Source organism: Lytechinus variegatus, chromosome 1 (assembly GCF_018143015.1).
Source record: "Lytechinus variegatus isolate NC3 chromosome 1, Lvar_3.0, whole genome shotgun sequence".
Classification (NCBI taxonomy): Eukaryota; Metazoa; Echinodermata; class Echinoidea; order Temnopleuroida; family Toxopneustidae; genus Lytechinus; species Lytechinus variegatus.
In genome coordinates, this window is record NC_054740.1 from 25306585 (window position 1) to 25367532 (window position 60948).

The following is a 60948-nucleotide window of genomic DNA, read 5'->3' on the forward strand; positions in this document are numbered from 1 at the left end:
TCCTTTAAAAACCAAGGCGGTTGTAAAACCAGGAGGGGTTTTAATATCCATTAGGGCCATTGCAAAAAGAGTTGCACTCAAACACAGCATCAAAAAATCATTCAAAACTTGATTTTCAACCAATGAAATGCATGTATTTGGGACTTACGATTGATTATTTGAGTTACATTAAACACAACTCTTTCTGCAAGGAACCCCCTATAAGCTTAGGCCAATGTAGCACTGTGTCCATCACATCAATTCAGAAACTAATTCTGAATTAAACCATATTTTCTTGTCTTACATGACTAATATCAGACTAATGGGGTGCTGCAAGAAACTTGCGATCAATTGCAAGTCAATTTTTGGTCCCTACATCAACTATATGTCTCGCAGTTAATTGCAAATTAGTGATTGATTGCTAATTTGCTCCTTGAAAAAAGAAGTTTAATCTGATTTGCTACAGCTAACACTGATCTATCACTCGTAAACAAAATATTTTGCAACAAAATATTTGCAATTGATCGCAAATATTTTCTTGCAACACCCCCTACATGAATAAATAAATAAATGGCTGGACGGCTAGACATTTCAAGTACTTAATTAAAGTGACAATGTTGGGCTTAATGGTATATTGTAGCTACGGCAAAGTTTTTGCAAAAATCTCTCTTCCTTCCACTTTTTCTATCTTTTTCCTTACCTCTTCTCTCTCTGTCATTCACAAGAAATTGTTTATGAAACTCAACATGGACACAGAACATATGACAAAGTTCTTTAGTAACTCTGCGTTGCTGAATGCTCAGTACATAGCTAAGCTAAAATCCATGACATTGTTTAAACTCGGATTAAATCCTGGATTAACAATGAGAATAGCACCCAATTGGACTATGAATAAACTACATGTTTGTTGATGGCTGAATATGTCATTTACTCAACTCTGGTGAAGAGCTCCTACTATGAGATGACTTGTAGCTATGGACGGAGCTAGCTATCGATGATGCTCTCTGTCTCACAAACCCGCCTGATGGATAGTTTATCATGTACTCAATTCTGGTGAAGAGCTTCTACTACGAGATGACTTGTAGCTATGGACGGAGCTAGCTATCGATGATGCTCTCTGTCTCACAAACCCGCCTGATGGATAGTTTATCATGTACTCAATTCTGGTGAAGAGCTTCTACTATGAGATGACTTGTAGCTATGGACGGAGCTAGCTATCGATGATGATCTCTGTCTCACAAACCCGCCTGATGGATAGTTTATCATGTACTCAATTCTGGTGAAGAGCTTCTACTATGAGATGACTTGTAGCTATGGACGGTGCTAGGTATCGATGATGATCTCTGTCTCACAAACCAGCCAGATGGATAGTTTATCACGTACTCAATTCTGGTGAAGAGCTTCTACTATGAGATGACTTGTAGCTATAGACGGAGCTAGCTATCGATGATGATCTCTGTCTCACAAACCCGCCTGATGGATAGTTTATCATGTACTCAATTCAGGTGAAGAGCTTCTACTACGAGATGACTTGTAGCTATGGACGGAGCTAGCTATCGATGATGATCTCTGTCTCACAAACCTGCCTGATGGATAGTTTATCATGTACTCAATTCTGGTGAAGAGCTTCTACTACGAGATGACTTGTAGCTATGGACGGAGCTAGCTATCGATGATGCTCTCTGTCTCACAAACCCGCCTGATGGATAGTTTATCATGTACTCAATTCTGGTGAAGAGCTTCTACTATGAGATGACTTGTAGCTATGGACGGAGCTAGCTTTCGATGATGCTCTCTGTCTCACAAACCCGCCTGATGGATAGTTTATCACGTACTCAATTCTGGTGAAGAGCTTCTACTATGAGATGACTTGTAGCTATGGACGGAGCTAGCTATCGATGATGCTCTCTGTCTCACAAACCCGCCTGATGGATAGTTTGGTCTTGGATGATTGTAGGTACCATTCAGATGTGATGTGGTCAGATGCACAGGGACGTGGCCTCCTCTGTGGTGTAAGAAATAAGTGTCCATCATTTAGTGTCATCTATGTCACTTCAAAATCATCCACATCAATGAAATGTTAAGACCAAATTGATCAAAGATGGCTTGGTCATTAGAGTCATAACCCTTCATCAGTGTTGGTCAGTATAATAACTGCTCAATAAGAAATATGAGTCTTTTGATAGTTGTGACAAAGTTAACTCAGCTAACTTTGGTATGTGATTTAAGAATGATTAAAAAGTAATATATTGGATTCAAGACACAACTAATACATATTCATGAATTATATAATATAATAATATGCTGTAAAGCACTTTGAGCCATTCTGGGAAAAGCACTATATGAATATTGGCCATTATTATAATTATTATTATGAGTTTAAAATGGACCTTTCTGGGAGGTATCGGTTCACAACATGAGCTAAACAAAATTATCTAATTGTACATGAAAACCTTAATTTTGCATCTGATCTTGAAAATGATTAAAAGACATCAAGGTGATTAAAAGACATAATAAACAAAAGAGGAATAAAAGTAAAAAGAAAGGGAAAGAAAACGAAAGAAAGATATGAAATGGGGTTGAAGAGGATGAAGAAGAAAATAGTAGTAGTAGGAGAATCAACATTAGCGGAGGTTGTTATGGAAAAAAAAATCATAATGCTATAAACTTTAATTGCGGAAGAAGTTTATGGTACACCATGTGGCGATTTTAAAAAAAGAATTAAGGTAAGTGAATAGAGGTAGAGGTGAAATGGAGAGGCAAGAAAGTGGAGGTTAGGAAGTAGAGTATTCTTTTCTGAGACGGGTGTAGTCGAGAACTGTAAACCAAACAAGATGAGAAAAGGCTGGCTTGAGTTGGTGAATAGAGTTGTACAGTGGTACTTAACCTAAGAAGGAAGACTACAACACTTCACTATTTTTTTTATTCATATTTGAATTTGTTTCTATAGGTATATCATCTTTAATGATCAGAGGAACATGTTTGCTTTCTTTGTAAGAAATGTCAAACATCTTACCTATCTGATCTACCAAGTTCCGCTCTGATCTTGTCCAGTTGGGCCTGGAGTTGCTTCTTATCATGGGCTAGCCTTCTCTCTCTAGATGATCTATCTGTTAACTGTAGACAAAGAGAATATATAATTTATTAAATCATACCTCAGCATAATGACTGATTGCGTGGTATTCTGATAGCATGGTTTGATTAAACCTGGGTTAACTTAGACCACACTTTTATGGAGTACCCGTTGTCAACTTATTCACAAATTAAAATAATTCTTATTCTGCTGAAAAAAAATTGTCAAAAATTAAGTGAGTCGTGAAAAAAAGAAAAAAGAAATTGAAAATGCAAAAATATAATTTCTTATGAATTGATACATTATAATTGCCACAAATGGGCAAGGAATATTAAAGGTCAAGTCCACCCCAGGAAACTGCTGACTTGAAAAATAGAGAAAATTCAAACTAGCACAGTGCTGAAAATTTTATCAAAGTTGGATGTAAAATAAGAAAGTTATGACATCTTAAAATTTTGCTCATTTTTCACAAAACTGTGATATGCACAACTAGGTGAGTCAGTCGATGATGTCCACCACTCACTATTTCTTTTGTTTTTTGTTTGAATTATACAATAGTTCATATTTCATAGATTTCACAATAAGGACCAACTCGACTGAACCGTACAGTGAACAATGCTAATTTCACATGTTCAGGGAGGAATTAATCGTTGTATCACTTGACAATGAGGAGAAAATTAGAATATTTCATATAATAAAATACAAAAAAAATAGTAAGTGTATGACATCATAGTCTCCTCATTTGCATACCAGCCTGGATGTGCAGGTAACTGTTTTGTGAAATGAAGCGAAACTTTAAATGTCAGAACTTTCATATTTTACATCCGATTTTGATGAAAATTTCAGTGATATGCTTGTTGGATTTTTGTCTTTTTATTCAAATCAACTTTTTGTTGGGGTGGACTTGTCCTTTAAGAAGCCCAGCACTCCATAGAAGTGCTGTTTAAATTCGAGTTTAGACTATTAAAAAGGTTAAAACTAGGTTAAATTGTCAGAATACCACCAATCTTTAATTAATCAAGTTTGAATAATGAGGTAACATAGTATAAAGTGTTCTTTAACCGGTTGCCTGATAGAACCAGACAGTCCTTGTTCAAATATTGGGATTAAAGAATACAGTAGTAAAAAATAATAGGTAAGAGCTGTTATAAAGCATTCTCTTAGATTAAAATCAGTTCTATTTGTGAGTCTGAATTGTGGAAGAAACAATAAGATACATGTAAAGGTATCTGAGGATTAGTGCTTACTGTAAGGTATTGGGACCCATAAATGTATAAATGATTCAATTCAGCTGGGAGACACAAGGAATGCACACAGAATAGTATTCATTATAAGGACCTTTCCACAAGGACCAGCATCTCATTGAGAATGTTTCCTTGTCTCTTTTGGCTGGTCTTTATTAACAAGCTTCCCTGTATCAACAATATTGGATTATTCTGTTATAATGAGGGCTGTAAATCCTTGATGTATTAGCAAGTGTATGATGATGTATGTATGACAGGCAAGTTATAACCTATCTTCCGATTTCTTGTCATCACAACATAAAGTTCTTGATAAACAGATTTTATTGCTTGAAATCAGGAGATCATTTTGTGTTGTTTTTGTTCTTTTTTTGATTAATCAGGGGTTTATTGCAGAAAAATCACGTGTTAGTCCCAAATGTGCATTTTTGATTGGCTGGAAATGAAGTAGTGTTTGATTTTTTTAGAGATACGTAAGATTGTAACTCTTTGTGCATCTTGACTGACCTTCCTAGTAACGTCTGTAGCCTGTTGTTCAGCTGATTCTACTTTCTGACGTAACTTCCTATTAACATCCATTTGATCCGATACAACCTGCTCACTCTATTCAACATGAAAAGTGGATTAAAAAATAATTATAAAAAGAAAAAATATACCTGACAAGGATCATTATTATTATGTCAACACCACAGAAAAAATCCCTACATCTGACATGCTCCAGTTTAGCATCTCATAATCTTCATATCCTTAGTGCGACATCTCTCCTACATTTAATCTTTAATGAATTTATTCTCACTAGGAGAGCATGCTATCTAGGAAAAAGTTGTTGACCGGCAAGTTGAAAAATGGGCGTCACATCATAATGAATAAAGACGGTGAATGAATTGTGAATTGCTTTAATTTGGAAAGGGTAAATGGGTGACTCAACACAGGAAATGTGATTCTTTTACCAGAGTAAGGGGCTGTCTTTTTTCTACATTGGGGCAATTGCAGAATTTTTTTAGGCTACTTTTTAGAGGCAACAAGCTATTATGGGGTAAAAGCAAATATCATTATTCAGCTATTGTTAGGATACTAATTTTTCTTAATAATCTTAAATATTTAAGTACCTTGGGGAAACTCTTAAAAGAATGGTAGCCAAAAAGCATGCATTAGGGAGAATTTTCGGGGCGATTTGGGCTGTTAAGAGATTGAAATTGCCCGTTGCCCTCATGCTGTCTCTTACAAACATTTTCTAAGATTGTGAGCATACTTTGTACACTGTTTATATATTTACCGTATAATTCAGTAAAATATGTCAGCTCTATCACTGATTTCTTAAATTTCAATATTTTTTACTTTCATTCATGGTAATGGAATTACAAAACAATTTTCACAGAATAAAACTGTCTATCAAACAAAATATGCATAACAGACCTGTATGTTTTGTTGTTTGAGTTGATGAATTTGATTGGTCAGATCTTCATTTCTCTTCTTTTGCATAGTCAGTTGGGATCTAAAGTCAAAACAGAAGTTTGACGTGTCAAACAGTCATCAAGACAACAGATATCACACTGGCTGAAAACCGCCAGGGTCTTGCACAGAGACTAGGTTCAACACAACGTTGTGTAAAAAAAGGCGTAAATATTCCAAATCATGAAAAAGGAACAAATTACTAAGAAATTTCCAGAAATAGGGACATTTTCAAATTTCCTTATCAATAATACACAAAAATGTCACAGAAATAGGATCACACAGGTTAGAAATGACAATTTTCCTTTAGCCAAAATAAGAATATTTCTATTTAATGGGAAAAGTTGGCAGATATGATGTTCACACTCATCATCTCCCAAAAGCACAACTTGGCATTGTGTTTTAAGCATAAAATCCAGCCTGAAAAATTCTACGAGCTCAGTTATTCACTTGACGTAGCAGAATCTACATCGATTTGGTAGAAATGCATCTAAAAATTCATTTATTTTGAAAGAACAACATAAACCCCATAACAACTGGTGGGTATTTCATAAAGCTGTTCGTAAGTAAAGAGGAACTTTAAGAACGACTGGTGAACCTTCCCGACGCGCCAAATAATCACCAATGAACATTAATGGTGAATATCATTTACCAAATGAAAGGATCATCAGTCATTCTTAAATACATTCTTATGAACAGCTTCATGAAACAGCCCCTGGATCATAAAATAATAAATGATAAACATTCTTCAAGACATATTCACACAGACACAAAACCTACCATTTAAAAAAATTGCTAAGTCTAAATGTATGTGTTTTAATATAGGGTATTTATATTGCGCACATATCCACCTTGTTAGGTGCTCAAGGCACTCCTATATTACCCGGCTAAGCTAGGCGTTCATAGCGCACACAGCTATTTAAGGAATTACTTCCTATCGGTACCCATTTACCTCACCTGGGTTGAGGGCAGCATATTGTGGATCAGTTTCTTGCTGAAGGAAATTAGCAAGGAAACCCATGACCCTCTGTTTCAAAGTCAGAAGACTAATCCACTGGGCCACAACGCTCCACCTTTTATTAAAGTATTATTAATTACCTCAGTTCTGATATCTTTCCTTCAAATTTCTGACCAAGGACTCGGCACTCTTCTTTCCATCTGGTAAAAAAAACACATGATTCAATATTGACATACTCTAAAGTGGAAGTCATGGACTATAAGTTGGTGAAGACCAATTAGTGTGTGTTTATACAAAGGGTAAATAATTGTCTACAAGTGAAATTGTATTTTTTTTTAGGTATGAGGAATTATATCCATTCTGTTAGATTTTAAACTTTCTTTAGTAAATCAGCTCCTTAAATATTTGTCAGGCCTTAAAATACTGATATTTTGATGGCAGGGAAACTTTCCTATTTGGAACATTCCTATATTACGGCACACATGTCTAATGAAAAGGTCATCAGGCAAATGAATAGGGCATCTAAGGTCATTTAATTTCATAAAATATGTGTAAAAAGCAAACATATACGATAACATATGACTGGGAGTTACAATAAAGGCCTATGGCTTGTAAAATAGAGATACCCGTAACACGATGAACAAACAGTGTTCAAGTCAAGAAATGAAAACAATAATCAAGTATACAATAAGTCACTTACAAATAAATTAAAGGTCAAGTTCATTCAAGAAAAATGTTGATTTCAATAAATAGGGAAAATCAAACTAGCATAACGCTGAAATTTTTATCAAAATCGGATGTAAAATGAGAAAGTTATGACATTTTAAAGTTTCGCTTATTTTTCACAAAACAGTGATATGCACATCTCAGTGACATGCAAATGAGACGGTCGATGATGTCCCTCACTCACTATTTCTTGTTTTCTATTGTTTGGAATATACAATATTTCATTTTTTACCGATTTGACAATAAGGACCAACTTGACTGAACCATACAGTATTAAACAATGCTAATTCCACATGTTCATGGAGGACTTAATCGGTGTTTCACTTGACAAAGAGAAAATTGGAATATTTCATATAATAAAATACAAAAGAAATAGTGAGTGGATGACGTCATCAGTCCCCTCATTTGCATACCAACCTGGATGTGCATTTAACTGTTTGGTGAAATTAAGCGAAACTTAAAAATATCATAACTTTCTTATTTTACAGGCGATTTTGATGAAATTTTCAGTGTTATTCTTGTTGGATATTTCTCTTTTTATTTAAATGAACTTTTTGTTGGGGTGGACTTGCCCTTTAACAAAAAAACAAACAGAAAAGGGGAGAAACTAGAGCCAGGGTATTGGTAATTGTGGATTGATAGATACATACTTTGAGCTCATCTTTTGCTGAGATAGGACCATCTGTCTGAGTTCCTTTGTAGACTGTCTACTATTCTCCTCAACGCTCTCTAGACGAGCTTCATATTCTCTTCTCATCACACTCATCTCATGCTCTACACCGATCAACTGCAATGGAAACAAAGAACAGTAATTAACAATCCACTTTGATGGTTACCGTAGCAACAGTCAAACACCTATGCTTCTCAGCCAATCAAAATCAATGAAAAATGTCAGATCTGATATATTGTCAGATAGAAAAGCTCAATCTGTATTTATAAACAGATATATATTTATATTACCCTAGTTATATCATTCTTGCCAGCACATGATCTATTTCTCTGTTGACACGTTTGCTCCTGCGATATTTACTCCGGTCTAAATATTTCAGAAGGCATAGGATTAGAGTTAGGATTGTTGTGAAGTTTTTGGTTCAGAAGATTGTAAAGATATTAGGATAATGGTTTATTTAGTTTTGGAAGTTAGGTTTTATGTTTGACTCAACGTGAAGACTTTCCATCAGAGCAATTGTCGCCAGAGCAAATGTCATGGAACCATTTCTCCACCCGTTTCTGGCAATATCCACTTGGTCTAACATCATGTGGTCTATATGTCTAGATGAATGGTTAATGAATCAAATTTTGATTTGAAAAATTTTGAAATTAGACCATCTGGGCAATAGAATATATGAAAATAAGATTAAGCCTGCATTCAACCAAGCATAGTGAAATAGCACTCAAGACCAAAATGACGGTAGACCATGTGGGTTTAGTCCACGTGATAGACCAAGTCGATATAAGTCTTCGACCAAGTCAATATAAATCTTCCCTGTATCAATCATATGGCAATTAGACAATCATCAATGTATTAATATAAGAACATATATATTACATACATCTTTAGCTGCTGATCTCTCTGTATCCTCCTTTTCTCTGCGGAATTCTATCAGCTTCTTCTTGAGGCCATCGTTATCTTCCATCAATCTCAGTCTCTCATCAGATAAGGTCTCGCATTCCCTGGACAGCTTCTCCAGTCGTCCTCTAAGCTGATCAGTCACCAGGAGACTCCTAGACTTCTCTTCTTCATGGCTAAAGACAAACAGAATGGTAAAGGAGATATCTTTGAGCAAGTTTTCCTTCCTGAGCATTACCTTTCAGTTTAACCCAAACAATAATGATACATTGAGGCCATATTGTAAAATATCAAAGTGTCATTAACATTGTTACTCTTCAGAGTTAGATAAAATCTATTATCCAAAAATCATCTGTTATAATAGTCCTGAAATCAATCAATTTTTTTTATAGTGCTTGATTATGATGTCTAAGTGCTTTACAGAACATTATCACCCAGGTCAAACAATGTACACACTTTCTCCACTCCCTGGGGAGCATTCCAACAAGAGTTCCAAGACCCAACTACTATACAGACTAAATAGTCTTTTGCATCCTACCTGTACCCATTTATCTCCTGGGTGGAGAGTGGCAAAGTGTGGACTAAAGCCTTGCCAAAGGATGCTACGCTGCAATGGGATCCGATTATATGACCCTCTGATTAAGAGAAGAGTCAGAACCATTACACACTGGCTCTTACAATCAAAAAGAGGAAAAAGGGGGGGGGGAGTTTTTACTAACCATTTTTACCTTATTTCAGTACAAAACACTGGCAGAGGGCACAGCTGGCCCGTCTCCCCCCCCCCTTGAGTAGGAAAATCAAAATTGGTAATGTAAACAGAGGTGTGCCCTAATGTTGTAAGTTAGAGCAATTACGGGATCGGAGTTCGGTTCGGAAGTTTTGCTCCTAAAATCGGAATCGGTTCGGATATCGGATCGGAAGATATTCAAAAACAAAAAAATACATTAAAATTTGTATGTGGCCGGCGCGTGGACAAATGCGGCACACTACACTGATGGCAGAATTTGTTTTGATCTCCGACAAAAGCGGGGGAAGAAGATGATGAGTTGTTTTGATCTCCGACATAATCGGAGGAAGGAAAATAAGATAATGACATTCCAGCGCGCGACACTACTGCCGATCAACGATAGGCCTCTTCTCTACAACATCGTGGTGATGGCGGAGTCCGTCGTGAACTTTTAGAGGCCGCATTACTTACCGAAAAAGACGCACTATTATCCAAAGTTGTTTACGATGATATTCACCTTCTCTACAACATCGTAGTGATGGCGGAGGTAATCGTAATTTCAAAAAGGTCGCATGACCTCCCGAAAAAGACGCATTATTATCAAGAGTTGTTTACCGTGATATTCACCTTCTCTACAACATCGTAGTGATGGCGGAGGTAATCGTAAACTCTTACAGGTCGCATGACCTCCCGAAAAAGACGCATTATTATCCAGAGTTGTTTACCATGATATTCACCTTCTCTACAACATCGTAGTGATGGCGGAGGTAATCGTAAACTCATAAAGGTCGCATGACCTCCCGAAAAAGACGCACTATTATCCAAAGTTGTTAGAGATGATTTTCACCTTCTCTACAACATCGTAGTGATAGCGGAGGTAATCGTAAACTCATAAAGGTCGCATGACCTCCCGAAAAAGACGCACTATTATCCAGAGTTGTTAGAGATGATTTTCACCTTCTCTACAACATCGTAGTGATGGCGGAGGTAATCGTAAACTCTTAAAGGTCGCATGACCTCCCGAAAAGGACGCATTATTATCCAGAGTTGTTTACCATGATATTCACCTTCTCTACATCGTAGTGATGGCGGAGGTAATCGTAATCGCATAAAGGTCGCATGACCTCCCGAAAAAGACGCATTATTATCCAGAGTTGTTTACCATGATATTCACCTTCTCTACAACATCGTAGTGATAGCGGAGGTAATCGTAAACTCATAAAGGTCGCATGACCTCCCGAAAAAGACGCACTATTATCCAAAGTTGTTAGAGATGATTTTCACCTTCTCTACAACATCGTAGTGATAGCGGAGGTAATCGTAAACTCATAAAGGTCGCATGACCTCCCGAAAAAGACGCACTATTATCCAAAGTTGTTAGAGATGATTTTCACCTTCTCTACAACATCGTAGTGATGGCGGAGGTAATCGTAAACTCTTAAAGGTCGCATGACCTCCCGAAAAAGACGCATTATTACCCAGAGTTGTTTACCATGATTTTCACCTTCTCTACAACATCGTAGTGATAGCGGAGGTAATCGTAAACTCTTAGAGGACGTATAGTCAGATAGTCGTAAATATTACCGCGCATGTCAGCGTGTTCAACTAAATCTTATTTGCCTCCGCTTAAGATCAAAACATATCGTCTTTTCGCTGTTTTTCTTCCTCCATTCTTGTCGGAGATCAAAACAAATTATCACCAATTATCATCATCATCGTTTTGTTCTCCCCCGATTATGTCGGAGATCAAAACAAATCATAATCTTCTTCTCCACCTGCCTTTCCGCTAATATCGGAGATAAAAACAAATCATAATTTTCTTCCCCTTTATCTTCTTTTCCTCCCACCGCTTTTGTCTGAGATCACAACAAATCACCAGCGCATTTTGACGGCAAACATGTCGCCACGTGTTTTTTTTTGTCTTGTTATGTTTTGGTTTTTCCGATCCGATTTTTTCCCCACTGGTCAAAAATCGGAGTTCGGAAAAATGTAGAAAAAAGGGGAAAATCGGATCGGATCGGGAATTGGAATAAAAATCGGTTACAGCATTAGTGTGCCCCCTCTTTTGAAAGTGAAGACCTTTTGTTTTTGTTTTTTTTGCTTGTCAAATTTTTTTGGGTACGAAATATTCTTAATTTTGTGTTAAAAACTTTAAAAAAATTTTTTTTTGCATGTCAAAGTTTTCCTAAAAAATGTGCCCCCCCCTTTTAGAAAATCCAGGATCAGCTCCTGGTACAAACCCACCTGTGTTCCTGTCTCTGCATGCTTTTCTCCATCTGTTGAGCTCGTATCAAGCTTTCATCTTTTAATCTTTCCATCGCAATGATCCTGTTCTGTAACTCATTAATTCGTTGGTCTCCAGTCACTGCGGTGCCTTCTTTATACACCTACGAAAGAAATATAATACATGTGTGTAACTCAATATACTGGAAATTTTTACATCAATATCAATTAATTCTAGATTCATGAATGAATTAGATACTTGTAAATAGATATGATGCATTATGTAACCAGCCATCCTCAAACCAACAAAAAGTCAAAAAGATGAATTTTGAGATTGAATTGAGCTTGACAAGGTACATCGTAATTTAACATGGTACATAACTTGGAACATTTATAAAAAATGATAATGCATATAAGCACTTGATTGACTGCAGAAAAAATTGCAAGAGCTTCAAATAATAAGGAGGAAAAAAGGTGATACCTGTTCAAGCTCATGTTCTACTGCCCTTTTCTCTCTGATAGCTCTTTCTATCTCAGCCTGCTTTTCAGCATTCTCCTGTTTGAAAAAGAAATGAAAGTAATATGCTTTATTAATATGGATTTGAAAATATCTAGTTCCTCACCCTCGGTAGTTAAAATCACATCGCATCTTCAGGCAAAACATGCAAGCTGAGAGTTTATGTGGATGACCAGTTTTTCAAAATACATGTACATGCTATAGTAAATATAATGCCAGATCAAAATTTTGTCCATGAATGCCCGTATTCTGAAGTCGGGTTTAACTTAAACTCAGGTTTAAAGTTGTGGTTTAAGTATGGATAGCCACTTGTTGCATAAATCACTAACAGCAGAGATACCATATTTAAGCTCATTTAGCTCTCAAATCATTCATAAATTGTCTAGGAAGTATAAATAGATGATTGCCTTCACCATCGATGAATCAGGAAAGAGCAAAGTAAACATAAGAAACATACAACTTAAAAAAATTGTTGACACTCTTGGCTTCCCATAATTTTAGCACAGAGTTAGACCATGGTCTAAGTTAAACCTGACTTCAGAATACGGGCAAATGTGTTCTAAAATTTGGTGATGTGGATCTTTGATATAAATAATCATCCTCATCTCAAACCCATAACTGGTCATTATACTTTACTACTGACAGCTTATCACCCTTAGTAAATCTATGCCAAATAAAGGACTCGTCATAGCATTACGATCCGATGTGTCATTTCACAATGTAAAATCAGAGAAATCCTGATTTTATTTTTTTACAAGATAATTAGATGCATCTACCCGTTATGCTTGTTTATTAATTTAATTTGCTGCCAATATATTTTCCATTGTTTATTTTACAAAAAATAAGTGCAAATACAGTTACAAAGTCTGCAGCATTTTGAATATAGTGATAAAAGAGCCCTGTTGATTAAATGCCTTGCTCATGGCCATAGGTGCCGTGGCCGGGGATTGAACCCCAAACTTGTCAAGGGCATTACACCACTCAGCAACGGCAGCTCCACCAATACAAATATAGAACACAAATGTTTGCACACAGCACGTATTTGTGTTGCATTCTTGCCCACATGGTCACCGTGGAAAAATACCATCACTCACCGTTTCTAAAGCTGTAACCTCCTCCATGAGCTTAGCAATATTTGAATTACATTGCTTTCTGATGCTATCTACTTCTTGTCTCGTTCTTTTACCAGCCTCGTTGACCAGTTTGCCCATAGCATCCTGTAATCTTCTTACCTCCTCTTCAGTCTGTTGCTCTCGGATCATTGCCTATAATTTATTTACAAAGGAGAGAGGTCAAAGGTCATACCAATATAACAAATATTTGATATTATTATCTGCTACCATCTTTAATCACCTTCATCACCATCATCGCTATCAGCATCATCATTATCATTATCACTAACACTATCATCACAATCATCATCACCGTCACCAACATCATCATCATTATTATAATCACCATCGTCGTCATCATCACCACCACTACCACAACCACAGCCGCCACCACCACCACCACAACCACCACCACCATCATCATCATCATTAAAATCATCATCATCATCATCATCAAATAAAAATATATTGGGTGGGTCTGAATGAATCTCTGTAAGCCGAAGGTCTTCTTCCCAAAAGTACTGATATACAACTTCAATTCATAAAGGTAAATGCAAAATATCAATTTATATGTGCAGTCCGACTATGGTTTTACCTAGCTATCACATTGGCATGAAATAACATTTTATTCTTCTTTTAAACATCTTTAATGATTTTGTGCAACAGGTCAATCATAAAAAAATTTCTTCTTCATTTTAGCATCCTATGTATGGGACTAAGTACATCCATGAACAGAGCAGGGGGCAGTCAATAAAAAATTAGGTCAGCAATTGTTCATAGACTTGCTCAATGTGTATAGTTACATTTTTCCTTCAAACAGTAAAGGAATACAGCTCTAACTGATGTACATATTTTACTTGATACTATTCTTACATCTACCCCATAACCAACCTTAAATATCTACTTTTGTTGGTATATATTAATAATCACCTGGTCTTTTTCCAACAATGCATTTTCAGACATTTGTATGCTCTCTCTAACTTGAACTGTTGCTTCATATTCACGAGATTCAGCATCTGAGCTGGAAGAATGAAATAATACAAGGGGCACATGACAGCAATATATTAAATATAGTTGGTATCAAAATGATTATTGAATACAGGAGTTATTCCCAATTCTATGAATAACCTGAATATGGCTATTAATTTATTTAATTGAAATCATCAGAAATTACGACACTCTATTGAAGCGTCAGTAATAAATTCATGTATAGCTTTGAAAATATATCTATAAATACCAACTCTTACAAATGGCAGAAAACAGCTCCAATTGTTATAATTATAGGTGTTAACATATTCAGATTAACAAACGAGCTAAAATATTCATTGATTGTTCATATTATTTTTATTGTTTTTGTTTTAAATAATAAATGGTAAAAGTGAGACTAACATTAGAGCATGAGAACCACTATTCACCCCAAACATTGATTGAAGGAGCCACATTAAGTCAAATACCTATTGGGAGTATCTTTCTATTTCAAAGGCAAAAATTAAAAGAAGTTACCATCTCTGGTGAAGAGATTTAATCCTGTCTTCAAGCTCCTTCCTAGCTCCTTGTAATCTCATGTTCTCTTGTGAGATCAGCTCCATGTTAAGCTCCAGCTCCTTGATCCTTTCCTGGAGACCTGGTATCCTTCCCTCATAGGACTGTACCCGACTACGGAGCTCACCAAGATCCTTGTCCTACATGAAGATACAAAACCTAAAGTCTGTCTAAAGTTTTGGTTTGGGGTCAGTAATGTTAATTACACTCGAGTATCATTGAACATAACAATATTACATAAGGGTAGTAGTCATTGTACCTAGTGAAAGTTGGATCTTACTAAATCAGAATTAATCCTTACTCCAGAATCCTGAGCTTCTAATATCTCTATTAAATATTGCATAAAACTGGAACTCTACAATCTCTACTTCCCAAAGTGTTTTCAGGAATGGTTTTTACCACTGCTGGTAATTGCTGTTCTAACTTCTCTTTCAAGGAAGTGAAAATCTTTGAGTTAGACACCTCAGATCACCTTTAACTGTTCTCAGCTTTCCCTCATCATACCTTACATCTATCGACCCTGTGCATGTACTATGTCTTCATGATTTTAAGATGGTTCTTACCTTTGCCCAACATTGCTGCTCTAACATCTCTCTAATGGAAGTGAAATCTTTGAGTTTCATAGCTCAGTTCACCCCTAACTGTTAAAAACTTTCCCCTCATATCGTTCATCTACTGACCATGTCTTCAAGAGCATTCATGGTTTTAAGAAGGTTGTCACCTTTGCCCCGACATTGCTGTTTGATGTCTTCAAGAGCATTCATGGTTTTAATAGGGATGCCAGTTGGAATTGATCAGAGGGCCTGAAAATCACATAGAATACAATATTTTGTAGACAAAAATGCTAAAGCTTTGGCCTGAAAATAAATTGCCAGAGCCTGAATTCAGGCTTTTGCCTGAAAACTGGCATCCCTGTTTTAAGAAGGTTCTTACCTTTACCCGACACTGCTGTTCCAATGTCTCTTTCATCGAAGTGAAATCTTTGAGTTGGATAGCTGTTGTCTTAAGATCACCCTTAGCTGTTCTCAGTTGATCTCTCATACCTTCGATCTCCTGGCCCTGTGCAGTAACAACATCCTGGAGATGCCTGTTTGCCTACCAAATAAACATAATCCAACCCAATAACCAAAGACATTGGTGAAAGCAATTTAAGGAGGACATCTGAGGCCAGTCTTACAAAGACTTGCGATTGATCCGATCAATCGCAACTATGGAAAGCCAGCAAAGCCAACATATAAAATACATGTTTGCTCAAAATTTTTTCTAGATATGAATGTATATCCACAAATTTATTGATTTCTTGTCAGTTCGGTGTGTTCTCCTTTGTTTACAAAGGACATTTTGCACATTTCCTGTTAAAAAAAATATGACACTGATGGATTTCCATAGAGTTACGATCGTAACTCTTTGTAAGGCGGGGCCCAGGTCAGGCATATGTTAACTTGGTTAAGCCTATTGATATTTTCAGTACTGGATTGTCAATGGCAGCAATTACTAAGGTGAAAATCTTAACATTAACTCACAAGCCAAAGTATTTTGGAAAGGCATATATTTTTACATGGCTCAAATGTAGTTATTTCAATTATTTGTTATATTTCCTATCATAACTTCACCATTTTAACTGCTGATCATGGATGCTAATTGCTAAAAGAAAAAGTGTCATATTACCTTGTTAGCAAATTTTTACAAATATTTTGCCAAGCAGATTCATCAAAGTTTAATTTGATCTTTCATAATTTCTCTGCATATTACCAAAATAAATGACAGAAAGTGTACCAGTACAATATACCGGTAAATTTTGAAGTACTCAACAAAAAACAAAGAGATGAATTAATTGTTTTGGGGTATTTCTTGTAGTTGAAGAAGCAGGCTATAAAAGCATTAAAAGACAGAATACGGTATAACTTACAGTTTCTAGTTTGTAATTATTATCCCTGAGCAGTTGATTATCTCTCATAAGAGCAACTCCTTTAGCTTCTATCGCATGGTGAGTAGACACTTGGGCTTTGGAGTTTCCTAACATATCCTGAAGAAAATCACAATTCTTTAGTTTTAGCAAGAATACAATTACTGTATTACATGTATATCAAACAGAGATTTTTATTACAATGCTTTGTTGAATACCACATTCCATTTTATACTACTTGAATATAACATATAACCCACACAGTATTATTCTTACAGAAATTTTCTATGAAAGAAAATATTGCTCCAATTTTGTAATCCATAATTTAAACAAAGTGCATGCAAGCCTTGCTCACAAGCATAGGTGCCATGGCAAGGTATCAATCCACAAACTTTCAGGTGCCTTAGACCACTGACCACAGCACCTCCTTTGAACCATACATGAAAATACCTTGAAACAGGGTTCAATTTCATGAAACTTGCTTTCATGAATAAATAAAAAAAATCAATAAAAGATTTTCATTTAGCCTTTCCTATCAGCCCAAAAAAAGCAATGTCTGTACGTCTGTAAACTTTACAAATCTTCCCAATTTTGTTTTTTCAGATAAGTTTCATGCAAAACGGATTGATGGGACCTGCTATAAAAAAATGCACAGGTTTTCTTTAATACACTGTGCAGACTCACACAATTGTTGAATGACATCATCTTTTAATTGGCACTAAAAACTTTTGCCTGGCTCTGAGACAATCACTTCTATTGGGTTCTGTAATAGTCAACCCACTTGTGCGACCTGCTATACATGCCAGCAGGCTAGATTACAAAGCATCTGTCATAAGTTAGGGTTGAACCTATTGGGTTGCCTGTACTGCATGGGTTAATGAAGTGAGATGGTCATGGACCAACTAGACAAATACTGCCCTCTACGAATAAATACAGCGGAGGTGACTGGCGGGTATAATCTTGAGAGAATGATGAGTGCCATCATATTCAACTACTACTACTCGTAAGAAATAAATTCTTTCATATTTATGTTATGCCTTTCAAGAGCATACTTTATTTAATCAACTAAATGATATATATTTTCTCCTTTTTTTTCTCTAGTAAAGCATGAAAGCTATGACTGAAAAGAGGACATGATGTGGAGAATTAACTAATCAAATAATGAATAGCTTGGCTTACCCTATGTTCTGCAGCAAGTCTGTCTAATTCATGTACTGTTTCTTGCCACATCTCATTAGCTGTTTCTCTTTCCTGTGAGAGATAAATGAATCAGAGTCACTCAAGGCTTTGATTTCATAGCAATAATAATAATATGCATTTATATAGCTATCTAATTAGAAATAATCTATTCCAAGGCATACTAATATTATTACCCCTGCTTTAGCTACTGCTGTGAATTCAAAGAATTAATCTTGCTGGCTCCCCATTTACCTCACCTGGGTTGAGTGCAGCACAATGTGGGTAAATTTCTTAAGAAGACTAAATGGATGGAATACGAACCCATGTCCCTTAGATTGAGAGACGAAAGTCAGAATGACTAGATTATGATGCACTCTCATATAAATGAAGATGCGATCAAATCCAACAAATCTTTTAAATATTTCAAAAAGGACTTATAATACATAAAAAGGCACAAAATAGAGGATTAACCCTTATTAAACTGGCGAGGGGGGGGGTCAATTTGACTCCCCCTCAACAAATTTCATCACTATGCAGTCGCGCAAAGTTTTTGATGGCGCCACTCACTGACTTTTTACTTTCAATTTTTGCGCATCATTTAAAACCAAAATTGCGACGCCTGGGGACGCGGTTCCGAAATTACGCAACATTTTGTAAGCGCATGTCAGACCCGAAATTGCTCAAAAACGTGATTCCGCGTACAAAGTCAATGCAAATTGTGTTTTTCAACCAAAAATCATAGATGTATGATCATTTTTAATTTTGTTGGTTTAAATGGATTTATTTTATGCTATTTATGATTGCAGAAAGGTCCCCGACATAGTTAATTGAAAAAAACAATAAAAAACAAAGGTTTGAAAAAACAAAGAAATACATAAGAATTTAAAAAACAATAAAGTTCATAAGAAATTAATTATATTTTTGCAATTTTGTATAGATATTTGTTAGAAATGTAATAATTGATACTCTAACCAAAAATTAGCATTCTACCAACTATATAAATTGAGTTAAAGGCAAAAACATACACAAAAAAACAAAATTTAGGGCAAATTTGATACGCATATTTGCATAATTAATTAATCAACAATATAAAGAATTAATTTTTTTAAAATTTTACCATACAGTCTTGTAGTTTACATCTGGCTCTACGCGCATGTAAATTTTTGCAGCAATCACGCGATCAGCGTCCGAGATCTGGGGGGGGGGGTCAAATTGACTCCCCCCAATATACACTGGTCTGAAATAGCCCAGTTAAGATAGGGTAAAGGCATTCATACATTTACTTTCGTGCAATTTAAGAAATAAATATTTGCAGAGAAAATAACTTAAGAAAATGCTAATATTGTATCGTTCTTTTTCCAGTTGTCAATAGACATCTTCCTCGGTGATATTAAAAAACCCTGTAATTTACCAAGTTAGAAATAATAATGGTAATAAATAGTATTCACAAATGTCAGAATGTCTCTAAAGTGATTCAAAGCTGAAAAGGACATAAAAATGTTTTACATACTTTTCTTTGTTGAATTAACCACATTTACATAAAACAGATGTGTTTAAAGAGTAGTTTAAACTTTATGTATCAGTTGTTTGATGTGAGTTTGAAAGGTTGTTCCATGAAATAAGCATACTGTCACTATAGGATTAATTAATTTTATACCTTTTCTAAGAGCTCAATCTGTTTCCTCAAATTATCAACAAGTTCTTTCTCAGCAACCTCTTCACTGTGGTCTCCTCTCAAGCCTGACTGAATTGTTTCTAGCTGTCCCTCCACCACAGATTTTAATTCTTGATGTAATCTAAACAAAGACAAAGACCAGCAATCAATGACAATGACTAAAGACACTCAGACTATTAGGTTACAGAAGAGACAATTTCAATTGTTAATATATTATTGCCTGACATCCTCAGATCATACCTAGTAATGGGCCATACTCTGAACTCAAGTTTAATGTTTACTCTGGGCTAAGCTGAGGTTTAAGTATGGATAGCCAATTTTGACCTAAATATTTAACAATATAGGTTCAATCCATCATTCATTTGGTACTGATATTATTCAGAACTCTCTGTGAATCCAAACTTAAATAGGTTTTCTTCGCCATTAAAGCATGATAAAAAGAGCAGAGTAACATAATACTTGTAAACATACAAAGCAAAAAAAAAAACAAACAAGTGGAATGCCTCTGGCTGTCTCACCTGCATCACGTGATTCAATATAGCAGCAGTGCTGACTTTAACAAGTGGAATGCCTCTGGCCGTCTCACCTGCATCACGCGGTTCAATATAGCAGCAGTGCTGACTTTGAATACTACTCTAACTCGCACAAGATGTTCAGTGATACATGGTTACTCTTATGTCCACTTTTTATGAACTAGACCAATAAACTTACAGAGATATGATGGTTATTCAACAAAAAACCCCAACGTGGCCAAAGTTCATTGACCTTACATGACCTTTGACCTTGATCATGTGACCTGAAACTCGAACAGGATGTTCAGTGATACTTGATTACTCTTATGTACAAGTTTAATGAACTAGACCAATAAACTTTCAAAGTTATGATGGTAATTCAACAGATACCCCCGATTCGGCCAAAGTTCATTGACCCTAAATGACCTTTGACCTTAATCATGAGACCTCAAACTTGCACAAAATTTTCAGTGATGCTTGATTACTATTATGTCCAAGTTTCATGAATCAGATCCATAAACTTTCAAAGTTATGATGGGAATTCAACAGATATCCCCAATTCGGTCAAAGTTCATTGACCCTAAATGACCTTTGACCTTGGTCATGTGACGTGAAACTCATGCAGGATGTTCAGTGATACTTGATTAACCTTATGTCCGAGTTTCATGAACTAGGTCCATATATTTTCTAAGTTATGATGACATTTCAAAAACTTAACCTCAGGTTAAGATTTCGATGTTGATTCCTCCAACATGGTCTAAGTTCATTGACCCTAAATGACCTTTGACCTTGGTCATGTGACGTGAAACTCATGTAGGATGTTCAGTGATACTTGATTAACCTTATGTCCAAGTTTCATGAACTAGGTCCATATATTTTAAGTTATGATGACATTTCAAAAACTTAACCTCAGGTTAAGATTTTGATGTTGATTCCTCCAACATGGTCTAAGTTCATTGACCCTAAATGACCTTTGACCTTGGTCATGTGACATGAAACTCTAATAGGATGTTCAGTAATACTTGATTAATCTTATTGCCAAGTTTTATTAACCAGGTCCATATACTTTCTAAGTTATGACGTCATTTAAAAAACTTAACCTCAGGTTAAGATTTCGATGTTGATTCCTCCAACATGGTCTAAGTTCATTGACCCTAAATGACCTTTGACCTTGGTCATGTGACGTGAAACTCATGTAGGATGTTCAGTGATACTTGATTAACCTTATGTCCAAGTTTCATGAACTAGGTCCATATATTTTCTAAGTTATGATGACATTTCAAAAACTTAACCTCAGGTTAAGATTTCGATGTTGATTCCTCCAACATGGTCTAAGTTCATTGACCCTAAATGACCTTTGACCTTGGTCATGTGACATGAAACTCTAATAGGATGTTCAGTAATACTTGATTAATCTTATTGCCAAGTTTTATTAACCAGGTCCATATACTTTCTAAGTTATGACGTCATTTCAAAAACTTAACCTCAGGTTAAGATTTGATGTTGACGCCGCCGCCGTCGGAAAAGCAGCGCCTATAGTCTCACTTTGCTTCGCAGGTGAGACAAAAACTACTATAAAATAATTATTCACAAAAAACACCATTTATATAATGATACAATACTACATTAATTGACATCTGACCTTGATCATGTGACCCAAAGCTTGTCAGTGATACTTGGTTACCCCTATATCCACATTTTATACACTATATCTATAAACTTTGAAAGTTATGACAGCAATCTAATAATTACCTCTAAAATAGCAGAAGTTCATTGACCTTACATGACCTTTGACCTTGATCATGTGACCTACAACTCACACAGGATGTTCCGTGATACTTGATTACTCCAAATTTCATGAATCAGATCCATAAACTTTCTAAGATATAATGGTAATTCAAAAGATACTCAATTATGGCCAGTTCATTGACCTTTGACCTTGGTCATGTGACCTGAGACTTGCACAGGATGTTCAGTGATACTTGATTACTCTTATGTCCAAGTTTTATGAACTAGATCAATAAACCTTCAAAGTTATGATGGTAATTCAACAAATACCCCCAATTTGGCCAAAGTTCATTGACCCTAAATGACCTTGGTCCTGTGACCTGAAACTGAAGCAGGATATTCAGTAATACTTGATTAACCTTATGGCCCAGTTTCATGAACTAGGTCCATATACTTTCTAAGTTATGCTGTCACCTCAGGTTAAGATTTGGTGTTGACGCCGCCGCCGCCGTCGGAAAAGCGGCGCCTATAGTCTCACTCTGCTATGCAGGTGAGACAAAAAAAATAGACCTTTTTGTCTTCCCATAATTTTAGTATAGTCAGACCATTGTCTAACGTTAAGTTATACCAGAATTCAGAAAACAAAGCAATTGCCCTTCTGTTGGACAATTCTTCAGCAAGTCAATTGCAGGCATTCGTATGTATTGTAAGTCTTGTATTTACTCATGAGTTTGAATTGGGTATGTAATAAAACTGACCACAAATCTTAGAATTCATACTTACAGTCAATTACAACTAGTTATGAAGGACCAGGGGGTGTTTCACAAAGAATTTAATGTGACTTTAGAGTCGTGCTTAAATGCCAATTCACAGATGTTATCTAAAAGTCACGTCCACTTCAGAAAAATGTTGATTTGAATCAACAGAGAAAAATCAGACTAGCATAATGCTGAAAATTTCATCAAAATTGGAAGTAAAACAAGAAAGTTATGGCATTTTTAAAGTTTCGCTTATTCTTCCCAAAATAATTATCACACATTGTAGACACATGCAAATGAGAGACTTGATGATGTCCCTCACTCATGATTTTTTTGGTTTTTTATTGTTTGAATTATATAATTTTTCAATTTTTACAAATTTGACAATAAGGACCAATGACCTTGACTGAACCATATAATGCTATAAACAATTGGTAATTCCTCATGTTCAGGTAGAAATAAAACTTTGTTTCACAAGACAGTAAAGAGAAAATTAGAATATTTCATATGCAATATAATAAAATACTAAAGAAAAAGTAAGTGAGTGATGTCATTACGTCCCTCATTTGCATACCGACCGGGATGTGCATATAACTATTATGTGAAATTAAGCAAAACTTTAAATGTCATAAGTTTCTTATTTTACATCCGTTTACATCCGATTTTGATGAAATTTTCAGTGTTATGCTTGTTGGATTTTTTTTCTTTTCATTCAAATTAACTTTTTGTTGGGGTGTCCTTTAACGCGTCATCTGATTGATAGATATAGGGTAGTGTGTGTCATGTGTGCATGATCTGACCAATGCAGTGATGCATTATATACCACAGCTACTGAGATCTAACTGTAATTCTAAGACACACTTAATTAAATCAGGAGTGTCATATCTGACAAATATAAGAATTTACTATTGTTATTGTCATGGTCATAATATTACCTGCTATTTTCCCTGACTAGTTTGTCTACTTTGGTCTGTAGGTCTCTCATCTCAACCTGCAACAAAAAATACACATTCATAAAGCACTATGCATCACATTCATGTATATCTTTGCTATATTTGACTTTTATTCTAAATCCCCTACCGTATTGATACACAAAAATCACACATCACCATCTTTAATTAATGTAATGTCTGATTGAGAATCCTTTTACTGAAATCGTTCAATTCAAAATGTAATTATGTACAAATTACTATCATTAGTATTGATTTTTTTTTAAATAAAGGTGGTCTCTGTAACTTATCTTATAATTATCTAAAGCCAGTTACATGCATACGTTACCTTATATACGCCAATTTGCTGAGACAGTTCCGTTATTTGCCTGTCGTACTCTGCAATCAATGGAGACAGCATTCTAATCAGAAAAAGAAGTCATACAAATCTTAGTTAGAATTGTATTTTCTTGTTTTTCATAAAGCCAGAAAAGCCTCTCTTTACTATCAGTAAATCCCCCCAAAATGCTTGTCATTATCACTATTCTACCCATTAGAAGATTATAATTATATGTGTGCCCTAAAATGGTTATGACATGAGGGATGTAACATTAAAATGTGTTTTATTGGATAAATTTACTGACTTAACATCAAAATTGCAATTTTATAAGAAAGAAAGCTACAATGAGCATACCTCAAGGGAAGCATTTCAAGAAGTTACTTATTGAATAATTCATCTGACAAATCATTATGATCCAACAATTACCATTTGTTACTTTAATAACCAATCAAAAGTTTTTTTTGAACTATCCCAGAATAATACCACCAAACTTGTTATTCCGAGAACAAACCTCTCCACAGCAGAAAAATGTTTTCGTAAAGCTGGATCTAGACTTTGGATACACTCCCCTCTGCCATCCGAACAACACCGACCATATCATCTTTCAAACGACAACTCAAGTCATATCTTTTTCCAAATATCTAGTTTTCTATTTTCATTTATTTAATATGTATTTGTTTTGATGATTTTTGCTATCACTGTTTTGGTTTGACTTGGCTAACCCGTTATTGTATCTGGGGCCTCAAGTGCTATACTAGAGCTTCTGTGAATGATGTGCTGACCGGGCTTGTCCCTTAAATTGTTGGTGAACGAAGCAGCAAGCAAGAGGCCACCAGGCCTCATCTGGCGCAGTTGAGAACACCAATAGTTGATGCAATTTAATGTATAAAATTCTATACTTTTTTGTTACTTAAAGATAAATTCCAGTATTGGTAACGATCTCAAAATGACTTCAATGATCTTCAGTGTGAACATTTTTCAGCGTAGATTTCAAGATTTCACAAAGTTCAGTTTATGTAACTTTACCAGATCTAGATCCTCGATGATATACTGATAATTAAGCCTGGTTTTACAGACTTTCTCATGAAATCAGTGTTTACTGCAACTACTGGCATTTCTCTTTAAGATTTTATTTCTGACAATTGTAAGCGCTGTGATACTTTTTGTGTATAGCGTATATAAATAACCGTTATTATAGCTATGACTAATTCTGTTGCAATACCTAAGTTCTAAATCTCTTGGACTCATGTACTGAGAACCAATGCATGACATTTGTTTTCTAAAGGCCATCGCAAATCTTACAACTGGTCCACGAACCGATTTTTTGAACAAATCATATTTCGCTCATTTTCTGAAAAAGTGAATGAAAAATATTTTTAATTTGAGGTTCACATTGACTGAAAGAAGACTAATATTACAATTTTGGATGATTGCAAGCCTTTAATTTGGAGTAAAGGCCAAATTAGTTTAAAATCGTATGACTGCTATGACGTCATTACGACTAGTTATTAAATTCACTTTTATTCTAATAAGGATAACAGCATACCGATAGTCACAGATTTGAACATCTATGGTATTTGTATGATGATTTCGAGCATTACACAGAAAGATATTCCATTTTTCAACACAAGCATCAAATTCTAATATGTTTTATTCCAAAATCAAGTCACAGACCAATCGTAAGGTGTGGGGTGGCCTTTAATAATATTAACAATATCATAATGCAAATTAAATCTTAATAATATTTCTGACCCTATTTGCTTAAGTTCAGTACATACAGTGTATATGTTTGCAACACAGAATCTTTAATTCCAATCTCAGGATGGGTTTATCACATAAAATCTAACTACACCTATTAATGTCTCAACCAATCAATTGTTTTTCTTACAAATGTATAGAATTTTATATGTATTTTGATGTAAACACTGCACAAATAGCCTTCAGACTACAGCATTACATTAATTGAATATTTCACTTTGATATTTAATAAACCAAAATTGAAGTGAATTGAGATCAGAGTGAGTTTTTTTTTTTAATAAATGAAATAATTGTTTGTTGCAACTACAGGTGAATAGCTTTATAATGATTGTATGAAACAGAACTCACGTTCTACTTGTAAGCCATGGAGCACCTGGGTCACCCTGATGATAAAGGCTCTCCTGATGAAAAAAAAATGAATGGTGACAAACACAATTAAATTCATTACTCTTCAATAACAAAGCCAAAGCAGTGATTGTACTTTGTATAGAGTGAAAGTCAGCTTTTCAATACAAAGTAATCCAGTACACTACACAGATTACAATAATAATAGTACTTTAAAGCCCAACTTAAAAATATAACTGGTAAAATGTAAATTTTCAACTCTGTACCTACATATTTTGTTTTAAACTGAAAACCCTCTTTCATTTCTTTTTCTTTTCTCTTTGTCAATATCCCCATGACATAGGGAATACACATACAAAGGTTTATGTACAACTGTAGTTTTTATGCCTAGATAAACAGTAGATTTTTAATTTCATTTTTCATTTTTACTTCTAAATGTAATCAGTGTAAAGAAAAAGTGAGATCAATATTTAAGGTCAAAATAAAATATATATATGAGTGATTATCATTAAAGGGGAAGTTCACCCTGACAAAAAGTTTATTGTAAAAATAGCAGAAAAAATAATAAAAAATATTGCCAAAGGTTTGAGAAAAATTCATCAAATAATTAAAAAGTTATTAGTTTCAATTATTTGATTTGTGACTTCATATGCCAGCAGCATTCCTACATAGCGAATGGTAAAAAATCAATGAAATGTCATTTTCTCAGAAAATTGAAAATGGTTTCACACCGGATCATGAATAGAAAACAAAATTAAGTCATCAGGAACCATACAAAATTTGAAATTCATGCATATTACATAACACATGGGGCAGCTGCTCGTTTATGACATCACAAATCCAAAACTTTGAACTCTAATAACTTTCTTACTCTTTAACAAATTTTCCTCAAACCTTCACCAATATTTTTTACTATTTTTTCTGCTATTTTTATGACAAAGTTTTCTTCAGGGTGAACTTCCCCTTTAAAGGTTTTGACAATTTTATACCATATTTTGTAGATCTATTGTAGGTCCCCAAAATAAAGAATAAGTCAGGTTCGATAAAATTATTCCAATTCAATACAGCAATCTCACCTTAACTTCGTTACAATGCCAATTACCCTTGATAGACATCTTAGAGAATATAAAGCCATTGCCTTGCATGCATTGGTGATCTGCAGCTGGCACATCTCTGACAACTCCATTTACATGCATTCCTATATCCTCTGAGGGAGGGCGCTATGAGATTATGATGTCATTTGCATTATTAGGTCTATTTGGGGAATAATGCTTGATTCCTTTAGTTTTTAATTACAGTTTGGGGAGGTTTGAGTACAAGTGGGTGAAAGGGAGCATGGAGAAGAAAACATGTCAAATCAAAAGGATATTAAGGGTCCAAATGTTATATTCCATTTAAGCCATAAAAATCAGAGAAGAAATGACATTTTCAAAGCATTACCATTTCCTTCTTTTCCAGAGGTCCATACTTCTCTTGATATCGTTGAAGAACAGCACTCAGTCTCTGGACTGCAAAGGAAAAGAAAAATGCATATGGCAAAGTTATACATACATAAAATTAAATTCCAGGGTTGCTGATTCATCCCTCATTTTACCTACCTGTTACATGTAAGAGGAACAAGGCTTTCCCATGGAAGAATTGAGCAAAAAACTTGTGGGAGACTGTACAAAGTGAGTGTATGCAATGCAAAAGCCAAGCAGAATGACATCCCATTTCACAACATTGAGCTAACATTCAAAGGAGGCCAAGCAGAATGAAGCATGAGGCCACACAGAGTGACATCTCATTTTACAAGGTTTTGTTTTGATACACAGAATTAATGAGCTTTGAATATTCATAAAATGGACATGCTTATTTGAGAAGAAAACATATTGCTCAAACTCTGTGAACCTTAAATGGCCATCACAATGTTGAGTTATTGATTGGATTCTTGGTTGTTCTTGCTTCAATATGCTGCATTACATTAAAACACATTTTTTCATTAATTACAACTTAAAACATAAACCCATACCCGAAATACGGAGTGACATCTGAAATATTCACACACAGGCAACATAAAATGACCTTATTTTAAAATTTTCTTTTGATATGATGTAAAATGATGACCTTCTGATTATCCAAAAGAAAATTTTACAAGCAACAGTTTTCTGTTAAATTGAAATCGCGATCGGTTTGACCTGTCACCGATCGCATGCGATGTTTTGAAATCAGCCGTGAATAATATTACGTGTGATACTGGCCCAAAATCACCAATTTTGAGGATAACCGGAGGATGGACATGGAGTGAAATACGGGTGAAGACTAAGATATTAAGTTGTTTATCTTTCTCCTTATATTTTTTCTTTAATTTTTACAATAAACATGATTTCCATCCCAAATTCACACCTTTGTGACTCGGAATATCCAAACTGATACACCGTCTCGAAGTTCGGGTAGGTGGAGTGTAGTGTAGCGGTAGTGAAGTGGAGTGGAGCCTTCACGAACTTCGCTTGAGGTAGGAATTGCCCATCTCTATAAAAAGATATTTCTTAATTTTCTCTCTATTTATTTAAATTTAACAAATAGTCAATACCTACAATGTTATCAAAAGTCAGCAAGTTGGCTAGCTCCACCACCATAACGCATTGCGGTTCTGATAAGCAATAAACCTAAATCTTATGGGGTCATTGGATGGGAGAGGAGTAAGGTCTAAGGATTAGGAAAGAAGCTAGTCACCAGCGCTGTCTCTGACTCTGACGAAATAAACGGTGTCGGTAGTGAATGGACTAGTGACTTAATTTTATAGAAAAAAAAGCAGGAAATGCCACATTTTGACATTATCATCTGAGTTTTTTGAAATAGAAAGAAATTCAGGTTTAATCTTAAAATTTAAATTTTAGGTGCGCAGATGTCATTGATAATGATATTGCCATTGGTGCTCCCACAGCCTAGGCTAGCGGGAACTCAATCGAGGTCGCGCCCGATCGAAAGGGGCAACTAGCTGGCAGTTTCCGCTAGGTGCGCTGCTAAACAAACTGACGTTAGTTCGTGTTCACTTTACACTTACCTTGATCTCGCAAGAAACTTGTTTCATCGCCTTCCATCTTTCATTCACTGTACAAATCTATCAAGTGAATTCAATCTGTGAATTCAAAATACAACGTAGAATTGTAGATTCACCTCCAACGTTAGGCCTAATTTCAAAATAATTTTAAGTCTTCTACACCATTTTGAAGCTATAAAGCGTACGTCGAGACAGTTGCTATTGTGACGTCAGTGGTCTGGCCCCGCCCCCAAAATATTTTGGGTAAAGTCTATTGATATTCCACAATAATACGCAGTGACGTTTTCAAACTGTACAGTGCATCGGGCAATTATATAACTTCATAAATAATGACATGCATCAAATTACCAGTAAAATGAATGAATTTCATAAATATATACATAAACTATTAATCAATTCAACTGCATATGGTCCATTTATTTTTCCATTTCACTGAAAGAAATTTAAGAAATATAATACAGAAAATAAAGAAAACCACAACTGCACAGTCCAACACAAAATTATTTGTTTCAGAGGGAACTTCCACGAATTAGAAAATGGAAGAAACGATGAGAGAGAAAAGAAAATGAGTATTAAGGTGAGAAGAAAATGAGAGGAAGAAATGAAAAAAAAAATTGGGAAGGGCAAAATGAAAAATCAGTGTAGAAAAATGATGAAAAGTTAAAAGGGAAGGAGAAAAGATAAAACAAAAATGAGAAAGAAGAGAGATGATACCTCACGACAATAAAAAAAGAGGAAGAAAAAAAATGTTGTAAGTGTATACATAACTAGTAGTTCCTATAGGCCTATACAAAGTTTTATAGCTTATTGGTTACCCGGTGGAAACATTTCAGTTGCGCCACTAACTTAATATATAAGTGGCGCAGCCAATATTTTTCAGGGGGCACAAGGGCACATAGGGCCAAAATTTCTAGCTAGTGACAAACTTTTACTTTAATAAAATGAAAATATCATTTTGTGATAGATTTGTTTTACAGGATAGGCCTGTATTCAAATATTATATAAAATTTCACACTTTCCTTCTATTTCCTTTCTTTTTTCACCCCCCTTTTTTTTATACCCCCTTGGTATTGTAACTTGTGGTGGCAAGGGTCATGATATAGAGTCTTGCGACCAAGGGTAGAAATTTAGCTCAAATGTTCATCCGTAAAATGCAATTTCTAACCGTCACTATTTCCCCATGAAACTAAAACTACACGGAAATTGAACTATAAACAAAATACTATAGACAAAGTCATGCGGCCCTACTCAAAAAGGAAATACCCAAAGCAAGTGTACTAATGGTTCCCTTTATACAAATTAGCGCTTTGCGCTCGCATCAATTGAATACCTATCCTGTTCATGATTAGAAAAGTGCTTAAGATGTCCGTTTTCAGGTCTGAAATCATCTCATTTTTATTTCCGCACGCGCTTCGCGTTCGCATCAATTGTATAGTATGTACCTATCCTGTTTATGATTACAAAAAGTGCTTAGAATGTCCAGTATTTAGGTTGGAATGTCAAATTTTTCAGCTCGCGCTTTGCGCCTCGCATTATTTGATTGTTGATATATGTATCGTCTTGCAATCAGTCCTAACACGTCCCTTTCGATTTGTTACACGCATTTTGTTCAGGACCACAAACAGGCGCGTACGCAAGGGGGGGGGGGTTAGGGGGTTCAACCCCCCCCCTTTTTTTTTTTTTTTTTTTTTTTTTTTGCTTGTCTCCCCAGAGGTCGGTGACCCAGGGTGACCAGACGTCCCGTATTTCCCGGGATTGTCCCGTATTTTGCTCCTGTGTCCCGGCGTCCCGACAAACCCTTCCCGGGACACCTATTTGTCCCGTATTTCAGAATATTGAACAAAATGTAGTTAATCATAAAGTGACGAACTTTCACTAAATAACCAACAGCTAACGAAGCAGGGACAACAATTAAATCGCTATTGACTGTAAACTTTTGCAAGTTCTGCGGTGATTCCTTGCTAACCCAATACATTGCAAACGAACTGGCCTCCTGCCTGTGTGTGGCAGGCTTGGCATGTAGGATCGAAGCAAATTCTCAATGGTGAAAACAATCTCACATGATAAACAGTTTTTCCACCAAAATAGTCACAAAATCGGCGGGGAATTCGTATAATTATGCTATGAATTCTCAGATTAATGATATGGAGATGTAATCGGAGGAACAAGTTATTGACTTTTTATAGATCTAGTTGTTTTAGCCTTCGTTTTGTGTCTTGGTGTGCACCATGGGTGTCGATCGGTATTCTTGGTTGGGGGGGATGATTGACACAAATGTTCTTGTGGACGGGGATATTTCAACATTACCCCCACTAAAATAACAAGTTAGGACATTTGGGAGTGGTTGATATGCATGGTGTTCTTGGAAATTCCTTCATTACTGTAGTGTACTATACTTGTATATTTTTTGTGAAAATTCAGTTTGTGTTACAAGTAAGCCTATTCTAAACTCATACCGAGAAAAAAATGACAAAAATTGACTGGACCATGTACATAGTGATCTGTTTATTGAGCATGATGTATACACAGGGGCGTCGATCCATTTTTCAGATGGGGGGGGGGGGGCAAAATTATGAATCAACGTTCCAAAGGCGCTCGATCACAATATATATATAACTCATGAGAAAGAGACACATATCTCACCTTCACCAACAATGCGAGCGCGAAGCGCGAGCTAAATCTTTTAGTATGTCATGAAAACAGGAAAAATGTATACCTGTTTAGGTTTGTTTGTAGTAACTCATGAGGAGGGTCGATACATGTATCTCACTAGAGAGCGAGCTGAAATTTCTTTATATTCTGACCTGAAAGCTTGATATTCTAAGCATTTTTGGTACCAATGATTAAGATGGGTATCTAGAAGAACAATAGATGCGAGCGCGAGCTGAAAATTTTGATATTTTGATCGGGAAAAAAAGGACACTTTAATGAAAGATATATATCCAACAAAAGATTATTGCAAAATCAAAGTTCTTTTGAGGTTTAGAATTGAAAACGGGACATTATATTCACCTATATAATCATGAAAAGTATGGGTTTTTGGTACATGATGCGAGCGCGAAGCGCGAGCTGAAAATTTTTATATTCCAATCTGAAAAGCAGACATTTTGAGCACGATTTTAAATCAAAATCGAGTTGGTATCTCAATCTCCCTTGCTGATTTCAGTGTAGCATTACAATCTTATTTTATTTTTTAGTTGCACATGCGGAATTATTGGGGGGGGGGGGGGCAAAACGATATGTTTGCCCCCCAATATTTTTATTGGTGGGGATACATAAACATTTCATTCTTTTTCATCTTGAACCTCCACCCATCTGTTTAATAGTCCTGAAAAAGAATGTTTTTATTTAATAACAATATACACAAATTGCGAGGGAAACAAACTGATTGATGGCATACTATAATCATCATAATCAAACTTTTCATTTTTTCATCATCATTATTAAAATTTTTCTACCCTAAATTATTGGGGGGGATGATAATACAGGCCATCCCCCCCACTTGAAATATTGGGGGGGATATATCCCCCCATCCCCCCCGTGATCGACACCCATGGTGTGCACGATGCCGCGATGTTTCATCTAATTTTTAAGTTTAACAATATGTTTCACTTTGAACTTTTATTCATTTCTAAAACATTTTATTTTTTTAAATTTTGAAAATACATTTAAAAAACACCAAATGAAATTATGATTTTTATTAGATAATTGGATTTTTTTGTTTACTTGAAGTCTGAACTTTCCCTTTTTCTTTCCTTTATACAGACCCTATCCTTTCTGCTTGCCCTTTTTTGTTCCATCTATCTTTATTTCCAATACCATACTTTATCCGTATTATTTATTTTGTAATTATCTGTGTTATTGTTTGAATATTTTTTGTGTCTTTATTACCTTCTGAATACATCGCACTTCGGCCTTAGCCGCGATGATGTCTTGATTTTTATTAATAAACCATTTATCTATTTCCTATATTATCTTTCTTTCCTATAGACATTTTCTTTTCTCTCTTTCTCTCTCTGTTCATTTTTCTTTCTATCCTTCTTTCTCTTACTTTCCTTCTTTATCAAATATCCTTTTTTATTTCCTTTATTCTTTCTTTCCTTATAATTACCTTGGCTTCCTTCACTCTTCGTCTCCTGTTTCTTTTCGTTCTTTCTCTCCTTCCATTATTTTCTCTTTTTTTCGTTCTCTCATCCCTTCATTCTTCCCTTCCACTCTTTCTTCCTTTCTTTATTTTTTCCCCTTCTTATTATTTTCCCTTATTCTTTCTTTCTTTCTTTTGTTTCTATCTTTCCCTTCCTTCCTTCCTTCCTTTCAGTTTTCTTTTTTCTTTCTTTCAGAGAATGAAGGAAACATGTTTATTTCCTTCATGATTTCTTTTCTCCTTTTTCTTACCTTTTCCCCCTTTATTTTGTCTTTCAGACATTTATTCATCTCCCCTTCCTTCCTTTCTTTTCTTTCTTTCTTTCTTTTCTTTCTTTCTTTCTTTCTTTCTATATTCATTTCAAAGAATGACGGAAAACTTTTTTTATCTCTTTTATTATTTCTTTCATCCTTCTTTTATTCTAACTTTCAATTATTTTTTCTGTTTTCCTTTATTTCGTTTGCTTCTCAATCATCTCTTTTCTTTCTCTCCTTCATTCTTTCGTTCACCTTTCCTTCCAATTCTTTATATTTTTTCCACAAGTCTAACACTTTGTGTGGGCTTCTTTGTTGATCTTCGTTCGTCAATTGTCCCGTATTTCATTTCGTGAGATCTGGTCACCCTGGGTCGGTCTGGTCAAGGAGTTATCGGGCGATCGCCTGATAACTCCTTGGTCTGGTTACGGACAGTTCCCCTACCCAATAATGTATATGACAGCAATAATGAACAGAATCTCATGTTTCCGACGAAAAACACAGAAAAAATTTCCGCTCGCTTCGCTCGCTCCATTTTATTATATATTTTATTTCCATATGTCGCCGACATGATCACGGTATCGCCATTAACAAGGCCATACATGATGTATACTTATGAATACAAGTGAACCAAGACAAAGACATACGTTTTCTTACAAAATATGTTTTACCAATATGAAAACCAAAATGACGGAAAACGCTAAAATGTCGGTTAGCTCGCTCCGCTCGCTCGTAATAATTTATGAAATTCCATAAGTATCTAGTCTCCTGTTCAAGGCCGTATTATGAGTGTTACGAATAGAAGGACATGTATCATCGACTAATACTTGATTTACTAACAAACTATTGACAAGAAATGTATGTTTTGACGGGAAAACGCGAAAATTTCGGCTCGCTCACTCCGCTCGCTCGTAATCATTTATGAAATTTCTTAAGTTTCTAGTCTCTTGATCAAGGCCATATCATGAGACTTACGAGCAGAAGGACATGTATCATCAACTAATATGTAATCATTACCAACAAGCTATTGAGAAGAATTGTATGTTTTGACGGAAAAATGCAAACATTTCGGCTCGCTCGCTCCGCTCGCTCGTAATTATTCATGACATTTCTCAAGTTTCTAGTGTTCTGATCAAGGCCATATCATGAGTGCTACGATCCGAAGGACATGTAGCATCGACTATGATACCAACAAACTATTGACAAAAAGGTTACGGTTTTCAACGCAAAAACGAGAACATTTCTGCTCGCTCGCGGGTCATGACCGCACTGTTACATACCCCATCCCCACTTAAATGTTATTGTCTTATTTGCAGCGCTGAAAAAAAAAATCATCACCCCCCGCTCATCACTTTTTAGAGACTGGGCGGGAGATTAAAAAAAAAAAATCAGCTCGAAACCCCCCCCCCCCCGTTTCAAAAATCCTGCGTACGCGCCTGACCACAAACATATTTGCTCAAAATGTTCCATTTTCAGGACAAAACAGATTAAATTTCTCCAAAAAAAAATTAGCTCACGCTTCGCGCTCGAATTATCTAATTATGTATCTTTGTTCTTTTATAAGAATAAAGCTAAGAAGTGAATGTCATATTATGTGTGTGGTGTCCCTAGTCTAGGCGTGTGTGTATTTAAAGAACAATTAAAGAACCTTTTTTTTTGTTCTCAGACATGCAGTAGTAAAACCATAACATTCACCTTACTTTTTTCTTATCTTATCTTCCCTTTTTTTTCTTGTTAACCATGACCCAGAGAAGACAAAGCATTGGAGGGGCACTGTATTATTGTTTGTGAACAATGCTGTGCCCCTCCAATGCTTTGTCTCCTCCGGGTCACGGTCCGCCACTATACGCCACTGGGGCGTGGACTGGGGGCTTATTCCGGTAAGGACCTTATGCATATATATTTTTGCATTTTATAAGATTTTCGGAAAGGAACAGATTTTGTTGCTGCATATCATACCAAAAGCGTCGACCTTTTTTCTGTGACCCAAAATAGGCCTCTGCTCCACTTTCTTCTGAAAACTAACGGATATTCTAGAGAAGTCTGAGTTGTTGCCCCTTACCGCCCCTCCCATTTTCCAAACGTTGAGAAAAAAACACCAACAACACGATAAAAAAACACAAAAAAATCACAGATGATAATGGTATATTGATTGGACCATTTTCCCTAAATGATAGAATTATTTCTCATGCTTTCTTCCCCCTGTCTGTTGTTTGTTTTTTCTTTCTCCTTCTTCCCCCATTTTTTTCGAAATAGAAAAAAAGGCAAAATTTTCATGAAACGGCCCTCTAGCTCGAGCATATAGAGCCTTAGAGGGCGCATTTGATCTTCATCCATTTACGAATCTGGCAAAATGACGATGGAGAGTGATCTTTTACCAAGAGCGGAAGCACACGAAAATTCGGTGAGTTGCCCGTATATTGGATATGATTTGAGCACTTAATGTGTCTTTGTATAATTCCACAGTTTATGTTATTAGAATATAAGAAAATAATGCGTTTATGAGTGTAGAAATAAATTATTTTTTTACTGTCAAAACGGTGCTGCAGCGCAGCGAACGCTGTCACCGTACGCGTACCGCAGATCAAATTCCCTGGCCGAGAAAGGCCATGGGCGTGACCCCTGTGCTAATCCTCCGTACGATGCGGCCGCGGCCCCGCCTGCTCCTACCATGCCTACTCTAACAGTTAGATATATGGAGTGGCCTTGGGGTTGTGGACACTGAACACTGTCCACGTCAGGTGGGTGTCATCATTAGACCATGCAAAAGCTTCGGTCTGTGTTTGGTTGTTCAGCTGAACTCCGGCGTTGACTTCAATTTTTCAATTCAATTCAATTCAATTCGGTTTATTAGATATAAAACAGAATACAATGCTGTAGTCCGAAGACTAATTGTGCAAAGTTTACATTGAATATTATTTACATTTGAAGAGCGTATATATATATATATATTAAAAAAAAAATCACATATAAATGAGAAACAGTTGGTTGATTGAGTCATGCATCTTAAAAAGTGAGATTTCAGTAGATAATAGTACATGTACTAGCGTGGGATTAAATTAATTGTGTATTGGGGGGAAAACTGTTTTAAACTTAACATCATACAACAAGAAGGTCAGAAAATAATACAGATTTGATGTCTATTATAAAGGTTATGAAATAACAGTTCACTTGCCAAATTACAGTCTACAGAGACCGGAGAAGTTCTAAACTTCTAGGCCTAGTTCTAGTGCGATCTGTATGATGGGGGACCTAAACTAGCTACGCACTTTGTTTTCAAATGATAAAAACTATGCCAATTTCAATATTTTAAAAAATTATCTTTCACTAATTTGTGGCAAATATTCTAATTTTCAACAGTTTGATTCATTCAAGGCAAAAATTGAAGAGCCCCGACGGGGGGATTTTGCATTGCAAGTCCCCTACATGTAATGGTGGCTGTATGATGGCGAGCCGTCTGTGTACGAGGAGAAATTAAAAAAATAAAAATGGTTTAAAACTCTGCGGAAACAGATGGCTGCCAGCTGTCTACATCATCTCGCTCTCTCTCTCTGTTCTCATCCCTCCGCTTGGTTCGAAAATCGTTAGGGTCCAACCCGCATGTGACGTAATCATCTGCTGTATATAAATCTTTTAAGGGCGCAGCCTATCTCGAAAACTGAAATTAAACTTGGACGCACGTTATTAAGAGGAGTAAAGGATATTTTGAAGGTGATTAAAAAAGTAATTGTGAGGAAGCTTGATTGAAATTGAATTGAAGATTTGTGTGTCCAACTCCATTTTTCTTGTTTGTATTTGTAATTCGATTCTAGGCCTATCTCAAGTGTAACCCAGGGAGCTCTGGCCCACAAAGCGGGCGGGAGCCCAGCCAGGACTGGTCCATGTAATACTAGGCAGACATGTACTCTCCAAAATGGGGTAGAAATTGGAGTCGCAATAGCACTCGTTACAAATGAAAGGGGAAAAAAAGAAATTATGCACTTACCTCGATTATATGGATGGTCTATCACGACACAGAATCCGAACATCGAGGCACGTACTGGACCCTCAAAAAAGGAAAAGTTCTGTCTCGTTCATTCTCCTGTCAAAATTAAAAACAAAATGGCCGATCGATACCGAGAACGAACGCGACAGAGGTCCAACTTTTCCTTTTTTTGAGGGTCCAGTTTGTGCCTCGATGTCAGGATTATAATCAAGGGTTTCCTCAAGCGATGTTCTAGACAGGAATAACTGTCCTTTCTCTGGATTCATTTAACAATTTCTGACATTTTACTATCATCCCCATTCACTGACGGTAGTGTGTTAGTGCGAGCCTGCATGTGTAATAATGTCGCCCAATTCGTATGACCGGGTTTTGTCTAGATTTTTTTTTTTTTATTTTAAATGACATATCTTGAACGAAGGCCCACCATTTTCGTAATCTTTTTTTGATATACATATTCCAAGAAAATATCGAAAATATACGTCACTGATGATTTTAATTTTTCTTCCAGAGAGGAAAGAATGGCAGCCGTGTGTTGCTGCCCTCTATGTTCAACAAGTTGTGCTTTTATCAAGGCTTTCCATTAGAATTTTCGATATCATGGCCGATCAATGTGAGTGACAAATTCTGAACGCTCGCACATCTACATGTACAAGCGCAAAGCAGCAGCACAAATCATGATATATAGCCGAAAAATGTCTCTGCCGGGAATCGAACCCGAGCCCCCTGCTTTGAACGCCGGTGCCTTAACCACTAGACCACAGAGATGGGTTAGTGACTAGGGCGAACCCAATCCGATTGACCGTCAGATAGACAAATTTCCGCTGGTAAATACGTCTGTAAGGATGATGATGTCATCCAAGATGGCAACTTTAGTTAACCAATGAAAGGATTGAACATGACTATGTTTTGATCATCATTTGAAAGGAATTAGCGGTAACTGCGGTCTAAGGTACAATATTTCTGAATTCTATATATTTTTTTCGTAAATTGGATGTAATTTCTTTTTTATAATGTGCCATTTTATGTAAAAAAGCGATCCGAAAATCAGGTTTCCGCTGAATGTTATATCTAACGTTACTGCTAATACGTTGTTTGTATGTACGGGCCAACAACTCTTCAGTCTGTGTTTGGGAGCCAGTGCAGTTCAGTGGAACAACCAAAATACAGAGACTGAAGCTTTTGGTTTAGCGATGTTCGTGCAGGCTGCACTCCACTTCACTTCTGTACCGCTACACTACGCTCCACTTACCTGAACATCGAGACCCAAAAGTCGCTCTAATACTTGCGAGTGGCAAAGGTGGGAAAAAATGCATATTTATTGTAAAACTATACGTTGAAACTGCATAAAAAAAAATAAAAGGTTAATTTCTTTAATACTTTACACCCTAATTTCACTCCATATCCATCCTCCGGTTAGCCTCAAAATTGGTGATTTAGAGCCAACATTAAATTCCTCATATGTATGAATAATTTGCCGATTTCAAAACATTGTATGTCTTTGGGTAACTGCGGTAATTTTAGGGCAGGTACCTGAAAATCATGTCACATGAAATATGACTGGTGGAACAACCCCTAATTGGCTAGAAATACTAAGAAGATAGTGCTTCTGGCGGGACCCTGGTACCCAGGTTTTAGTCCCAGGCTTAATGTTTGTGTTACCATTTTCAGCAGGGTTGGCTGATTTACATGTAAATCACAATGTAATTCACTGTGATTTAAAACAAATGATTGATTGAAATCACTTCCATTGAAACATATACAAATGATTAGCATTTTTTTCATTCATGGCAGTTTTATTACTTTTTACTAAATCTAGAAAGATTGTATCAACTTCATATCATCAAAACATAAATAAATCCTTCATAGATGTACATGTATCTACTCAAAACAGTTTAGATCATGTCAATGAAATCAGGTTGACCTTGCAATGTAGCCTATAAAAATTCTTGGTCCCCTTCTACACTTCCACAATGATTAAAAAAATCATTGAGTTAGATCACTTTCATGGAAACATGTACAAATGATTGACAATTTTTTTATTTGTGGCAGTTATACTTTTGTTTTACTCAAGATAGAAAGATTTTAGCAACTTTATTTCATCAAAACATGAATAAATCCTTTATATCTACTCAAAACACTTGAAATCATGTCAATAAAACTGGGTTCATCTTGCAATGTAGCCTACATAAGCAGTGAACACCTAGCCCCCTACTCCACTTTTATCAGTGGACTTAAAAAATTCCCTGTGCAATTCTTCTTTGTTGATAGAAAAATGTATTTCTCATTTCTTTATGTCACAGTGTTTTATAGAGAGTAAATGTAGGGTTGTTGGCAGTTCTTCTATTTTGATCATTCACATGAACTAATATGCCATGTCAAATGAAAGATGAATGTATTCAATTAAACACTACATTAAGTAGTAATAAGTATTATAAGCTATGTCATATTGAAAAAAAAACCTTTGCTGTGGTTTTTATTCTTTATTGAAAAGTAATCAAACTAATTATGTAACATGTCTCATACATTTTTGGAAATAAATTATTGTTAATACACTACACATATAGCAATGGTACTCCAGAACCCCTTCCCCCTAAAAAAAAGGAGGGAATTTAGGACCCTTAAATTATAGGCCTGAATTTTAACAGGGAATTTGGCCAGGAGTGGTTTGAATAAAGACCTGTTCAGATTTACTGTACAATTATGCTTAATTGAGTGGGTACACTGAGAAAGGTTCAATAATGCATAGAAAATGCTCCTGCCAAACTTCAATAAATCATGCGTGTAACAATATTTCATTTTGTTTACTCTTTTACATGTACATGTTATTTAAAGCTGTAGAATCTGTGTTCTTGTTCTTAGCAAAACCTCTTAAGAACTGCCAAATAATAATTTCAGGATGATTGTACTGAAATAATTCAAACAAACATGCAACTTTTTTCCGAATAAGTCACAGCTTTGCAAATCAATGCTTTAAACAGTAAAAAAGCTCCAACCATGGCTCAAATACCAAAAGGAGGTTTAAACAAACAAAAATAAATGTAATTTTCTTTATTAAACACATGGTTTTCAGTACTTTGCTTGAATATCAAGGATGTTTCTTTTTTGAGAATTTGAGTCTCTGAGTCATGGAATTGTTCCAAAGAAACTAATCCTCATTTCATGTTTGAATAGGAACACTAACATTGCAGGATTAGCTGTACCAAGGCGGTTCCTCAACTTTGACGAAACCAGTCAGAAGGAGCTAAATACCCTACACGAGAGGATGCAGAAAGCAGCATCTTCATCATGACTTACATATTCTATATAAATTCTATTCAGAATGGATTTAATTATGAACTAGAAGTTAATGATAATTTTAGTTGTGAAATGTATGATTTTTAAAAATTATTTCAGTGTAATATGTGTGTTATATTTTTGGTGTTTCCACTTTGTTTTAGAAATTTTTGTAAATTTTTTTTTACAAATCTGATAATGATATAAATAAAAAATCTGATTTAAATCAAATAAATCTGATTTTCTAAAAAAAAAAAATTGCCAACCCCGATTTTCAGTTTACGATGAACTGAAAATGGTAACACGAATGTGATTGGCTGGTGCATTCGTATGCTGCAAGCTACAAAAGAAACATGATGGCAATCGAGCGTTAGAATTGTACACCAGCTCTTTAGAATTTAATTTTTGGATATCAAATCACATAAATGTCTACATTAATATTTTTCATTCATACTGTACATGTATGTACATGTGGGTTGTAATTCTATTGGAATCTATCCATATAACATTGGCATTGATATTATTAATTCAAATTCATTTTTTTGTTGCTTTATCATTAGGTTGGTCACAATGATGATCAAGAAAGGAATAGAACTCGAAACCTCAACCTTGCTGGTCATGTGGGCTTTGATAGTCTTCCGGATCAGTTGGTCAATAAATCTGTCAATCAGGGATTCTCATTCAATATCCTCTGTGTGGGTAAGTAACTTTTTTTTTGTTTTCTAGTCTATTGGATAAAACCAGCCCTGCAATCAGTATAAAGCAATGAAAAAGAAGGGAAAGGTGCAAGGGGGAGGGGGCATGGCAGTGACCATTGTACGCTCTCCAATGCTCAATGATGTATTAAAAAGAAATCTGTACACTACACACATAATTATCATCTGATTGCAAATACGTGTAAGTACCAAGTATACTGACCACCCTTTCATACAGTAAAAGAATTGTTATTTGAATGATAATTCCAGTGAAAAATAAGGGTACTGATGAATATTTAGCACATGTGAAACCAAACTAGAACATGATTACAATAGGAATCATTATTACAATGATGATTCAAGATTCAGTGTGAAAAGGCACTGATTCTGAGTTGATTGTACTTTGCTCAATGCTATTGAAATGCATTCCGGCTGTTCATTCTAAATCTGTTTGCCTAAAATCTGCACAACAACTGCATGTTGTTGGCTTTGAATGTAGCTTCTCATCCAGAAGCTTGGGCCATTGAAATTATTAACAATTGACTCCTGCTGAAGAATGTGAAAACTTCAGAGTATGAAAAGACTGGACCAAGTGTATCGGATAGGAATAGAGTGACAAATTGATTACCATTTTGTACATGTACCAGTGGTACATGTAGCACTAATGTGGTTTTTTTTTTGGTGGAGGGGGAGGGGGGAGAGGGAGGGGGTAAATCTTGTGATATCATTTGTTTTCTCAGATTAATAATATGACCTTGCATATTTTTCAAAATTCTTTTGTTTCTTCTTGCTGTTCCTTTCCTTCATCCTTTCTTCACCTTTTTTTCTTTTCCCTTTTCCTTGAAAAATAACTTTGTAAGTTTTATGTGGATAGCCAGCAGCAAACGGTCCATCTATTGTCTGTACAGATGGAGAGTACATGTACACGTATTCTGTTATTAAAAATAAACAATGTATACTTGTCAAGTTTGTCATTCAGTGGTACTGTGTGAAATGATTCAAGTACAAAATGGAAGTGTTTTTTATGAAAACAAACATGAAAGACGAATTGTACTTCATTCATTTACACCGTAATATTTACTGTAAATTATGCAAATAAATGTTCTTATATTATAATTGTTTATTTTCAAAGATTTAATGTCAGGTTGTCATTACATGTGCATGTACATGATGTTCTATACTTCTGGCTTGAAGACGACTAACTTTTCCTTTAAAAAAAATTATTGTCATGAAATTGCAACCACCACTAAAAAGGCTCTAGCTACATGTAGAACACTGACATTGACAGTCTGATTTTTATTTGTTATGGAGCATACAATATGGAGATAACTGATCATATATTAGCAGTCACTTCTGGCTGTATGTCGGTTAGTCATACTTGTACTTGGAATGGAATTATCGGAGCTGTACAGTACATGTGTACAGGATGTAGGATGAGAAATACATGTAGGATGAGCCATTCATTCCCAGTGATCAGCTTGAACTTGATTGAGATTATCACCTTCTCGGAAAAGCTAATCATCTCTACTTACCAAAATACAGCTGTGGTTTACACTTCAATACTTGTACATCTAAATTGAGTGGGTTTTTTGTGAGTTGGTTAGTAGGCTACCTTTACTTGTGGCAAATTATGATTTTTCAAAGAAAATCAAGGTTAATTATTGCTACATGTACAGTACAATGTTGCTTTTGATGTCGATATGTACATGTTCCTAACCTGGTATTAAGATAATGAAATCTGAGCTGCAAAATACATGTATCAAACTAAAACATCAACAAAGTTCAGCCTATATGGGACAGTGTACGTGGAAAACCACCTTTACCTGGCTAGAATCTTATTCTGTCCATTTTTTTAACCTTATACCGGTCTCTATTCCTACTAGAAATTTTGCACATTATATTTAAAAGCACTTCCAAGGGAAGTTATTGCATTGGATTGTTTTTTAAGGTAAATTGCCAATTTATCCACTCATCACATCTTCATTTAGTTTAATGCCATTTCGTCCAACATTTTGTCTAAAAACCATTTGGTCCAATCATCACTTTGTCTAACTCTAATCACCAGTTCGTCTATGACCATCGTGTCATAACCAGTTGGTCTAATGTCCATTTTATTTTCATTCATTTCACCCAATTAACACTTTATACTGTACTATTAGACCAAATGGTATATGAAATGGCAATGGAGCCAACCGGTTGTGAGACAAAATGGTGAGTGGATGAATTTAGCAATTAGACCATGTGGATAGTGGACGAACTGATGGTACATGTAGACCAAATGATAGTAGACAAGTGGTAAATTGGACAAATTGGCATTTGACCAATTGGAAATATACCCTGTTTGAGCTCATCCTCCATATACATGTATGTACCTTTTTTTTCATATTAGTTTCATACATATGTATGTATGTACTTCAGCCAAAAAATGTGTTTTTTCAGGTGCAACTTTTAACCAAAATTGCCTAAATACATGTGCAAAATTGAATTAAAGCTTTAACATTATGAGGATTGGGGATTTCCAGGGCTCATTTTTTTGTTTCCAGTGCTAAGTTGCCCACAGCCCCTGTATATCTTTTTTTTCCTGATGTAGGTTTTTGTTTTAGTGTAAAATACATGTAGAGCTCTTCTTTGATATGAAATGACTAGTCCTTGCAAATGTTTATTGTGCCATAATGCATTTACCACATTTCTAGCTGTTGTTTGGAGTCAGTCACTCATAAAACCATACATGTTTGTGTGATAATGCTGCAAATTAAACTAAAAATTGGAGGTAATTAGGAGGGGGAAATACATTTACCGTATGCAAATAGTTTGGCAGTGGCTGCAATGACCAAATTGTCAGTAATGAACTGCAGTTTTCAATACCAAAATTATATTTTATTTGAAACCCAGTAACTAGGAAATTAAATTATTTATTCTAAAATGCATTCGCTTTTTTGTAGACGTGAGTGTAATCTTCATGTCAGTTGTGATATTGCCTCTAATTATATTTTTTCCATTGATAGGCCTATTCCTTACTATGTCCACTTTATTACATACAATGTACATGTACATACACACACACATATACACACACACACTATAGTTTTGATGGGCAATATCATGTCAAATAGTATCCGTCTTAACCAGAGCTAGCAGACATACAAGTCTACCTTCTAAATTACATTGAATAATCACTTATTAACTGGAGGTATTATTTCACACCAGAATATGCATATAATACATGCACAGTAACATCTTGAAGTTGAATTTTGCCTATTAAAGTCAATTAGATTTTTGCAATCCCAAGAGATTTGACTCTGAGAGAGTCATCTGTATTTTGCTATTTTAATAATACTAATCAATGCTTTTTTTTTAAAGAAAATTACTCAGCACATTACATACATTCAAGGATTTTTTGATGAACTTGGATGGCCATTTTTTTTCTCTGTCCAAATTCATTTTGCAATATATGTTAATTGATCAACCCATCTTGAGTTAATAGTTAAAAAAAACCTGTAATCTCTGTTCTGGATACTTGCAACCAAATTGGTAAATATTTCAGAGTCATTTTGACATTCATTTCTTCCATTTTTTGTTCTTGTTCCAGGTCTTTAAATTTTTGATGGTTTTTAGCTCAACGTCTAATAAAGCAAATATCTTTGTTAGTTTGTTCAGCAATTTTTTAAGTTTCCCAAGTCTAATATTCAGTAGCCTAATGAAAGACTTCAAAATATAAATTATTTAACAACATTGAATTTTTGTTCATGTACTGGCGTGTAAATGTAGCCTTATTGACGTCTTTGTACAATTTCCACCACAACATCAAATTTCATAAGTGTGTATGTAAATTATTTTATTGAACTTTAATATTGATGTTTTATGTATGTATTTATTTAACTCCCTGTGATCATTTTATCAAGCCCAGTGATATCAGTGAATATAAAACAGATCATTTTCTCCTTTTCATGATTTATTATAGGTGAGACCGGTCTTGGCAAATCAACGTTAATGGACACCTTGTTCAACACAGAGTTTGAGAATGTACAAGCAACCCACACACTGCCTGGTGTAGAACTCAAGGCTAATACATATGGTATGAATTTTACAGTATTCTACCCAGGATGTAATGAGAGCTTCATAGTTATATGTGAAGGATCTTGATAATAAATTAAACCATTATAACTGTCTCTGGTTTCTATCTCTTGACAGCTCTTTAACTCTTAATACATGTATGCCATGTCTCCAATTGTCAGAACGCATACAAGAACTGCAATTCATCTGGCATATTTATTGACTTACGAGATAGAAATTGATGATACATTTATAACGAAACGCTGAAGGGATATGATTTTGTATCAGATGCTTATGGATGACACATGTAGTGTTGGGAACAGTTGGACCAGAGTACATTTTGAATTTACAAAACGATCATAGTTTAAACACTGAATGGGTTTGGGTGCTCAACCTCTAAATATAGGGATGAATATTAACCAGTCGAATTGAATGGTATTGCCTGAAAAAGATATAACCATTCATAGATAGTGTAATTTACAACAGAAATTTTGCTCAGTATGATTATAGGAAGTTCATGTCTGGTACACATTCCCTTTTTATTTGTCTTGGAATTCCTGTTTCCTACACTGTACATTGAACATGTTTTTGTGACATGCAAGGGACATTACAGCTTGAAAGGATTCATGTGTGTGTGTTATGGATAAATTAGGGGTTGTGACAAGTTTAGGGTTAACAAATAATCTTTCCGTGTAGTTAAATTTATACAAGGAAGGAAAATGAAGAAGAAACTGACACTTTTATTGCTGGTACTGTTTTAGTATATTGGGGTCATTTGTCTAACTTTCACTTCCTTGCTACTAGATGATAGAGAGACATGGTTCCATTATTTTCTTGAAACTTGGTCGACATAATTGTGTGTTGTACATTCCATTGAGATGTCCTTGAGTTTTGACCTATGACAGTGTCAGGAAACATACATGTACATTACCATAGATTCCTTCCATGAATGATTTCTTTTATCTGTTTGAGAAAATTTTATGATGAAGATAATTAGTAGTAGAAGTAGTATACTGGAGTAGCCATCACACTTTGCCATTATCATCCCGGTCCTATCATCATCATTGATATCGCCACCATTATCATCACCATCATCATTGATATCGCCACCATTTTCATCACCATTATCATCATTTATATCGCCACCATTATCATCACCATCATCATCATTACCCTCAGTATCATCACCATCACAAGCACCACCACAACCCGCCATCATCATCTCATCATATCATTATCATCATCATTCATTATCATAATCATCATCATCACCACGATCACCATCATCATCATCATTACCATAATCACATTCACCACCATTTTCATCTTCATCATCCAAACAAATTATGATCGATCTCATCACTTTGCAGAGCTGCAAGAATCTAATGTAAGACTGAAGCTTACCATAGTGAATACTGTTGGATTCGGTGACCAGATCAACAAAGATGAAAGGTAGGTTGTATATTCCCTCTGTGGTTTCCAAGGTATGCAAACGCAACACACAATTTTAATGTTCCATAATACATTTGCCATTTGTATGGGGGTCATTCACTTTTTCATAAAATGTGTAAAAAAAAGCACAGGATAGCGAGGAAGAATTGAAAAAGCAAAGAAATGTATGATTTAAGGATGAATCTTATAAAAGTGCAGGGAAGAGTAACTTAATTGATTAATAAGCCCAGCGTACACTATGCAACACGATTGAACTAAAGATCCGATTGCAACAAAATTGCAGTGTGTGCCAACCTGTAATGTGCTGCAACTGCAATCTGATTTGTTGCAGTAGGATCGCAGACCAAATCTCAGACATTTGACATGTCGATTCTTCCTGGCATTCTTCTGCCGTTTTGATAATTTTAGCCAATCAGATTTGTCCTAGATGATGACGTCACAACCAATTTGCTGCGCTGCTGCAGCGCAGACAACGTTGGTGTAAAAGAGGAGGTGCTATGGATATGTTGCCCGTTGCAGAGCTGTTGCAATGTCTGCGCTGGCCAATGATGTGATTACACTGAGATGCATTTGGCAAATCGTTGCAATCGTGTAATGTGCGCTGGGCTATGTATGGATCAAGAAGTGAGATCCAGGGAAAAATGTAGTGTTTATTTGTAATCACTTTGAAAAAGAAACATGTTGATTAGTGCATGAAGTTGAGACCGCTGTCGTCCACAAATCTCTCGGGTTTAAAACCAAAGGGTGAACTCACAACGAGGCACAATTTACGCCAATGTACATGTATATTAGATGCATGAATTGTGTCATATCTGATATACTGTACATAAGACTATTATCATTAAAAATAAAAGTAAGTAGTTGCAGCAAAACAATTATTTTATGAGAAAGTCTTTAGAAATCAAGGTTAATTGTCAACATATTATCATAGATCTAGATCTGGTATATTAATGTAAACTTGTCTATGTGAAATCTTGGCCAAAAAAAACCGATAATTTGGATGATTACTAACGCAGAAAAGTATATGTGGGTCAGTGTATTAATATTGCTTGGAAAATCACCAGCCATTTGTGCTTACCGGTATGTTGCTAATTTTTCAGCAATTACACATTTTCTTTCAGAGCCGTTTGGCACATATTCTTTGAATTTCTAGATGCAAACACTTGGCTGGTAATTTCATTAGATTCTGTTCGAACTCATTTTGAGATCATTACCACAACTGGTATTTATCATTAACATTTCCAATTCCTGTACTCTTTATTTCATTCCTCCAGTTACAAGTCCATTGTTGAGTACATTGATAGTCAGTTTGAGAACTATCTCCAGGAAGAGCTGAAGATCAAGAGAGCATTCCACATGTACCATGATACCCGTATCCATGCTTGTCTATACTTCATTGCACCAACCGGCCATTCCCTCAAGTCATTGGACCTGGTCACCATGAAGAAGCTAGATAGTAAGGTCAATATCATCCCTGTCATTGCTAAGGCTGATACCGTCTCAAAGAGTGAACTTCATAGATTCAAAATCAAGGTTAGTACTTGATAGCTCAGTATGGGATACCAGAGAGAGTCCATGAACGAGTAGAATATCTCTGGTATCCTATGAAATAAGCCATCCTATATAATTATTATTATATATTCCCAAAACTGTAATGTGATTGAGCAAATCATGTTGCTATTCACATTCAGATAATGTAGCCCCACTTCATAAGATAAGTTTGTTACTAGAAATGGGACTTAAATTTTTACTTAGCTCTATATCCCTTGACCCCTCCCCCCCTCTTTCTTTTTGGTCGTTTTCCAATTTCATTTTATCTTACTATTTTGATTCCTATTCTTTTTTTCTACATCATTTTCTGGTAACTTGATGCTTTTCGATATATTTTGTGTAAAACAATCTATGTAATAAATGTGTATTCCGTTTCCACATTTGTTAGCTCAAAGTACATGTAACAACTTATATTTTTTCCCCATTGGGAGCTTAATTTTCTACAAGCTCTGCTTTTTATTTAGGCTCTTCACATTTTTTTTTTACATTTTGTAGTGTACCTTATGCTTAAATACTTATGTTAGATATTTAATTTGATCATTGATACACTATGTTTATGAATATATTTGTTATGTATATTATGATATTTGTTTTAAAAGTGGAATCAATAAATGAAATGAAATGCACTCTTTATGCTGTCATTTAGTGTCACTGCACTCATTTTTTTCAAGAATGAAAGTAGATAATCATGTACTTCTCTATGTTTGTGTGATCCCATTATTTCTTTTGAAAATCAAAATCATTCTTGAAAAAGTACTGATGGTAATATTCAGAAATGAAAATAAGTCTACAGCGTTACCTCATTTTTTTTTAGTACTACCCAACCATCGCCAAGCCAAGCATTTGTCTCACTGTATAAATTGGGATATTTCAAAATTAAATAATTGTATATAATCATATGTTCCCACTTTCTCATTTGTCTTTTTCTCTCCATTTTGAAATTTTGTATTGAAATATCATTTACTGACCAACATTGAATCATTTGCTCTCGATTGTTAATATATCTTTATCCTCCTTTTTTTTTATAGATCATGAGCGAGCTTGTGAGCAATGGAGTTCAAATCTACCAGTTCCCTACCGATGATGAGACTGTTGCAGATCTCAACTCATCCATGAATGTAAGATATATTGCCCAGTGATAAGCACTTGAATATCAAAGGCTTTCCTCTCTTCCTCTCCTTGCCCTTAACTACATTTTAATAAATTGATTTTATTAATAATGATAATATCAAAATTATGTAGCTTATTATTATTATGTTTTTAAGTGCTGCATGATATTCTGGTTTAGCTACCCTGTTCTAGTGCGTGGGCATCAAAGGAATTCTCACCTTCTGGGTACCTATTTACAGTACCTGCTTGCAGGGAATTTTTTTTGTTATTTTTTTTTACGGTGCTACTTTTGAGCTCACCAGACCTAATTTGCCACATTGTATGAATAATAATAATAATAGCCAATTTTTATAAAGCGATTTTCCCAGAATGGCCCAAAGCGTGTTACAGCATATTATTACCCTGGTCATTGGATTCATTTCAATCAAGCATGAAAAGTGCACAACTTCCGCTCCCTGGGGAGCATTCCTTGCATTCATCGCAGCCACATTATGGCCCTGGTAAAATCAAACATACAATATCTTTTGCATTGGACCCTAGGTGAATTTATTTTGCAGGAGTTTCTGCATTTTATTCAGAAATCAATGATAGATTAACATGTTCACATAATTGAATGAATACAAATTAAATGTGACAATTTAAAAGATACAATGTAAATAATACAAACAAGACTGGTAATTAAATCATACCTAAGCATGTGATATAGTTCGGTAAAATACAGGGGCCAGCTATTATAAGCACAGAGGTGCTTGAAGCAATAGCAGCCAGGAGAGGGGGCTACATGAAAACCATCATAAATTATATTTGATAAACTGATCGTCACGAAATATAAGATTTATATTATATATATATATATATATATATACATATTGGTATATAAAAAAAAAATTGGTAAAAAGAAGTGCAAGTGTGTGCATGTGGGTGAGTGCAGGTGAATTAAATTAGGTATACTTAGAAATAAGAAATTTTTTCAACGAAGCTTTAAACGAATAGAGAGATGTACATTGTTTTATATCATGTGGCAATGCATTCCAAATGTCTGGGCCACGGTGGCGTATCGTCTTATGAGCGAGTAATATTCTTGGGTTGGTTAAGTGGAGATCTGTTGAATGCCGTGTTGGATAATTGTGAATGTCTTTGTTGTAAACAAAAAAATTGCGAAATGGAATCGGGATTGTATTGGATGAAAATTTAAACATAAATATGGCCGTTTGATAAATGTTAATATCTTCAATTTTCAATGTTTTTAAGTTGTGAAATATTGGATCAGTATGTGCAATGAAATGTGAATGAGTACATATGCGGAGTGCTTTCTTTTGGAGACGGAAAATCCTTTCTATTTTTACCTTACTACCATACCCCCATACTAAGTTGCAGTAAGATAAGTGAGATAAAACGAACGAATTATAAAGCATAAATAATGATTTTTGGGAGAGATAATATTTTAATCTAAACAGAATTCCTATTCCTCTGGATGCCATCATGCAAATATTGTGAATGTGACTGTTCCAGGTTAAATTTGAGTCAATCCATACACCTAAAAATTTGGTTTCTTGTTTTTCAATGATAGGGATGTCATCTATGTATATATTAAGGAACATATGTTTAGTTTGAATGTGTTTAAAATACATAAAATTTGTTTTGCTTATATTTAGGGAGAGTTTATTAGCTTTAAACCATTTTGATAATTTCTTTAATTCTAAATTAAGTGTCGGGACGAGTATACTTAAGTCTTTGTGGGAATAGAAGACATTTGTATCGTCTGCAAATAAAACATATGTTAATTCTCGAGATGCATTTACAATATCATTCATATAAATCAAAAATAGCAAGGGACCTAAAATCGATCCTTGTGGTACTCCACATTTCATAGTACAAATATTGGATGTGTTTGATTTGAAAGAAACATAATGGCGTCGATTACTTAAGTAATCTTTGAACCAAGTGAAAACAACCCCCCTGATTCCATATCTCTTTAATTTAGAAAGTAAAATGCGGTGATCCATAGTATCAAATGCTTTTGATAAGTCCATAAAAACCCCAACATTGTGTTCTTTTTTAGAGAGAGAATCAGATATTTTGTCGAATAATTGTAAAATTGCATAATTGGTTGAGTGATTCTCTCTGAAACCATATTGATTTGGAAATAATATATTGTTATTGTTCAAAAAGGAATACAATCGTTTGTAAACTACTTTTTCAAGAATTTTAGAGATACTCGGTAATAAAGATATTGGTCGGTAGTTGGAAGTGAGACATGGGTCATCTTTCTTATATATTGGTATTATTTTTGCAATCTTAAGTGAATCGGGAACAATGCCATGATGCAGAGAGAGGTTAAAAATATGCATGAGCGGTGAAGCTATAAAGTGAATTATTTGTTTTAATAAACAGACACTTATTCCATCATGCCCTAAAGATTTAGTTGGTTTCAAAGACCTAACAATTTCTAAGATCTCATGAGTGTTAGTCGGATTAAAAAATAAAGAATGTTCCGGAAAGTCGTTTAAGTATTCAGAAAAATCATTATCATTAGATACTATTTTTGAAGCTAAATTTGGACCGATATTATTGAAGAAGTTATTAAAGGCATTAGCAACATCATTTGGGTTTCGCAAGTGTTGACCGTTTTCTACGAAATTGATGTTATCATAGTTTTCTTTTTTCTTACCTAAAATCTCATTTACAGAATTCCATAATGAATTTTTATTATCTTTGTTATTTTCAATTTCATCAGAAAAGTAAGATTTGCGAGCTCGGCGAATAACTGAAGTTAATTTGTTGCGGAATTTTTTGTATTTATTTATGTTTTGAATTGTAGGCGATTTAATGGATATTTTATAAAGTCTATTCCGAGTGAATATGGATTTAATTATACCTTGTGTGACCCACGGTTGTTTGTTCTTCTTTTTACTCGATTTAACTCTTAGTAATGGCACGTTTTTATCATAATAATAAAGAAGTTTGTTTAAGAATATTACATAAGAGTCATTTGCATTTTGTTCTAGGTAAATATCATGCCAATCTTCTTCAGCCAAATCTACCTTAAGGGATTCTATATTACGTTGGGTAGCTTCCCTGAAATTCTTTCCGTCTGGTTATGTTTTCTTTGTCCCTGGGTTGGTGAGGGCGTTTGTCATTTGGATACATTGCAAAAATAGGCAGATGGTCTGAAATATCATAGTATATTATTCCATTATCACTTTTATCAAGTGCATGAGAAAAAAGATTATCAAGTATTGTATTTGATATGTTAGAAATTCTAGTTGGTTTATTAACGAGATGTTGTAATCCAAATGATGATAATAAATTAGTAAAATGTTGACCTATTGTAGTATAGGGAAATGACAAATCAATGTTAAAGTCGCCCATGATATAGATTTTTTTGTTTTCTCGAGAAACTGATTCAAGACTAGATTCCAATTCATTTAAAAATATGTCGGCATTATTGGTTGGGGGTCTATAGATTACACCGATTATTTTATTCTTATTTTTAGCGTTAGAAATTTCAATGAATAAGGATTCCACATTTTGAAGTTCAATATCATGTCTTACTTTGTAATTAAGATCTTTATGTACATAGAGAGCGACACCTCCTCCCTTACCAACTTTTCTATCTATATGGAGGAAATTGTAATTATCAATGTTGTAAATTGGAGGAGACATTGGATGCAACCATGTCTCCGTGAGACCAATAATAGAAAATGGAAATGTGTTTAATGTGGATAAAAATTCGCAGAAAGTATCAAAATTTTTTTGTAAGCTTCTTATATTTAAATGCATTAAACTAAAGTAGTCGGGAATATCACTTTGAGCTAATTTATGAAAAGCCTTATTAAATTCACTGGCTGTATAATATTTGCACTGGGGCTCTGTTTAGTTTTCCAGGGCTCACTCGGGCATTTCGGGGCAAATTCGCCCTAAGCTCCCATGTAATTTTCTTCCTTGCCTGGGTAGAGAATGTCTTGCAAATGTGCATGATTCTTTTTATTTCCGGTGGAGTGAGTTTTCCTGAGAGATAGACACACTTTTAGGGGTCTGTTGAAGAAAGAGATTTATTTTAAGAATGAGTTTAAGCACAAATTTTAAAATCAAAACACAATCCGATACATACAATGTACTGTTGAATAATATTTTCTCATCTGAAATATTGGTCAAAATCTCAAAACTTTGTAAAGTCCATTCGAACTTGGGATGATGATTGCGTGTGATTTTATTTGTCATTATAGTAGAAAATAGGTTACTAATTTCATTATTCATTTGATATTATTTTCATATTTCAGGGCCATCTTCCCTTTGCTGTAGTAGGAAGTACAGAAGAAGTGAAGATGGGTAATAAGATGGTGAGAGCCAGGCAGTACCCATGGGGAATCGTTCAAGGTAGGTCATAGCTTTATATAATAATTGCTGCTTGCATAGCACATATGAACTAACATCATATGAACCAACATATGAGTTTCAATAGGAATTGAATATTATTACCCTGATGCAATTTATAAGGAATGGATCCTGTCTGGTCCCCTGTTACTTCACCTTGGTTGAGTGTAACACATTGTGGATCAATCTTCTGCTGAAAGAAATCAGTGCCATGATTTGGATTTGAACCCATGACCCTCTGGGTGAAAGTCAAAAGTCTGAACCACTAGACCATGACACTTCCACTTATTAATCTTTGCTCAAGGATCAAATATATAAAAAAAACTCTTGGTGGTATTACGTGAATTTGTTATTGATGGTAAGTATTCCGTCGGTTTTAGCTTCCATGGAAACCTTGATTTTGATTTGACTCATTAGCTAAGTCAGTAAGTTGTAATGTAGTTTTTTATTAAAGACATGTATTACAATTTGGACTACCCAATATTGAAGTGGAGAAAACAGCATCAGAAAAAGTCATGCCTATTCGAAAAGTTTGTATTACAGTCAGTTTCCCTTTCCGCGGAATATTTTGTAAAAAAGATTGCCCTATATAGAAATTGTGGGGTTGGGCAGGAGGGGTGATTGTAGTTAGTAAGTTTATTCATATTTCTATGGTACAAGAATTCGGTAGTTATGAATCTGTGTTTTTTTACCTTTATAATAAAACACAAGCTGATTAATTGAACTTGGTTGAAACCAACATTTGCTTATCTTGTACACAGTTGAGAATGAGAACCACTGTGACTTTGTGAAGCTTCGTGAGATGCTGATCAGGACTAACATGGAAGATCTTATTGAACAAACACACACTCGTCACTATGAGCTTTACAGGAGATGTAAACTAGAGGAAATGGGCTTTGTTGATACTGCTGCTGACAATAAACCAATGAGGTAGGTATGTCCATGAGGATGACAGTCAAATGTCATCTAGGGGTCAATAGGTCAAATGATATGACGTCATGTCCACCTTTTTTCAAGTATTTGTTCAACTTGTGTTTACATTTGGTACAAATAATGATGCAGGATGATAAGGTCAAAGGTCATCCAGAGGTCAAAATATATTGCATATTTTATTGATTGCAAAATATGTTGCAAAATGTTGCAAAATACGAGATATGTTTTCCGTGGGTTTACCAGGCCTTTAGATATGTTCAATATTTTAGGGCATGACCATTTTCTATAGGGCATATTTCTATCTTACAGCAGAATTGGGGAAAATAAAGGCACAATGAATACAAAACCAATGAATGGGGCTTTTAGACCATGACCATGGTAGCCTTGGATTAATTTAGGCCCTGTAGTACTCTGTCCTAAATAAAATTTTGGAATGTCTTTCATAAGTCATGTGCCTTTAGTGAGTATCGCCTGTAAGTTGCATTGATATATTCCTTTGATAGAACTGTTGTAAAAATGTAACAATATTTGTGATAATTCCAGTCATGTAAGACTAAATACACTTAAAGCAAAGAAAGTATGTTGGGATCCAATTTTGGTTTCCATGTTAGAGTCTATGTTCGAAACTGATTTTTGTTTAACATTGATGAGAAAAAATTATGTAATTTTATGTTAATACAAAGTTTAGTGGTAACAGAACGCTCTGATCAGAAAGATTTAGGGGGTTGAGCCATTCTTTACACACATTGCTTTGCTCCTCATATTTTGGCACCTCTGTTAATGTATCATTTGTTGAAATTTTGATATTGATAAGTGATATTCTTCATGATGTTTCTCAATACAGCCTGCAACAAACATATGAGCTGAAGAGAGAGGAACACATAAAGGCTCTGCAGATCAAAGAAGATAAGATGAGACAAGTGTTTGTAGAACGTGTCAAGGTCAAAGAAGCACAACTCAAACAAATGGAGAAAGAGGTAGGTTTAACACACTCTATTAAAAGGATTGTACAGGATCCTGTTTCAAAAATTGTTTGTGGCAGATGTGCTCTTGGCCAATGAGGGGGCACCATTTCACTAGGGTGTAATCAAGTTTGATGACACAGGGACCAAACCCAAAGTGATAATTATGCCTTTGCCTACAGAACCATCACATTTCTGGGTGGTTGATCTTCCCCGTTTTCTTTTACGTGATAATTTGGGAACCATTGGACAGGTTTAGTTTTCAACGTTGTCCAAGTATGCATATAGGAGTAACAAAAGATCTGGGCTCTGAACACAGTTTTCAATGGATTGCAAATATGAAAGAACCACACTGACTGGGCCCTAGTCAGTATTTCAAACCAAATTCGTGTATAACATTGATATTGATTGGTCAGTTCATTTATCGATTGATTGCTAATCTTTGTGTTACGGAGCCGATTAGATTATGGGTGTCAAGGGTCAAAGGTCTCAAAGTTCAATACATACATTGTACATTGAAATATATGGTTCTCTGATATCCGAAGAACCCTTTCTAATCTCTCACTCCTGTAATACTAAAGTACGGTTTCAAGGTGCAACTTCAAACTTGACTCGTCTGTGAGTGGGAGTGACATTGATACTACCAGTGTAGCCAAAACCAGGATACTAGTATACACTGCTTAAAAACAGTTTATTAAGAGCCATATAATTAATTGTAAATTTTATTTTAAAGAGCGTTGATTATACCTGTTGTTTTCTCTCCTCGCCAGCTCCATGAACGGTTTGATAAGATGAAGAAGGAGTACACCGAGGAGAAGAAGAAGCAAGATGAACAGAGTCGTCTGTTGAAGGAAGAGATCAACCTGTTCAATCAGAAGAAGCAACAAGCTGCTGATGATGCTGCGCTACATGCCTCTCAAACCCTTCCTGCCAAGAGCAAGAAGAAGTGAGCTCAGATCTTTGTGATATGATAATATACAGCATTGTGGGATTGGTTCTGGGAAACACACACACAATGTCATTTTATACAAGAAGTCAGGTTTTTATGTACGACCTTCCCATTATTGTCGCGTGACAGGGGGCCCGTAACACAAAGCTTAGCAATCATCGTAGTACATTTTTCTACGATTGATTCCATTGACTACAATGTACAATCAATCATGAAAATCCATCGTATGATTAATCGCTAGCCTTTGTGTTACAGGACCATGGTCTCAATTGGCTGGGGGGGTGGTTCTCTTTTTTTTTAGATGTCTCCACCTTGTAACTAAAAGCTTAGCGATTGATCATGGAACCAATTTTATGATTGATCATACACAATAATCAATGACATCAATTGTTGAAAGGAGGCCCATGATCAAATGCTAGCCTATTCTGTTACAGGGCCCGGGATGAAGATTTGCAAAGAATTGGCGATCTCACATACAAACATTCATAAATGTTCCATTTTGCTAGATTTATTTTAAATCTTTTTCTCAAGTTCCCTCGCTTTGTATTTCCCGTCAATCAAATGGGATTGCATATCCAAAATCACTCAGTCGGAATTGAAAGAGTACTGTTGTTGGTCGATAAGTGAAGGTGAAAACTAGATGGTGTTGAAAACCAAGTTGTTTTCTATTAGTAGGTGAATATCGGGTTTAATGGATGCAGATATATATAAAGCACGCTTTAGGTGCAATCCGTGTAAACACGATATTTATTACTTCTTATTTACACAGAGTCCATATGAAGATGTTGAATTCATGAAGAACTGTGAAATAAAGTCCAGACTTCGCCAAGGTGGTCTTGAAAACCATTGGTTGAACCCATGGATTTAGCAGATTTACTGTATAAATGGGTTCAACCAATGGTTACGTAAACCACCTCTGTGAATTTGGGCCAAAGTATTTGAAGCAGGGGGATGTTTCACAAAGATTGAAGTATGACTTAAATCGCACTTTAATGGTGACGCGTATCTGAAATGCAACACGCAATCTAATTGATTATTAAGTAGTAGTGTGCGTCCTCTTTGCATGATCTGACCAATGCGGCCATGCCTTTTATACCACACACAACTAGGCATTTAAGTGCGACTTTAAGTCATACTTAAATCTCTGTGAAACACCCCCCAGGTCCTACCAGACCTACATGTAGTTATGCTTTATTGACAGATGTTGCTGGGAAAACAGAAGATAGCAATGCTGCAATACATACATTTTTGCATTCTTTGGTCACTTTTTAAGCATATTCAATATGTTTATCATTAATATTCTTAAGGAAAAGCGAATGGATTTAGAAAGATGAATTCATGATATTGGACCAAGCCGTTCTGAATGTTGTAACGTGAGATGTATTTTGTTACCTGTCTCATATATGCCACTCAATCAAAATATATTAATGTAGTATTAGAGGGTATTCTTGTTCACAATTTGTACAGGTTGTACAAGGTTCATACAGTGTACATAGAGTGTATTAGAAGGAAAATGATCTTTTTCTACATATTCAATCAGATGTTCAAGATAGACAATAGATGTAATAATCAGAGGAAATATATTTTCTGGTAATTTTTGTCAATGAAATCTTTGAAGTAAGAATGTGCACTTATTGTATGATGTAAAACTGTAGGAAATGAGGGATTTCAGGAGAAATCATCCGTAATTTCGGCATCAAAATCACAGAAAAGTAGATCAGAAAAAATGCCTCGTGTAACTTTGCTGAAGATATGAATGTTACATATCCATTTATCGTTTCAAGAGCAATTTTCTTTATAATTCACACAGCCCTGTCACCATTATAGTTGCCTTATATACAAATTTGGATACAAATATGTTTTTTTTACCGATTCTGTAATCAATATTTCCCACCAAGCCATGAGTTCATTGAGTTGTAACCATGTTCTAGTGCTGCACTGACATGTTATTCCTTACATAATCATATATTTATCATTTTGACTATTTCCTTGTAAATTTATGTATTTGCTATTAAATTGCTAATCATTATTACTAACAACCATATACATATAGTAGAATGTACAATATAGATTCTTCTCACAATTATGATCGAGTCAATTTTAAATCAATTTATGAAGGAATGATTGCCTAGAAAGATTTAGTGATTAGGAAGTGGGATAAGATTTAGAAATTAGAAAAAAATGAATAGAAAAAAATGAAGGTTTGCATGAAGAAAAGGAGCACGTGAATATTGATCAAGAATGCAAACTTAGCTCTTCCATTTTTATTGTCTATGAATATTTAAAGTATAATGACGTCGTACAAAATATCATTTTGTAGATTTCTTGTTTTTATTTATACTGGTGCTATGAAACATAAAATAGCATGCCAACTAAAATGGAAACACAAATGCAGCCAGAAGTTGATAATAGAAAGTGATAGCATACATACTCTATATGTGAACCGTATCACTAATCTAAATTGTATATATTATTTTTCATGTTTTTTTTTTTAGTTTGTGCAGATGTATTTATGTCATTTATGCTACTCTTACTTTTAAAAACATATTATGCAAGTATTTATTTTCTGTTAGCTCTTACTAAATACCATGTTAATAGGCCATTGTTTTCTCTCACTGTTCCTTTTTTATTCTGTTTAGTGGTTCTAACTGTTGGTTTGTTCAAAATTAGGAGATGTGATTTTAATCATACTATTTGGAAGGTTTATCAACGTGAAGTGTATTTTTTTTTTTTTGGGGGGGGTAAATAACCATTGCTGGTCTTCTTTAATCATCAAACAAAAGATATTCACAGTGCTAACATTTGCCTCCATTTCTGGAGGGAAATACATGGTTTTCTGGATACTACACGTGAAGTGTATGAAACAGAGGTTTTGCACATTATATAACCAAATTTGGAATTAAAGTGGGATTTGTATATTTGTAACATTTTATTATAAAATCATTTGGATGGGACTGTAAAAATTCCTGAAGTTGAAAGTAGTATCTGACCCTTTGAAAATTTGAATTGTTAAATTGCCATACTTTTCATAATGGGAATTAGCCTTGTTGTAATTGTATTTTGAAAGTCCTACAATGAAACTGTTTTTTTCAACCCAGAGCATTTCTATGGAGAAAACATGTAAAGGCTATTAATTCAGAATGTTGCATCTGCAAATAGCTATTTTATCTATATGTCAGATATAGAAGTCAGTACATAGTGAAAACCCTGAAATACCCAAAATGCACTGGCAAAGGACATAGGTCATAGTTCTGATTTACCTTTAAAATCTGGATTTGTAGAATAGAAAAATTTATTAACTCTTTGTTTTGAAGACAAATATTTGTATGCTGCTCCTGTGGAAAGGAGTCAAAATATTTATGAATAAAACTCAATAATGACAAAACCCATTTTTTTCCTCTCTTCAGTTTCTTGAATTACTGTTCTGCAAGGGAGTGTTTCATGGAGGTGTTCATGCTGCAATTAAACCATTCAATCTTAACTACAGAAAGGAATCCTTTCATTTAGAAATAATGATTTACATCAGTCATTAGGAAGGTCCTCCAAAAATAGTTTCTTTCATCCAAGTAAATATTTATGGCTACAGAGGTTTTGGATATTTGATGAGCTGGGTGCGGACCAAAACATCTCTTTTAATTCGGCCATTGCTGTTCTAAATTTTCATTAAATTTCATGATTTTGGTATCATTGTAAAGAGAAAGAATCATTCTTTCAGGTCATGTGTTTTAATGTATTTCAAAAATTTGTAATGTAGTTGAAACTTTTGATCTAAAACATGCTACAAAATAATTATTTTCACTTGACAAAAATTGTTATTTTTCCACTTCATTTTTGTTTGAGCCCAAAGGATTTTAGATCAAAATAAAGTTGAATATGTAAGCTTAAAATGTAATAGGTTTCAAAGTAAGAATTAGTTT

At 35.0% G+C, this 60948-nt stretch overlaps 3 protein-coding genes across 3 annotated transcripts; 1 reads left to right on the top strand and 2 right to left on the bottom strand.

Moving 5' to 3' along the window:
* Nucleotides 1-679: 679 nt before the first annotated feature.
* Nucleotides 680-15277, bottom strand: LOC121410063 (sodium channel and clathrin linker 1-like). The gene is made up of 12 exons (XM_041601919.1): nt 15082-15277; nt 14509-14599; nt 13561-13731; nt 12431-12505; nt 11971-12113; nt 8983-9175; nt 8080-8216; nt 6844-6903; nt 5710-5788; nt 4801-4896; nt 2996-3096; nt 680-1984 (listed from the first exon to the last, which is right to left on the bottom strand). The coding sequence occupies exons 1-12, from the start codon at nt 15165-15167 to the stop codon at nt 1807-1809; spliced, it is 1410 nt and encodes a 469-aa protein (XP_041457853.1). The 5' UTR covers nt 15168-15277; the 3' UTR covers nt 680-1806.
* Nucleotides 15278-15788: 511 nt separating this feature from the next.
* Nucleotides 15789-29489, bottom strand: LOC121429949 (sodium channel and clathrin linker 1-like). The gene is made up of 10 exons (XM_041627215.1): nt 29297-29489; nt 27691-27758; nt 26254-26306; nt 24157-24229; nt 23814-23869; nt 19863-20001; nt 18206-18277; nt 17030-17146; nt 16054-16215; nt 15789-15857 (listed from the first exon to the last, which is right to left on the bottom strand). The coding sequence occupies exons 1-10, from the start codon at nt 29331-29333 to the stop codon at nt 15789-15791; spliced, it is 846 nt and encodes a 281-aa protein (XP_041483149.1). The 5' UTR covers nt 29334-29489.
* Nucleotides 29490-36003: 6514 nt separating this feature from the next.
* On the top strand, nt 36004-60409 carry LOC121410072 (septin-11-like). Its single transcript, XM_041601929.1, has 10 exons — nt 36004-36095; nt 41510-41648; nt 45606-45719; nt 47068-47149; nt 48424-48682; nt 49729-49818; nt 54094-54190; nt 54949-55117; nt 55965-56097; nt 56853-60409. Exons 1-10 carry the CDS (start codon nt 36045-36047, stop codon nt 57030-57032), a joined length of 1314 nt encoding a protein of 437 aa, XP_041457863.1. The 5' UTR covers nt 36004-36044; the 3' UTR covers nt 57033-60409.
* Nucleotides 60410-60948: the final 539 nt, after the last annotated feature.

Excerpts from the sequence above, each read along its gene's own strand:
- LOC121410063 (XM_041601919.1), bottom strand. The coding sequence starts at position 15,167 with ATGGAGCTGATCTCACAAGAGAACATGAGATTACAAGGAGCTAGGAAG. Across the intron at positions 14,600-15,081 it reads AAATCTCTTCACCAGAGATG|CTCAGATGCTGAATCTCGTG; the intron begins GTAACTTCTTTT and ends TCATTCTTCCAG. Across the intron at positions 4,897-5,709 it reads TCAAACAACAAAACATACAG|AGTGAGCAGGTTGTATCGGA; the intron begins GTCTGTTATGCA and ends CATGTTGAATAG.
- LOC121429949 (XM_041627215.1), bottom strand. The coding sequence starts at position 29,333 with ATGGAAGGCGATGAAACAAGTTTCTTGCGAGATCAAG. Across the intron at positions 26,307-27,690 it reads CTCTGGAAAAGAAGGAAATG|GAGAGCCTTTATCATCAGGG; the intron begins GTAATGCTTTGA and ends TTTTTTCATCAG. Across the intron at positions 17,147-18,205 it reads GACTTGCTGCAGAACATAGG|GATATGTTAGGAAACTCCAA; the intron begins GTAAGCCAAGCT and ends GATTTTCTTCAG.
- LOC121410072 (XM_041601929.1), top strand. The coding sequence starts at position 36,045 with ATGACGATGGAGAGTGATCTTTTACCAAGAGCGGAAGCACACGAAAAT. Across the intron at positions 41,649-45,605 it reads ATTCAATATCCTCTGTGTGG|GTGAGACCGGTCTTGGCAAA; the intron begins GTAAGTAACTTT and ends GATTTATTATAG. Across the intron at positions 55,118-55,964 it reads GCTGACAATAAACCAATGAG|CCTGCAACAAACATATGAGC; the intron begins GTAGGTATGTCC and ends TTCTCAATACAG.